The sequence below is a fragment of the Bicyclus anynana genome, chromosome 18 (genome assembly GCF_947172395.1).
Source record: "Bicyclus anynana chromosome 18, ilBicAnyn1.1, whole genome shotgun sequence".
NCBI lineage: Eukaryota > Metazoa > Arthropoda > Insecta > Lepidoptera > Nymphalidae > Bicyclus > Bicyclus anynana.
Window position 1 is genome coordinate 1272473 of NC_069100.1, and position 72089 is coordinate 1344561.

At 36.7% G+C, this 72089-nt stretch overlaps 4 protein-coding genes across 4 annotated transcripts in view; 2 read left to right on the forward strand and 2 right to left on the reverse strand.

Moving 5' to 3' along the window:
- Nucleotides 1-15617: 15617 nt before the first annotated feature.
- Nucleotides 15618-20128, reverse strand: LOC112046082 (transcription factor MafK). Its single transcript, XM_024082561.2, has 4 exons — nt 19795-20128; nt 18086-18204; nt 17591-17693; nt 15618-16603 (listed from the first exon to the last, which is right to left on the reverse strand). Exons 1-4 carry the CDS (start codon nt 19837-19839, stop codon nt 16457-16459), a joined length of 414 nt encoding a protein of 137 aa, XP_023938329.1. The 5' UTR covers nt 19840-20128; the 3' UTR covers nt 15618-16456.
- Nucleotides 20129-20804: 676 nt separating this feature from the next.
- LOC112046077 (RNA polymerase-associated protein Rtf1) lies at nt 20805-42365 on the forward strand. Its single transcript, XM_024082554.2, has 19 exons — nt 20805-21092; nt 22481-22598; nt 24078-24287; nt 25109-25172; nt 25520-25639; nt 26384-26580; nt 27204-27296; nt 27929-28113; nt 29342-29453; nt 29882-30008; nt 31039-31144; nt 31630-31761; nt 32240-32368; nt 33370-33482; nt 35215-35383; nt 35786-35887; nt 36719-36808; nt 37260-37386; nt 38432-42365. Exons 1-19 carry the CDS (start codon nt 21024-21026, stop codon nt 38536-38538), a joined length of 2370 nt encoding a protein of 789 aa, XP_023938322.1. The 5' UTR covers nt 20805-21023; the 3' UTR covers nt 38539-42365.
- A 3539-nt stretch (nt 42366-45904) lies between these two features.
- Nucleotides 45905-46880, forward strand: LOC112046078 (spherulin-2A-like). Its single transcript, XM_024082555.2, has one exon. The coding sequence runs from the start codon at nt 45942-45944 to the stop codon at nt 46821-46823; it is 882 nt and encodes a 293-aa protein (XP_023938323.1). The 5' UTR covers nt 45905-45941; the 3' UTR covers nt 46824-46880.
- Nucleotides 46881-47984: 1104 nt separating this feature from the next.
- The window catches only part of LOC112046084 (homeobox protein SIX2), a 41741-nt gene continuing 17636 nt past the window's right edge, over nt 47985-72089 (reverse strand). The window contains exons 3-7 of the mRNA XM_052886955.1: nt 66858-67068; nt 65415-65542; nt 63665-63769; nt 62031-62089; nt 47985-51993 (exon numbers count right to left, since the gene is read on the reverse strand). Coding sequence (XP_052742915.1) covers nt 51855-51993; nt 62031-62089; nt 63665-63769; nt 65415-65542; nt 66858-67068 — 642 coding nt within the window. The 3' untranslated portion in view covers nt 47985-51854. The remainder of the gene's footprint in view (nt 51994-62030; nt 62090-63664; nt 63770-65414; nt 65543-66857; nt 67069-72089) is intronic.

The window sequence follows — 72089 nt, forward strand, 5'->3', positions numbered from 1 at the left end:
ACACGAGGTACTGAGATCAAGTTCTGGGTTGGAAGGACTACAGAGCATGTTTTCTTCTAAGGGGAATGTCCATCCCCAACACAAAACATTATTGCACAAAATCACTAACGCGACTGGCAGCGTGACGGTGTCTACGCTGCCTCACAAACAACTGAGCTCAAGTCATCAAATACCCTCTTATGTATACCAACACTGATACCTCACCTCTACAATAACATAAATAATGAATGTTAATACCACCTGTAATCGAGGAACTTGTAACACATTATCAGTCCACTTTACCGGCATATTTAAGAGAAGATGAGATATGGAGCTTGGACTCGCCATGATCTAATGCGGGTTGGTGGGTGACCGTTTAATTAAACGACATACAAACTATCAAAATAAGGGTTATATCTGTCGCCAATACAACCTGTCCTGTGTAGGGTGGCGGGTGATAAATACCAGATATAAATACCCGGCTCCGACTGAGCGATCGTTCATTTCTATCACCCGGACGGTTATCCGTTCGCCGCGCTGAGTTATTGTTACTAGCACACGCCCCTACCATTGGCCTCGGGTCAATGAGTTTTTAGGTAGACCATGGTTCCCAATTTGGTCGCTTTGTACCCCTGGGGGTATCGACTCAATACCCACAGGGGTCGAAATCAATCTCTCGGGGCGGCCGAAGCAATAAATAAAAATCGGTCAAGTGCGTATCAAGACACGAGCATCGCGCAGTTATACGTCACAATGTTGACTAACTCGTAGGTAAATTCTGGTGATATACTCGTATACGGTAGTGCTAAGTTACAGCTTTCTAGTACCTACTAATAGTCTCTGAGCTAAACAACAGACGGACAGACATGACGAAACATAAAGGTTACGACGTGTTCATTAATGTGATTTTTTTATAAGGATTGCTCGCTCGATCTCACCTAATGGTAAGTTTAGATGTGGCCTAAGGTGGAACGCGCTTGTCTAGAAGATGCCTATTCATCTTAAAGACGACCAGGTTGTAAGAATTAGGAAACACTGATTTCGGGAGATTTCCATACCCTAGCCATGCGTATAAGAAACGAAGAAGCAAATTGCTTCGTACAAGGGATATCAATGACATAGAGATTGAAATCTACCCGATGTCTTCCACAAATCAAATGGTGTAAAATTCGACCCCCTTGTTTCAAGAACTTAATTATATACATGGTTTATGAATTATGAAATATGCACCAAGCTTAAGTTCACATAAAATAATCTTTGTTATTATTTTTCCATCATTTTAGGGTGTAGTTGTAATAAAAGATGTCGTTAATCTGAATATCATAATTATTTGTATCTAGACATTAGTTCATTTTCTATTAACCGTAATGTGATCGATAAATTCCGTTGGTAGGGGACAGATCAGATCGGGCAAATCCACGATTTAGCAAAAACGATTTATTTTAGCGTAATCGTCTGATATCGTACAAGGATATCATTTTTCTCGTTTGATTTCTATTCATTTAGCACGAGGCTACGTAGCTCGATAGCGACAGTCGTAATGTCGTATAGTAGGTAGGAATGTGCAAAACTTCTAGTCCTCTCTGAAATGTGCAAATCTATACTTATAATGAAATTGTAACAGGTCAAATTCTGTTTTTTTTTTTAATTTTTTGTGTCTCTGTCTGTTCGTTGACGCTGAAACTACTGAATGAATTTAAATGAAACTTGGCACGATTAGTGACAATAATACGTAGAAGGTTATAGGATACTTTTAGTCGCTAAAATTAAATCAGAAGGGGCTGAAAATTTGGAATTATCTAAAGTTCTTCATTTTTCAAGTAACATTTGAAAAAATTGGTATATTTACTTCCAAATAAATACTAAAAATAATGTAATTTCTAAATTGTACCCCTAAATGGTTTAAAGGGGTTGAAGTTTTTTTAATATAAATCGTTCATATTGTGTTATAGTTTTATAAAATAATTAGTGGACTATTTATTATACATAACATCATGCGAAAATATAAAGTATGTCAAAGGCGCTTTTAACCCTACACACATCGTACACAAGTGCATGATTCCACTCAAGGTCATTGTTTGTTTGTAACATTCTTAGTGGGAATTGTTAGACCTGACAGACTTTCATTCAATAATTGTGTTTTGCAGAGAACCACTTCTGATGTAAAATCCGTTGTTCTCCGACATATACATACACCAAATACACGTGACCTCGTGCTAGGGGTGAACGCCGGTGTTCGGTGTATGGATCAGCTTTCAAAAACTTTAATAAATCATCACTACTATCTGCGTTCAAGTAAAGTCAGCGAACTGGTAATACGTTATTACTATATAGTACATATTTCTCGCGGTTTCACTCGCTAGATAAAAGAAACAGTCATTATCAAACCATATTCGGCTCACTGTTGAGCTCGAGTCTCCTCTCAGAGAGGGGTTAGGCCAATAGTCCACCACGCTGGCCCAGTGCGGATTGGCAGACTTCACACACGCAAAGATTTAAGAAAATTCTCCTCCTTACAATATAGATTATCAAAAATCTGATAAATAGGTATCCCTTATCACTAGGGGTATCTAAATCGTTGTTTGCACACCCTCGCCGCCTAAACCTGACCGGTGGGGTGGAAAATTTACATCCCTGCAAAAGTGTAAACATTGCATCGGCGAAAATTAAAATATTCCATCTCTGTATATTTTGTTTCCAATGTTTGCATATGGATTAAAAAATAGTGATGACTGTGTAAAAAAAATGCTATGCGAGTCGTACAGATTTGATTTTTTATAGAATTTTTCGTAATACTTAGGTATTTATACATTTTAACACATATGTATTATGAAAATGAATTTATTAATAATTAATGTTTCATAACCTACTTAATATAATAATATTTTTTTTTATTAAAAGGCAAAAAACCTAATACAAAATATGCTTAGTTTAAACTTAGGTCTATAGCAGTTAAACTATTCGTAATATGCACGAAGTCAAATCGTAAGTCTAGAAAACTACGTTAAACTGGAATGGTTAATAAACCCAATTCCAGATGTTAAACAGGTCACAAGGCTCAATAACCATACGAATAATTTTTTTTTATCCTACCAGTAACTAGAAACATTTTTATATTCTTATTAGTCCGGCAATTATTTAGCCGGTGTGTGTAATTCATCCCGTTACCGGATAAAATTAAATATTTTATTTTTCCGGTCACCGGACGAATACCTTCAGCCAATACTTAGATATAATTCTGCTCTATAGCCTATAATATATCCAGGCCTACCTTATGTAATAGCTAAAAGTCAGTAAGCTCCAATATAGGTAGATAGGAATGGTGGGCAACTCTGGAGTTTGTTCCGCGGTGACTTTGACAGGTAGTTTCAAGGATCCAGATCCTCTATTGTACAAGTATAAAACGTGGATAATTTCTTGATATTTTGAGAAATTATATCTAGTATTATGCCCAGGAAAATATTAAAAATTACGCCAACCCACATTGATGCATCGTAGTGGGTATAAGCTGCAAATCCCGTCTTAATTTATAGAAGGCGGCCTAGTCCTATAGTGGGCCAATCAAGTAGGTCGTAGGGTAAAATCCAAAATATGACAAAATAATGCTACTTAGCACATCGATATTTTTACTGACTTTAAAAAAAGGAGCAGGTTTTAATTCGACCGTATATATATATTTTTATGTAATATGTTACATATCAATACATAATTATGTAAATATAAAACTCTACCCACCTCCCAACTTGTATCAATAACGAGGTTGTTAAAAGTTGTTACTAACCAGCTGTTTTTTTTACTGTTGCTTAATTAATAGTTATACAATTTAACAGCCACATTGTCCTACAAATTGCGTGGTACATTATCTCGTTTGAACGCTCTAAAATTTTCATTTCCTGGTAACTCAGTTAGCTACCAGAATCAAGAATTCGTAAATAAAAAAGTTGATCGTCTCATCGAGATGAAGCTATTCACGAAAAATTAGCTTATTAGTAATCAGGCGTACAAAATGTTCTAGGGATCCCTGACTATTACTTTTGTTCGCCTCAGATTCGACGCGTTAGTTAGCGACATATCTAATAGTATACAATTTTGGCTTAACCAATAAAACTTTCAAACCAAATCCAACAAACAACCAAACGACGTAAAACAAAAAAGGAAAAAAAACCTCCAACTTTCGCCTCCTGATTGTGAAAAAAAAGCGAGAGGCAAGTTTGTAAATGAGCACAGATTATACATGCGTAACGTCAGCTGAGATACAAGTTTTGGCGGGAAAACCGTAGCCCCAAGGGTCTCGGGGTTCAGACACTATTGAACGTTGCTGACTTTGCTTCGGAAATATTCTGAAGGGATATTTGCATCATAATGTCAGAGATGCTTTATTTATAGTTTATCCAATGATTTATGTTGGTTTGTCTATTAAACATACGAGTCTTTAAAAAAATAATTTAACGAGGCTTTCATGGCATTTGAGTTATAATGATTTATTTATTCACTCTTTATTTGTAGGTACACCATAATTAAATTATAAGTGCGTCGGAAACATAACAAGAAATAGAATATAAAAGGCGGCCTTATCGTTTAGCAGTTTTTTTTTTAAAGAATATTTGCCATATCTTTTATAATATGATCCTCCTCCCTCCCTCCAGAACTGGACCATAAGAAACCTCAATCGGTCCAGCAGGGGAAAAAACCAAGGACCTCCGTCATGAAAATCCACCACGCATACCACTGCACCACGGAGGTCGTCAAAATTTCAATGTCAATGTTTCAAGACTTTTTAGCCATGTCATTTATAAGAAACACAAATTATTGTTGAGCCTTTAATTGAATAAAATACGATAATTCATTGCGAATTACTGCTAAAACTGAATGGGCACCGATAGTCAGTCGCATAGGGAACAAATTAAACAAAATATAACAAACCGACAAACATGCAACATTTTTTCCAACAGTAGAGAGTTAGGAGTCAAGTAAAAACCGTTGTAATGGTGAGAAAACAAGCCGAAAACTTCGACATCCCGTCCGGAATCTTTAAGTGGAGTTTGAATCGTACCCGCACCTGGTTCCTGAACGAAGTCAAAGAAAGTGAAAACGGGAAAGTCGGCCGCCATTGCTGTCTGTCTGTAGTTTTATTTTAGTATATACAGGATGCTCGGGAGTAGTTCCCATAACTCTAGGGTTCCTTTCTTTAAGGAAAATTAATTAAAAATTTCGAAGGAACATGTGTTCTAAAGTGAATATTTTTCGGAGTACAAAATATTTCTTTTGTAAATAGACCTATAAGGTCTATTTGCAATGAAGTAGCTTACTATTGAAGTGCGGAGTGCCAGTTGCAATATCTCGTCGATATCGACAGTCTAACCACTACGATTACATATTTTAAAATGCAAGGATAGATAAAGTGTGTTACAAGGATCGTCATAATTATTTGAATTACTTTATATGAAAACATAAAAAGTTTTTATTAAGTTTTTATTTTTTAGTTAAAAATAGTAGATTGTTATACAAGGGGCTAAAAAGACCCATTATATACGAGGTATTTTTTGGGCCCGAGACGAAGGCGAGGGCCGCCTAAATAGAAACCGAGTTTATAATGGGTTTAGCCCCACGTGTTACACTCTGCTTTTCACTACGATTGCGAGAAAATAAAATAGTTTAGTACAATATTCAATGATTTATTTTAATTGAAAATTAAATGTACAAAGTCTACAATTTTGGATATTAAGGGAGATGATTTTACCCGGTAACATAATTTCCGACTACTTTGAAGATGAATAATGAATATATGAGGTAAACGTGGCAGATAATAGTTTAAAAAACTCCTTTCGTAAGTGAATCCATTCGTTGTTGTTTTCTTCACTTATTAATTTTTTCGTAGGTATCGTAGGTAAGTATTTAAGTAAATGCGTCTCGACTTTGATGGTAACAGATTGAAAATTTCATCCATCTCCAAATTAGGATCACCATTCTCACTAGACGAAGACAACAATTACAATTATTGTTGAAAAATATGTAAGTTACGATCACAAATTTACAATGAATTTCGGAAAAAATCAAGTGTGTATTATTCACGCCAATTGTTTTTTAAATTCTCGCTTTTTAATTTCATTTTTTTCACATTAGAAAAAGGCAAAGATATTACACCGTAAAGGATGTCCCATGTCTTCAAATCTCGCTCTATTCGCAACTCAATAAAAATGAAATAAAAAAAACAAACGCATTCCACAGACAAGAACGCTGCATTTCATTCCAATTTAAAGTTTTTTATTTATTTTTCAAAACAATCAGGGCCTTACCTATAATGATTCTATTTTCGAATAAAACCTCCTCAGTTTTATAGTAGGATAGTACTTGGCTAGTACTCGTAACAGACAAGAATTAAAAAAACAAAATTACTTTAGCCCCTAGAGGCTAATATGCTTGTTTACCCCCGCTGTGGAGTGGTAATATGACAGTGTTTTTGAGCAAGAGTAGTGAAAAATATTAATTCAAAAGTTCGGCTCCTATAAGTAGACTCGTCAACACCTTGAAGTTATGGAAAATTACGAACAACCTGTATATACGATCGAATTGAGAAACCTCCTCCTTTTTTTGAAGTCAGTTAAAAACAAAAAGTAATGTAAGGAAAAAGAGGCTCAATAAATAAATAGGGCAAGAAATAAAGTAATTTGTCTCTGCCCACTCGGAACGACTGACCCGCAAACACTGCAGACTTAGGTACAATATTCAACTGGTTCTGTACACATAAATATACCTTCACTGTAAACCAAAATTATAAATAATAAAAAAGAGTGCCTTGGGATCTCTGACTAATTACTATAAGACCTGTAGAGGTTACCCTCTGTCAAAAGTATATGATCACGATCTAACGTATTTATACAAGCTGCGCCTGCGTAGAATCGATGTTTCATAGTGTTAAAATTACACAATTTAAATTTATTGTTGTGTGTAGTGTTCTTTAAACTACACACAACAATAAATTTAAATACAGGATATACTTATTGATGTTCAATATTTTCGATGTGTGTCGTCATTTTTTGGTGAATTTGAGTGTGATACAAGTTCAAACGTAATTGGTCTGAGCTTGGGATTGCCAGGCAACACCAAGAATCTAGAGTTAAACATTATTAAGAAAAGCTTTCACTTGACTGGTGCATCACGGGTCGAATAGGAATTTGTTGCGAAAATCGTGGGAATTACACGTACCTCTCGGTTTATTGATTTGCTGCAAACTTATACGAAACGGGTCAACCGTTTTTTTTTTTTGTATACAAAATATAGTAAAGTACTTTTGTACTTACAGTCCCCTTTCCCCATTTTTATTACGGAGATAAAATATAGTCTATGTTTTAGGAATGATTTAAGAGTCTAAGGTGAAAGAGTTTTTTCAAATAGGTTCAGTAGTTTCAGAGCCTATTCAATGCAAACAAACAAATCTTTTCTTTCATTCTAGTCAAGGTTCGCTATGACTTATGTGCACTTCTTCAACATTATCAAAATTAAAAAAAATTTAAATAAATAATGCCTCGCGTCCACAGTCTCAAGGGTTTAGTAAATGATTCATCCGCGCCAGTTGTGAAAAACTAATTAATTCGACGCGTAAACAGAAGGAAGGAACTTTTGGCTCGTCAAACTCTCCGTTAAATCGACTCGAAAACTCGGGGTTCAATTACACAAAATATAATGATCACTATACACGATCGCAGCCAGATGCAAACTGATCTACATATTTATATATCTTAACTAATATTATAATGAAAAACAAATGAGATTTGATTTTTTGTTTGTTTGTTACGAATAGGCTCCGAAACTACTGGACCGATTTAAAAAATTCATTGGGAATGGGAACTACCCGGGGAAACCTAGAAGGGGTCTGCTAGAGCAGGGTTTTTCAACCTTACTCGTACCACGGCCCTTTTAGTATGAAGAAATATGTCGCGACCCCCCCTACCCGTAGTTTTTTTTTGTAACTAATATTGAATCCAATACATTTACAACATTTACCCGAAGAACCCCCTGGGGTCGCGACAGGTTGAAAAACCCGGTGCTAGAGTATAAATAAAAGTAAAATGTTTAACTGACAAAAATATCAGCACCATAAAAAGCACTATTACGATTATTAATTCCAGTCAGTAAAATGGCAAGTGCAACTGTCACTGAAATGTCAGTTTACTGACTGGAATTAATTATCTAAGAATAAGACTCATTTTCGCGGTAGCTAATTAAATTTTTTTTCAAATCTTACCTTCGCAGGTTGTGACTAAGCCAATTTAAATATAATGAAAATTCATATATCTACTATTGGATAAAATAATATACAAAACGAACTAAGTAAACTTTAACCTATTGTGCTACGCTGCTACGATCTTCAACCGTAGTATCAACGAACGGCGTAGCAACTGCAAGAAGACATCCGTCTTGTCGCGTAGATCGTCGACTATGGCACTACAAAAGGGAATTCCCACCCCGGTCCATACCTACCCTATTTATACCCCTACAACTCATATTCGGCTCACTGCTGAGCTCGAGTCTCCTCTCAGAATGAGAAGGGTTAGGCCAATAGTCTACCACGCTGGCCCAATGCGGATTGGCAGACTTCACACACGCAGAGAATTAAGATAATTCTCTGGTATGCAGGCTTCCTCACGATGTTGTCTTAACCTACCCTAACTACCCGGCAATTTACTTATATATAAAAAAATCTTGATAATTCTACTTTAATATCAATACTTTAACAAAAAAAGTTAGCTACTACTAAGTTTCATTCATCTTTAATTAGCCACATCGGTCACAGGCTAAGATCGTTAACAGACTGAGTTTTAAGATAACTTTTGAAAACTTATGATTGGTTCGTTTGTTCGTTTTCTTGTTTATTATGCTAGTAACAGAAAAAAATAATACAGCTTCAAATGTTACTTCGCCGCTTTGGTACACTGGCGAACATTTTGCCCTAGAAGAGAAATAAAAAAATGTATTTAATCAAGAAACATACTTTTACTAAACCAATTATTTACCCAGATTCTTACATCAGATTAATACATCATATTATCATCTATACTTCTATACTAATATTATAAAGCTGAAGAGTTTGTTTGTTTGTTTGATACGCGCTAATCTCAGGAACTACTGGTCCGTTTTGAAAAAAAATGTTAGTGTTATAGCCCATTTATCGTGGAAGGCTATAGGATATATATAATCCCCGTATTCCTACGGAAACGGGAACCACGCGGTTGAAACTGCGCGACGTCAGCTAGTCTCCATAATATACTTTTATACGGGGATATACCTGGGTTCCCTTGGCCGACATTATATGGGCCGGTGGGCATTCCCCTGTTGAAAGCGACGGTTCTCTCCAGACTCCAATCTTAAGGTGGTAAGGGGTTAATCCCCTTCAAGACTCTTTTAAGGCGAAGATATACTCCCTTCGTGGTAGCCAAAATTACAATAAACATCGTCCGTTAACAGAAGTTTGTCGTAGCCATTTCTCGCAACGTGTACAGAGTTCATAAGAACTCATATTTTGCAAATTCGGCAACAAGCAATAGGAAAACTTTTTGCAAGATAATATTCGGCAAATTAAGGCTGAGATTGGATTGTAGAAGTTGAATGATTAAATTTGGATAAAATTATTTTTGTTGATATAGATCGCAATTTATGTTCACTTCTGCCTGCACCTCTAACTTTTCAGTTATGCGCATTTTAAGAAATTAAATATCTCCTTTCTCAAACGATAAAGGAAAAACATCATGAGGAAACCATACCTGAGAATTTTCTTAATTCTCTACGTCTGTGAAGTCTGCCAATCCGCATTGGGCCAGCGTATACTATGACATACTATGGCATACTATGGCATACACCACTCTTATTGTGAGAAGGGATTCGTACTCTACAGTTAATGATGATTATCAATAATTATCCTAAAGCGAAATATCAATATGAAAATCCGTAAGCCGATAATAATAAATTAATCATTGAAATCCAGTAGTCTGCATAACTTTAACCACAGTAGATATATTACAAGCAGTAGTTGGACTTCATACTAAAGGTCGAAACGCGAGCTATACCTACGCAGCTCGTACGTGGGGTGATCGTGGGGTGAAGACCGTTGCGACTGTGCCGCGGTGACGAACGCAGTGTATTGGACTTTTTAATTATGACGACTAGGAAAAAAGTTAATATTTTATATTCTAGATTAATATTTTGTATTCTAAAGGCATAATTTAATAAATATATATATAAATAAATACTTAAATGATAAAATTGTGTAAATAGGTAAATGACGTAAACGTTAATATAATATTATTAAATAATTATTTATTAACTTCTTCATTTAGGTTGTTTTCTTTGATTATTATGTAATACATAGATTTAAATCTTATGACATGTATGTTTTGTATACCTGTATTTTAAGGTAATAAAGAAGTTACGTATAGAAGTTGTTTGAATTTAACAACATTATTGTGTTGCTCATACTTTAATGTATTTGAATAAAAAAAGTAAAGAGCCAGCTGATATCAATATACCTATCCAGATTTTTTTATTAAACTACTAGCGAACCCGGTCAATCTCAATTTGTTTTTTGTAGTTCCTTCCCTACATGCCAAGTCAGGGTCAATTTTTTATCGTCTATTCTATAGTGTGGGGGTATCGTTATCGGTATTTTTGTACATTACATAAGGGGTTAAAGTGCTAACATAATCTACGGAACCCTACACTGCGCGTGGCCCGACACGCACTTGACCGATTTTTTATTATTTGGTCACATAGTGTGGTGGTAATAGATAGATGGCATCACCAAAATAAATATATGAAGGTCCTTCAAGATCATTGATTAGTATCAGCCTTATTTAAATCTACCAATCAAAAAACAACACGCATTTTATTGATCACTTCCTATTTTACTACAATTTACAAAGTATTTTATTTGTTTATTTAAAAAAAAGTATATTTACAATCAGATAACTAAATGGAAACACAAAGTTGGCAAATGTAATTAAAATGCTGGAGGCAGGCAGCCCTATCACATGTTTACGGAGCGCGCGGCTGTAGGTATTTATTTCAAAAATATGGCCGAGTTATTATACTGCTTGTAATATATCTACTGTGCTTTAACGCACCCGTATATCGATAATGATCTAATTAGCATCGAATTAAAGCGAGCACAATAGAATTGACGTAGCTAATTAAACTTATGGAGCAAAGGCCTGCGTTAGTCAGATATACTTTATTTTATTAAGGGTGAGAGTTTGTCTATGCTTCTATCATACGTAGGTAAGTGCGGCCAATTATGATACGATCTCCGGCTGGGCTGATTGAGGTTTTCTTAATTGATCCAAGTCTGGCTGGTGGGAGACTTCGGCCTGGCTAGTTACCACCCTTCCGCCAAAGACGTACCGCCAAGCGAGTTAGCGTTCCGGTACGATGCCGTGTCTGCATCATCACTTACCATCAGGTGAGATTGTAGCCAATGACGAACTTATAAAGAACAAAAAATAATTACAGTCCTAGGGACGTAGCTACCGCCGTACGATCCGTATCAATGATATGGGGCCCCAGACTATCAGGGTCCCTAACCTAAGGGTAAAAAGTAATCTGCAATATTACTTAATCTGGTGGTGCTTTCCGGGAAAAAAACATAAAAAGTTGTAGAAAATGACAAAAGCTCCCAAAAACGATACTTTTTGGTGAGAGAGGTAGGGTAGAGTAATCAAAAACTATAATGACATTTTTCGGGATTTTCCGCTCGTCTATTGGGCCCTCCAACTAATTTGGATACGGGGCACACTACGCCAGTGGTCATAGGACTGGCCATACAACAATAGATACCTAGTAAACAGATTGGCAGTACAAGAAAACAAAAAAAAAACATAGATACAGCCGAACGTAGAACCTCCTCCTTTTTAGAAGTCGGTTGAAAGTTTTGGCATAATACGATAAATCATGTCCCCTTGTCGTCAGTCTCTCAGCTTCGCGACAACCTTTCTAAAAACACCATCAAATGTCAAACTTTAAGGAAGCTAAGATTCTGAAGACGGATACATGATTATGATATTAAAAACTATAAAATACGTTTTACAATTGAGGCTTTAGACCCCTGAAACCTTTCAAAGCCACCAGTCCAAAATTGACTACCATACTTACTGAGAGCATAGGCTGAAAAACAGCCTTCATAAAATGAGGTAGATCTGGGTATTGCATGTCGTTCTCTCACTGGCGTCCTCGCTTTGTATATCAAACCACCAGCCCACGGAGCGTAGAATGCGGTAATTACTACACTACAATTATCTACCCTAATAAGGTAATTAGAAATTGATATTATTTATTTATTACTTTACTAATAAAGAGGTCGTCAATTGTCTTTATATATGTTGTGGCTTGTGTATTAACTCTTCTAAAATTAACAAGAAGGCATAATTAAGGTATTAAAACAAAAATAAAACAGTAAATATTTTTTTTAGTCCACGTCCACTCACAGCATGCGTTTGTTACGTACTAAGATAACATGTGCGTGCACGTCTTTGGGTAATGACATAAAATTGTGCGTTCTTTAGTATGGAGGGGCCCATCTAACGATTTATATCGATGCTTAAAACTATAGTAATGAGAGCGGTCGGTAAAGCAGTGCAAGTGGTAAATACAAACAGTTCGATTGTGCGGAACAGTGTGTGATGCGATAGAGTGACCGCCGACCGCAGCGAGTGGTCGAACGCGTGCAAAGGGCAAACTACCGCGGCGCTTTGACTAGTGTTGCCAGCTACAGATTAAATATTCCTGGTTTTTGCTATATATCTTCTAACTATATGAAAGCCAAAGATCACTTATCACGAAATCTTACAAACCGCTTGACCACAGTAAAAATTTGTAATGTGGCGGGTTATTGTTAGAAGGCGTCCGCTAAGAACGGATTCTTCGACAGGGCTGGATTTAGGAGGACTAAGGGCGCGCATTGAAAAGAATTACGTCATATAGGGACATTATTTTCGTCTGTTCGAATTACAGTCTCCATTATGATGTAAGTACATCTAAGTATTAAGCATGTAGTAATGTAGTAAGCTTCTCGCATTGTGAAATTTGACGGTTGCGTGGCGCAGTGGGCAGTAATCCTGCTTTCTATATCCACAGTTTTCCAGTTGTGCAACAACTGGAAAATATTTGTGGCATGAGCATAGGTGTTTTCCATTGTCTGGGTGTATTTATTTTATAAAAGTATTTATATGTAGTATATAAATATATAATGATACAATCCACTATCTTAGTACCCATTACACGGGTCATACGTTTACTTTGGGGCTAAGAAGTGATGTGTGTATTGTGTAAGTATATTTTTTTATTATATACAGGTTAAAGTTCATATTACTATTAAATAAATTATATATGAAGTAGTAGCTAAGGTAAATAATACGCCCGAAAATGGGACCCGCACATATCGAGTCAACTGGCAACACTGCTTTTCCCCGCAACCAAAGCCAAACTGTTGATATAAGCCTAATAAATATTGAGTTAAGCTAAGTAGGTATTACCTATACCTACTTATCAATGCTGGAAGGTTTTAACCATTTCTATCCTGGGTTCGATTCCCGATTCAGATCATTGCCTACCTATGCAGACATCTTCAACAATATCGTCATACTGTTTCATCAAACGGAACGACTTTTTCCATCAATCATTAGCGTGTACAAAGAAACTTACTGCCTAAAGACTCAATACAAATCTAAATTTGAAAAGGAATGTTACAGTCATACTATAGATACTTACAACTAGCGGACGCCCGCGACTTCGTCCACGTGGAAATTGATGTAAATTTTCAACCCAAAATTCACCCCCTTTTATCTATATTTCCGCATGTTTTATGTAATAAATAGTCCACTAATAATTTTACAAAACTAAAACTCAAAACATAAACGATTTATTTAAAAAAACAACTTCAAGCTCTTTTTAACCCTCTTTTAAACCTTTTAGAATTTATAAAATTTTTGAATGATAATGATTACAAATATAACTTGACAAATGAAGTACTTACTTACTACTCAACCCCTGTTTCACTCCTTTCTGATTTATTTTTCGAGACAAAAAGTAGCCTTCTTCCTATTATGGTTTTAAACCGTGCCAAGTATATATTTATTCATACGTACCTACCTTAGTTACAAGTATTGTGCACACCATTTCATATGAAAATCAATTAATTAAATAATTTTTTAATTTATCGTGTCCAGACAGACAGTAGGTATAGAACTTTGTTTGTTTTTCATAAAACACGTAGTAGTAGAGTCTTCAAGACATGAAGCGTATTAAAAGTTACGCGCGACCAGTGATAAATTGCAGGGCCAATAAATATTTCATTTAGGGCCCAAAGGGTCAAGGGTGGGAAGCACTCGTCCGTTTCGAGTGCCCATAATGTTAGGCCCTCATATTGTGTTACTGCTAATACGGACCATTTGAAGTGTGCTTTCATTTAGGTACCTAATGTTTTTTTAACTGAGATGATAAGTAAAGAATCTTTCGTTTAACTTAAAAAAAAATTCAAATTGGTTCAGGAGTCTTCGAGTCTTCGAATCGATGTACATAAATTAAAAAAATAAAGATACCGATCAACTTGAGAACCTCCTCATTTTTGGAGTCGGTTAAAAATAGGTGCATTATTCATTCTTCATTCCAATTTCCATGTCTAATTAAAAAAAAAACATTTTTTTTTTATTAAGTTAGTAGGTGCTAGGTACCATCGACTATAAAACGCTTGCTCCGTTGTCAGAGTGGAAGTCGGTTTTGTCGGGTAACTTTTTCCTTCATTTATACCGCATTATAATAATAAATCAACTGTTTAGATATACAAACTTTTCTCATAATTCTATGGTATCCCAAAGTTACAAAACAAAGGATAAGGTAAATCACAGTAACTGTGTAGTCTTAGCGGGAGACCCGTTTCCCAGTGGGTAGCCACTTAGGCACTTAGTTAAACATCAATACCTACGTACAAGCAGTGGCATGCACTTCATACAAGCATTAACGCACTGCATGCCCTAACACTCAGCGGGCGATGGAGCGAGCTATGCTTGGAGTTTCTCTGCGTGATCGAATCAGGAATGAGGAGATCCGCAGACGAACCAAAGTCACTGACATAGCTCAGCGAGTCGCGAAGCTGAAGTGGCAATGGGCGGGTCACATAGTTCGAAGAGCCGATGGATGTTGGGGTCCCAAGATGCTGAAATGGCTACCCCGCACCGAAAAGCGCAGTGTTGGGATATCAAGCGGATTGCAGGGAGCCGCTGGGTGCTGGCGGCTCGAGATCGTTGTGCGTGGAGGTCCATGCAAGAGGCCTATGTCCAGCAATGGACGTCTATCGGCTGATAAGGTAAGGTAAGGTGGTATACCTTACCTTAGCTTATCAGCCGATAGACGTCCTAACAAATGTTTCGTTAATGCTACTGTCTTACTAGTGCATCTAAAATCTTCTCAAATCGATCGATCAATAATCTTATGCACTGCGTACAAGGTAAGTATAGAAAACGTGACTTTTCTGTAAAAAAACATAATACTTTTATATGTATAACCATTTAATTAGGTCCAAATAAATGGTTGTATCATACTTTAAAGTTGCCATAAGTTTCGAAGGAAGGAAATTGAGTAATAAACAAAACACCTGAATTAAAAATAAATTTTATTAATTCTAACCCACTCTTAACCTAATATAATATAGTAATATACTTAAGTGCTATAATTAAAACTAATAGTATTTATCTCATAATTTTATGCAGGTAACATCAGTGATGGCTGTACAAAAAAACGCACACTGTATGTGCCCAGGACCAAACAACACCACAAATTGAATCTCATATTCATTCATAGATATAATAAAATACTAAAGAAACCTAATTCCAGTTAAATCCTACTATAAACAAAGTGATGTACACTGGCCTATACATAGATCTAACCCGATAGATAAGATATTGGTCTATGGCTATCGTTTGTTCGTCACGCAGAAATAATGGGCTGATGTTCATTCAAAAATATTAATCTAAACTTGGGAGTAGCCGTTAGGTTTGTTGCATTACAGTTGGCTGCTTATCGGATACAGTTATAGGTACATATATGAACAAGCTCACCCGGTAAGTTTGATTCCAAATATAGCTTTGTTTACTACAAAAATAATTTTCGCCATTAAAAAATGAGGGATAAAACTGCTAGGAGGGTAAAATAATAGTTTACTAATTACAACTTTTTCGAAATTTCGTAATTTCGCACTTTTTGCTTTTATGTGCAGATTAGATAAAACCTAATTCTAACCTATCCCCCGGCATTTCGCTTATTTTTAATAATAATAATTGAAATAAAACAAGACAGGAATATAAGAACAAAGATTCCGGCGAATAGATAACCTCCTCCTTTTTTGAAGTCGTTAAAAAAAAATATTTGCAACTTAATTTCCTAAAAATGCCCAATTTTGTGCCCAAGCTCCCTGAGTGCGGCCCTGGCTGAGAAATTACGGTAGCATTTCCAACTCAGCCGGCAAGGGAATGCTCTTGAGGTGGGCGAAGCGTTTCAGCGCGTCGTACTTGCTCCGGAGAGCATCAATCTCTTCGCGGATGCGGCCGTTTTCCTCTTGCATTGCTTCCATGTCGTGCCATTCCTGGAAACACAAAATATCTCATACTAGCCGCGCGGTTTCACCCGCGTGGTTCCCGTTCCAGTAGGAATACTGGGATAAATATAGCCTATAGTCTTCCTCGATAAATGAGCTATCTAACACTGAAATAATTTTTCAAATCGGATCAGTAGTTCCTGAGATTAGCACGTTCAATCAAACAAACAAAGAAACAAACTCTTCAGCTTTATAATATTAGACAAAAAAAAAACTGACTTACCCAATCTATAATTGGGTAAGTCAGTTTTTACCGGCCCTTTTACTGTAGAACTCTTGAAATGGGCTGCCACACACGGAAAGGAGGCAGACTTAGTGTGGCAACTATAAAAATATTTGATTCTATAACTAATTAAACGTAAATAAATAGCCTTGAGGGCGAGTCAAAGGAAAAGAATGGGGTGAAGCGATTAGAGTAGGTGGTGTGTGAGAGAGCAAGGCTCATGGTGGACCTTAGGAGAATATTTAGAGAAATATCTATTCTTATGTTAGCAAATATAAAACTATTTATTTCATATAACATGGTTTACATATGAGCATATTTTTAACAGACTCAGAAGTGGATTATTAAAATAAGAAAAGTACAAACAATGGTAATATTTGTCAGGACAACTAGATTAACAAATCAAACTCACGTCACGCACTTGTGAACGTTGTGTTTAGGGTTAAGGACGCCCGTTACGGTTAACCACTTTTTCACTCAAGTCACTCTCCCGCCTATCCCAAGTACCCATAAAGAATTACACAACAAGAAATGTGGACTGGGGACGGCTCGAATGCCACGAGCGTACTGAAGCCGACAGTACAACGAGCGTTTTACATCGCAAGTCGTTCCCGCCAACCGATCGCTAGCCCTCTCTAAATCCCTACTTTTTACGAAACAAGTCGCGCCACCTGACGTCATATCCGTTTCAGACTAGTATTTCCTACAATATATATAGTGCTTGGAACTATCCTATGTTACTGTCCACTTACTTGGCTTTTTTCAGTCTCCAGCTCGTCTTTCTGTTCTATTCGTTTGATGCGGCACGAGGCGGCGTAGCCCCGATTTTTGAGAGTGCGCCGCCTTTGTTTCATTCTAAAACACAAATAACATATAGAAGAAAGAAAGAAAGAAAAAACATTTATTTAAAAAATTGTGCCATACACCACAATGCCTAAGTAAGCACTATTGTAGTGCCTGATGAACCTCCTGATCAATTGAAAATCAAAACTAAAGTAGTTGAAGCATCAAAAACCACTTTGTCATGTTTGGCACAACCTTGAAAAAAGGTAACAGCTCAGCATTGTGCCGCATAAACCAAGCAAAGTACTTGGCCAAGCGATATTTTGTATAAGTTTGTAAAATTTAATTTAACCAATCACTTATCACCTGTTATTAGTGATAGAATTTTTTAAAATTGTTTAGATTCTGAGGCAAAGTAGGTTATGCTTGTAACTTTGGTAGATTTCAATTAAAATATCACATACTTGATAATCTGATCCCGGCTGAGACCTCTCATCTTGAGCTGTCGGTTGAGATCACGCACGGAGATGGAGACCAGCTCGTCATCACTGATCTCTGCACAGGGAGTCGGCGATAAGGGAGCCTGGAACATTACATTATGTAGCCATCATTATCAGCCAATGGAAATTTTGAGCCGCCTCTATCTAGCAACTACCTGCAACCACTTTATATACTCAGTCCACTAAGAACTCCCGCACACGGGCCACGGGACACCGGCCACAACCACAAAACTCTCCTCGCCTCACACGGTTGACGCCAGTGGCCGCCACACGCTACATTCATCGCTGAATCGATTCTGCACCTATCTCTGTTAAAATTGGATGTATCGAATAACTACGGATTCATCTTCTATGACGACGTTTTCTTATCAAAACCAGCCTTCTTCATTCGAGTCCATTATGATACTGCGTGCATGGGTTAAAAAAAGTAGCCAACCGCAAGTGTCGACCACAGGCCACATGTGGCTATCGCACGCTTCAGCTACTTTTGTGGTCCCTTCTTGCTTCTTATGGCGGCGTTTGTGGCTGTAGGGTGTGGGCCGTGCCATTAAATTTTTTAAATATTGTTTTGTTATTTGTGTAAGAATACAAAAGTAACTTAAGCTAACTTGTCTTAATAACTAAACAAATCATGACCACATAGAATGGTGCCAAGAATACTGGATATCTACACTGGACAGAAAAACTCATCCTTTACATGCAAAAAGCTTCTGTCACCAGTTGAGGCAACTACCCGTGATAGTTGTAGAAAATTTTTAGCACTACAACTCCATGGACCAAGTATATCCACTGCAAAAGGAACAAATATGTAACTCTCGGGCAGAGAGGCACACTTGTCCCACTTCCCGGTTTCAGCTTTTTCTGCTGCTGAGTATTCATATCACATACAAACATATTATCACACCTTATTCCTATAGGAGTAAACAGAGCCCACATCCATTTTATTTCATACAAGTTTATGGAACTTTTACCCTGGCCCTAAATGAGAATGTCTGGAAACATTTCTAATAACTCTTTCCATAAAATACCCTCTTGTTTATCTCCTTTCATACACACTCTCTTTCTCTTTTTTCTTTTCTCTTATCTCATTTTTTTCTTTCATAAAAAAAAATTGGGAAGATAGTCGGGACTAGTAAAATCAGTAGAGAGTTGAGATGTTACACTTCCATACCTCATATATGCTGAAAAAAGGCTGAAGAATTATATAATGACCCATGAAAGCAACAATTTCATACTATTGGATATGTTATGTGCCTACGAAATCACTGCAAAAAGTGATTCAAGTTTAGCTGCTCCACTGAGCGCACACATGCATAATTATGTGTTTACTTACTTTATTACACGTCTTCAATGGCTGATGTTTTTCCTGAACATACAATTGACAATTTTGAGTATACTTACATTATATATTTATTTGAAATATAGTTTTTACACTTCCTAAACACATAACTTGATATTGTAGACAATATATTTTATTGTACCTATTTATTAATAATAATGTAGGTATTTCTGTTTACCATTTACTTGGAGACTAAATGAAATTAAGACAATTAGACACATTTGTTCGCCTCAGTTTGGATGCGCTAATGACATATCCAATAGTATAAAATCATTGCTTAAAAGCGAAAATAAAAGAACTCTACGAATACTAAATTTATAATGAGTGTACATACCATGATAGCTTTCCTTGCAGCCAAACCCTTCAAATCATGAGGCATAATAATGTTTTACGATCAAGTGCTAACGGGAAGCCCGTTACTCTATTTATTTTGGATAGTGTAACTGTTTCTGTAAACTAGAATCGTCAACACGAACACTCGAAAGTATACACGTACAGGAGAACTTCTGGTGCGAATTTAAATTTTACTCTTCAATACCTTTGAACTTTAATTAGAATATAGAAATACAGACAATATACGCGTTAAAATGTAAGAATTTCATGGAAAATCATGGAAAATAAATAGACAAACCCAAAAGTCAAACATATATTTCATTTCATGTGTGTTTGACTTTGACTTTTGTATATCACTGTCATGCTTATGTCAACATAATGTCATTCAAATTCTGCATAATCTGTATGCTTAAAAACTTTGCAAGCGCATGAAAAAATAATTAATTAACTAAATAAAACATAGTTTATCTAAAAAAAATATAATATATTCTATTTTATAGAAACTCATTTATTTGTTTCTTTAAAATACAAAATATATTATAATTAAATTTACAAAGTTAATAAATTTTTGCTCGTAATCGTGAGTGAGTATTTTTTGATCGGGAGTATCCGAACGCACAGCGTACAATGTTGCTAGGTAACAAATACTTCCCGTAAAATTAGGAATTGCGTATAACACGGCTTTAACATGCAAAATGCTTTGAAATAATATTGTTGACGTTAATTTTTCCCATTAAGAAAATAAATAAATAAGTAAAAGAAATAGAAGCAGTTTGCCTCATACATCTATAGTATTAAAAAAATATACAAAATTTAAATATTAAAAATATTAAGAAAAATGTCGTCCAATTATGATGAGTACTTAATCCCATTTCCCAATAATATTCAGAAAAGACATACCGCTTATGTAGTATTTATTAATCTGTGAAAAAGACTGAGTTTTAGGAATTTATACGAAAAAAATAGTCCACTGTCCAGCGGTTAGGGTGGGGATATGGGAATCGAAACACGACCCTCGGCAATGATTTCGGTACACTACAATCTACATTTTCCGTTGAGACATTGAGGCTTCTTTTCTGGGAAACACGAAGTAGAGAAGGAAAGCAAACTTTCACTGGCAATTATTGGCAACATTATTGGTTGCTTGTGCCTTGTATAAAGTTGTCGGACAAATTTTTAACGAAAGAATAATCTCGTAACGTATTTCATAGTTAACTTAAGTGTAACAAAATGGCTAAAAGGAAGAATAAGCCATTGATAGATTCAGATTCTAGCAGTGAATGTTCAGATTTGGACTCTGTAAGTTATTTTTTAAGTTTTTCATTTAACTTTAGGTTAGTTTTGTCTGAGAATCGTTGAAATTCCTTTGGTATTTTGTTTGCGTATTCGGGCCAAGATCAATGTCTGGAGGATCTAATTATGTCTAATGCGCATATGTGGACGAATTTTTAAATATAAATACAATTTTGCGCCATAATTATACGTTTTTATAATGCTACGAGATGAAAATTGAAATACGTTTCTTTTAGATCAGTTTTGACTATGGCCTCTTTACAAATTACGCATGACTCATAAAAAATAAAGAAAAAGTAATGTTTACTAGCCTATGGACGGCTGAAATTTTTCTTATCCGTGCGATGTTGCGTATCTATTGTATCTTAAAATGTGTATAATAAATAAACAACCTATCGTAATTTTGATTGCAAGTTTCCAACTGAAGTATGAAGCATTCGTTTAGAAACCTTACATAATGTTTCAAAACTAAAACCTAGTTTCAGGGGGAAAATGTTTTCATTCCCATAATATTAATTAATATCTATAAAAGATTAAATTTATTGTTTATTAGCGCACGCCCGCGACTCCTATTGCGTGTAATTTTGTTTTCACAAAACCCGCGGGAAAAAGGACCTTTCCAGTAAAAAAATAGCCCATGTTGTGCTGCCAAGGTCCCATTCATCACTGTAGCAAAATTTACATAAATATGGGCAATATGTACCCCCAAGTGATTGCGTTCTGGTACCTATGATGCTACATAGAAACTGTCAGAGGTATGGGTAGAATTAACTTTAACTACTTCCAAGCAAGTCCGGTTCTATCTTGTACTGCATCTTCACTTATAATCAGGTGAGATTGTAGTAGAGGGCTAAGAGGCTAATATCATAGCAATCCATGGATTTAACGAGCAGGTGCCGAATCCATCACGTGGTAGAGAGAAAAACTCCAAGCAAAGTCCAGGACTTGTGACCACTGGATGTAGGGTTAAGGAATTCCTTGACAATCAATTAAGACTCCCCTTGTATCCTATTAAAGCAGCTTAAAGTCATTTGATTGGATTATGGTCCAGAGACTGATCTGAAAAAAATTAAAAAAAGCTATGAAAAAAGATACCCAATCTAATATAGAACTAGCTGCAGTTTGAGATTTTGCTGGTAATCCTCTCGCACCTACTTCTACGGCATACAGACTAACAACATAGCCATTTTTAGTATGGTATAGTGACAAAGAATAAAGAAAAACATAATCTATATAAATATTAAACAATGACTTGTTTCAAGATTAAAATTCAGACAAATCAAATCTCTATGACCTATTTTAGTTTATTAATTATTATTTATTAAAATAAGTAACAATCATTAGTAACACACACACAGTAACTTTATTATGAAATTTGACTGTTTTTGTTTTAGCAATTTCTAAACTTAGCAAAGAAGAAGAAGAAACCAGATAATTCTCCACCACAATCTAAGCCTAAACCTAAGTCATCAGGGAGTGAATCAGACTGGGATGATGATGACAAGAAAAATGGTAATTATCAAATAACCTCTAGTAAAATAAAACAGGGTAATTGAAAAAAAAATTAAAGTAAAACAAGTTGCTGTTTTATCTCAGATCTATTTTATCTATTACTAACTGATGCCGCGCGGTTTCGCGTGATTCCCGTTCCAGTAAGAATACTGGGATAAAACAACCTACAGCCTTCCTTGATAAATGGGCTATCTAACAGTGAAAGAATTTTCCAAATCGGACCATTAGTTCCTGAGATGAACCCGTTAAACCAAACAATATTAGTATAGTTTGCACCGGCTTAGTTTCCATTTCTGTAGGAATACCATATTTTGTTTTGTTATATTTATATTTTTAACCCTTATCGCAAAACTATGAGTATGATGTGTCTGCCTGTGTTATCGTAAATCCCAAACGGATGAACCGATTTTTAACCGATGGATATTTGGTAGTCTACCAATGTTTGAAAATAAATTAGCAAATTATATAATACTAGCGGACGCCCGCGATTCGTCCGCGTAAATTTCGATGTCAACTTCACTACTACCCCTAACCTACCCTACCCCTACCCTACCACTACCCCAACCCTACCCAACCCCTACATCTACCCTACCCCTACCCTACCCTACCCTACCCCTAATTTAAGTAATTAACATACTGTAAGGGGCAAATCTTATCTCCATAATATCCTTGTGATTATTTAATAATTTATTTTAATAAGGATTAAAGTTTAGTTGTATAAATAATGACGTAAACCTAAGTATATTAAATTGATAATTTTTAAAACACAAAAGGTACTATATCTGCTAATATATAGAAAATAGATATATGGTGTCGCGGACTTTTTTGTAGAACTTTTAAAGATACATAAAGTCTCCATACATTAATTTCAATTTTACACAATGGTTAAGGCAGCGCATGCGAATAAGTCTGTTTAAGAGGATTTTCAGTCTGACCTGTATGACAAAAACTGTGATAACTCGGCTAATATATATGATACCAATATAAAATATAGCCTGTAGCACTCCTCGATAATGTAGCATTCTACTGGTGAAAGAATTTTTAAAATCGGACCAGTAGTTCCGAAGATTACCCCATTTAAAAAATGTGACAAACTTACAAACTTTACCTCTTTATAATATTAGTATAGATATAGATTATCAGGAGAGAAACCTGATAATGTTACATAGCCAGACCCACAACTTCATCCATCGAATCCAAAACTCATCATCACCTGTATGAGCTGATGGATGGCTGCTGCAGGATATAGCAGATATCTCAAAAATCACCATGTTACAGGAGGCATTGAAAGCTAATCTTCAAATAATTGAACCTAGAAGGCAGCTAAAACTACTTAATCAATTTGATTAAAATTTTCACTCTGTGTACATTTTGACCCAAATTGTAAGATAGGATATTAGTAGGGAAGAACTAAATGCATATATAAATCAAAGCGAAGCTTGGGTGGGTCTTAATTATAATATAAATCTCATGTTACAGACAAATCGTCGTCATCCTCTGGCTCAGAATCAAATAGCGACGCAAGAAGTGACACATCTAAAAAGAAAGAGCCAGCGAAAACCAGCAGGAAGAGTTCCTCAGACTACTCTGACGACAGGAAGAAGCCAGAGCCCAAACGCAGTGAAGTGAGACAGAGTACGGAGAGTGTTGACAGCAAAAAGAAAGATGTTTACAGTGAACCAGAAGAAGGTACCGCCTTAATTTTTCGTCCCAGCTACCATAATGGGGATGATGACTAGGTTTAAATATATTGATTTTTATAATACATTCGGGTAAATAAGGTCAATGTTTACTAATTTATACATAAAAAGCAAAGATTGGCTGGATATTTGCAAAATAAATAAGATTATAAAATTTCAAAATCTACTAAAAATATTTTATCGTAATTAGATGAAAATTCATACCGTTTTAGCTTCCTTACATTGAATGTGACATTTTTTAATATATGAACTATAAACATAAACGCAGAAATAACAAAGATATTAGTAATTTTGTTTAAACGCCCATACAAATCTAACGATCATTAATTGCCTACGACGTCATAAGATCGTACCATTTTGTATGGGGCGTTTTTCAGGGATCCGCGGCAGCGCTGCAAATCTGACCCTTTAAATCGCTATACCTCCGAAAGTAATGATCGCAGATACCCTGTTACTTTTACAAAATTGCTTTACTATTATATTATATTATTATATTAGCGTACTCTTAATTTATATACAATTTAAAAAACTGTCATCATCCCTATTAGTAATAATACCATTATTAGTAGTCTAAATGCAATAGGACAAGTATGTTTTTGACGTTTGGAAAATTGGAGAAATTTCTTTTTTAAATTAAGAGTTTTTAAATTAAGTTTAATAAGAAACCCTTAACTTTTATTTTATTAATATCAATATATTTTGGACCCTTATTCCATGTATTGCACAAAATTAATATTCTTTATATTAAATTTGATTTAAGTCGACTACCCTATTCAGCAACAAAAGTAAAATAAATAAATTTTGTTTTAGGTGAAGTATCATCCCATTCATCAGACAATGATTCCATAGACTCAGAGGAGGAATTTGACGATGGGTAAGGCAATTATTTCTCAAATATGTTTTAGGGTAATTTTTTAAGACATTAAGATGGGCTCCACAACACATGTCTAGATGAGAAAAAAGACAATAATTTGTAGATCAGTTGAAGTATAGAAGGTAATGTCTCTCTCTCTCTCTTTCGTTGCATTGGGGTGAAAGAGATGGGTCTGGTTTTCTCTAATTGTTTTTTGTCTTAAAACACTCTGTATTTAGAGTAAACAAGCAAAGATTTAAAATCTGCAATTAAATTTTATATGTAATATAATCCAAATGATTAAGGACTCGAAACTAATTTTATATTATTCTTGTACAAGTAGCAATGAATTGTTTATTTGATTCAAGATATGACGAGAATCTCATGGGCGATGAAGAGGACCGCGCGCGCCTGGCCGCCATGTCGGAGAAGGAGAGGGAGCAGGAGATATTCAAACGCATTGAGAGGAGAGACTTGATGAAGACTAGGTGAGGTTATACAATTATAAGCCAATGGATTTTTTTGCTATTTCTGTGAATAAATAAATGAAGATAATGTGCATCAATCAACAATTTTTTTCAAATTCTTAGCTAACCAAGCTTAATTTTTATAGAAATTTAACTATTGTGAGTGTTATTCATATTAATTTATAATGAAAGTTGAAACACGGCTAACACTCATGATACAACGTCGGAGTATGTCCAACTAGTTTTGAACTCACACAGGCCCTTAGTCATGAGCTGGTTCTTGCAACGTGGCACAATCCAAACTGTGACATTGCAGTACGTGCTGCCACTCATATAGTGCGTTGAGAGAGGGTGAGGAGTGAATGTTCTGTGATTCATAATAAATTAATAAGCCAACTATATTTCAATATCAGTTTAAAATAATATAATCTCCACCTTTAATAAATGTTTCACAAATACCCAATACCATGTTCCAATTAGATGATGTTGATAGATGATTCAAATTATCTAAACATGCCAAGTAATCCAAAGTAATGAAAAGTAACAATTATTGCTCTATTTAGATTTCCAAACACCCGTTTTAGAGAAAACAGTTCTTTGTTTTTAGTCAAAACAGACTATTATTATGAGATTAATGCGTTGTTCAGTATTTTTAAATTTTAAAAAAAAGCATAATGCACATTTATCTTCTTGTACTGCCTCCAACTAGTGAAGATTAGCAGTCAGATTTGTATAGACTTCCTATCTTTTGTATTTGTATATCAGATGGGAGATCGAGCGAAAACTCCGCTTAGCCAAGCGCTCAGCGGCCGAGCGTGGCGCGTCGCCGGGTGAAGTCGCTCGTCGACGTTCGGCTCGCAAGCGACGGCGAGCGTTGCGCGAGCAGCGAGCCAAGCAGGAGCAAGCGCGACAAGCGCAGGCGGCCAGAGAACGGGAGGAGAAGGAGAGAGAGAGGAGAGAAGGTAAAATCTAAAATCTCTTTGGTAATTTTTTATTATAGTAAAAAGTAGCTGATAGATAAGGAAATCTTTTTACAGGTTTATTTTTTTATTATTATTCTGTACAAGTTAGCCCTTCACTACAATCTCACCTGATGGTAAGTGATGATGCAATCTAAGATGGAAGCGGGCTAATTTGTTAGGAAAATGATAGATATCCACACCCATTTCAGTTCTACACATTGAACGCTAAATCGCTTGGCGGTACGTCTTTGCTGGTAGGGTGGTAACTAGCCACCTGTAGTAGACCTGGACCTATTAAGAAAACCTTAATCGGCCCTGGGTTTGAACCCCAATCAAACCCAGGATCTCTGTTTTGTAAATACACCATGCAGGTGTTTATGATATCCAGTTTTTATAGTCTGTAACTGGTTAAACTTAGAAACAGATTTAACTATTAAAATAATCTCAAAAGTAATCTTGTATTTAAAATATTTTATCTTTGGGAGGGTCTCTAACATCATTTTTAAAAACCCCCTTAAAATCAATTCATCATAATTTGGTTTATTTACTTATTACTTATTAGCTTGTGCTACTTTAAGCAGCTAATTACAAAAAAAAAATTAATTTCATTACTAAACTCACAGAAGCAGAAGTAGAGCCACCGAAAGAGCCTGAAAGTAAGAAGGAGAAACCACCACAGAGCCCTGGAGAGATTGAAGATGACTCCAAAGATGAAGGTAGTTTTTAAAGTTAATATAATTAAGTATTATGTGACGTGACAGGTAGCAGCGATAATGATTGTACCATTATTTTGTGGCAGAGGAAACATCTCGAGCAGGTCCCAGAACTTGTGACCTTGGGGGTAGATTTAAGAGATCCCTTAAGAATGCATCAACACTCACCTTCTCTGCCCGACATGTTCTCCATGCCCACACTAAATTTATGATTAACAATAATTACAACACAAAACATTATTGCACAATACCACTAACGCGACTGGCAGCGTGACGGTGTCTACGCTGCCTCACAAACAACTGAGCTCAAGTCATCAAATACCCTCTTATTTATACCAACACTGATACCTCACCTCTACAATAACATAAATAATGAATGTTAACACCACCTGTAATCGAGGAACTTGTAACATGCATGTATTCATGCAACTTTACTCATTTCCAGATTCAAAAATATAGGATCCTCCTGATATCCTTTGCTTCCTAACTCAAAAACAAGTGAACACAACTCTTCTGTTTATATTTACTGATCACAAATAAATCTAAACAAAAGATATGCTTATAGAAGATTTTGTAAAACTACTCAAGAGAATATCATCCATCCCTTTCTTGCTTAACATAACATGTATGCACAGAGCGGGACGCAGAGCGCTCCGCGTCGCCGCTGTTCGGCGCGAAGACGGAGCGCAAGCGCAACGTGGACGACCGGCGCGTGAACGCCATGGCGGCGCTGCGCGCGCAGAGGGACGCGCGCGCCACCCGCGTCGAGACCAAGCAGAAGAAGCGCGCGCAGGAGCAGGAGAGGAAGGAAGAGGATGACGTGAGTACGATACTAGCAAATATAAATATATATACTATAAAGGGCAAATCTTATCTCCATAATATCCTTGTGATTATTAAATAATTCATTTTGATAAGGATTAAGTTAAGTAGTATAAATAATTACGCAAACCTAAGTATATAAAATTTATAATTTTTAAAACACAAAAGGTACTATATCTGCTAATATATAGAAGATAAATATATGGTGTCGCGGACTTTTTTGTAGAACTTTTAAAGATACATAAAGCCTCCATACATTAATTTCAATTTTACACAATGGTTAAGGCAGCGCATGCGAATAAGTCTGCTTAAGAGGATTTTCGGTCCGACTTTTATGACAAAAACTGTGTTAATCGAATATATATCATACTAATATAAAATATAGCCTATAACACTCCCCGATAATGTAGCATTCTACTGGTGAAAGAATTTTTGAAATCGGACCAGTAGTTCCGAAGATTACCCCATTTAAAAAATGTGACAAACTTACAAACTTACAAACTTACAAACTTTACCTCTTTATAATATTAGTATAGATATTATATAATATTAGTATAGATTTCCAAAGGATATATCCCAATTTTGTATGGAGGCTGGGCCTTAATTCCGAGTGTCAACTAAGCAGAACAAAGTATTTTGATCTTAAAAGATATGTTCTTTTAAGAATAAAAATATAGGTACTAGGTAAATATAGGTATAGGTAGGGCTTAATACCCAATGTAAAAAAATTTTTGGAACCCGATTTTTTTTTAATTTATTAAATAAAATGTATTTTTTTTCATTAGCTGAAAACATTAATTAAGAATTTTTATCACAGCAACATGCTTGTAACTCATACCCTGACAGATTGTCAGTGATCTTCGCTTAATAGCGTTCGTTTAAGGCGTTTTTAAAGCTATTTATGGTTTTTTTTTAAATGCTTCACTGCCTACAATTTAATATTTCTTTTTTACCTGTGTCTTATTGACATTTGACAATATTACATGACATTGACAGCTTACACCGGATATGAATTTAATTCCAGGTGTTTTTATTGGCTGTTCTGAACACTTTTATTTTTACAACAAAACAAAAAAAAATATTTATCTCATTAATGCAGGTTCTAAAAATTCTGAAAATTATTTCTTAATAGCAATTTGTATCTGCTATCCTTAAAAAATATTTGCTTATATAAATAATAAAGGCACATTTTAGGACATGTCATTTTGACGTTATTTTATTTTTAGGACGCAGACGACGAAATTATAGGCGGCACAAGCAAACAAAGTGTCAAATTAAAGGCGTCAGACATTTATTCTGACGACTCCGGATCAGAATCTGAAGACAACAAATCCCAAGGTTTGTATTATGGATTATTAAATCAGAAAGAGTCCTTAATTTGTGATAAATAAATGTCTTCAGACCATAGTTAAATGAACCAACTTATATTTAAGCCAAATTCAATGTGCAATGTTTATCAACAAACAAAGTAAAAGTTAGGGTATAAGTAAAGTAAAGTCATTTTACACCTAACAATCATTTTAATTAACTTGTTCCTAAATGTCAATTTTGTTTAAGTTTAAAACAATCATCAGTTATAGTTTAAAAAAAACAATACATTGTTTTTGAATAAATTGCGTTTTCTACCTTCATTTTGAATTTGTTTTGTTGACAAACATTCCACATAAAGTTTGGCTTTAGTGTCGTTTCTAGTTCTACTGCCATAATGGCAAAATAGTTCCTACACATATAAATTTGTGATTTCTCATAAACAATAATAATCACAGGTCGCAGAAGTTCATCAAGCTCTTCCTCCTCTGACGCAGAAGAAGAAGAGAAGAAGCGAGAGCGGGAAGTCGTGGAAGTCAAATACGCTGACACTAGGGAACAAATCAACAAACTTAGACTTAGCAGGTGAGTTTCACTTAAATGTCTTTGCAGCTTGGTTTTTCGTTATCAACCCATATTCGGCTCACTACTGCGCTCGAGTCTCCTCTCATAATGAGAGGGGTTAGGTCAATGAGCCACCACGCTGGCCCAATGCGGATTGGCAGACTTCACACACGCAGAGAATTAAGAAAATTCTCTGGTATGTAGGTTTCCTCACGATGTTTTTCCTTCACCGTTTGAGACACGTGATATTTAATTTCATAAAATGCACACAATTGAAAAGTTGGAGGTGCATGCCCTGGACCGGATTCAAACCCACACCCTCCGGAATCGGAAGCAGAAGTCATATCCACTGAGCTATCACGGCTTCACTGGCTTGGTTTTTACATTGTGTGTTTTTAGGGTTCTGTAATCAACAAGGAACCTTTAATTTTGCCATGTCTGCGGTTTAGCTCAAAGACTATTAGTACTAAAAAGCTATAATAGTGCATAAGGTGTGCCAACTAACCTGTGAAATATATTGTCAAAAAATTATTTTTGGGGTACCTACTCTGCTATATGTAAAGTGAGGTTGAACTTTTTTTTTTACTAATTTACCCACTGTATGAAATGTTATTGGATAGGTTTTTAAAAAATATTGTGGATGTGTTTTAGTAAGTTTTTTCAATTTTGGGATTTGTTTATGAAATATAGGTTTATAGCGCTAATTTTCTAAGTCAGATGTCCCAGCCAACTAAATGGCTGTTTATGGATTTGTGATATTCACAGAAGTAGTCAATCAATTAAAAAGAAAACATTACTTTACTGCAAAGTAGGAATTGAAATTTAAATGAAATTAGTCTAGAGTTCGATCGAAATTGGGTTTTTTGGTTTAAAAAAAAACCGAAACCGAATATTCGGCCGTGGCTTCAGTTTCGGCCGAAACCGAAACCGATACTGAACTTTCGGTCGGACACTATCAAAAACCCACCATTCTAACATCTGCGTTGGTGCCAAATATGGTACTCTATGGCCTAATATGCGCTGATTTGTTGATTGTCACTTTTTATTTCAGGTTCAAATTAGAAAGACTAGTACATTTGCCCTTCTTCTCCCGCGTGGTGCAAGGCTGCTATGTCAGAATCGGAATAGGGAATAATAATGGCAATCCAGTTTATAGGGTGAGTTAATAAAAATTCTATATAATATAATATTTTATTGTAGCCTAATAGACGACTACGACCGTTTCAACCGCGTAGTTTCTTTTCGTGAGGGAATACGGGGATAAAAATATACCTTCTGTTGAAATAAATAATTTATTGAGCAAAAAACATTTTTCATACAAATATAGGTTTCGCTAAAATCTATAAAAGATTTTGTGTTACAACTAACATCTCTTCATGAACGAAAATAACTATATTTTAATTACAAATACAATTAAAAACTTAATATGAAATTAACATTTGTAATTTATAGTAGTTTATTTTTATTAATGCGTGCGTTGGTGTGTGTGTGTGTGTGTGTGTGTCTTTTGAAATCGGTCCAATAGAGCCTACTTTTCAATTCAAATAAACTAACAAAATAAACTTGTCCTCTTTATACTATTAGTATAACACTGTATATATTTTTTTTCTTTTGCATGCGATGAATTTTTATTTTGTTCCAGGTAGCAGAAATAATAGACGTGTACGAAACGGCAAAAGTATACAATTTAGGCAATACGAGAACAAATAAAGGATTCAAACTACGGCACGGCACGCAGGACAGAGTGTTCCGACTGGAGTTCGTCAGCAACCAGGTGACTAAAGCCTGACATTACCTTACGCCTATCATAATGATTTTTTTTTATTGAGAAAGAATACAATAAGGAACTTAGGCTAACTTATCCTAATAACTATACTAATCATGCCCACGTGGAATGGTGGTAAGAATACTGATAATAAATCACATATTTTGTATGTTATACATAGATATAATATTTTAGGCATAGTTACAATTATTAATTTAATTTAAAAAAAATATTATTTTTAACCAATTTTTGACATAACAAATTTCGAGAAACATTATTGTAATATTGTAGCTAACAAAGAACGGCTGTAATTATGTTAATAATTATTGTCTTGGTGGATGAGCTTGTATGTAATCTTTAGTTATCTTTAGTTCATTCTGAGAGGAAACTATGGCTCCCAATGCGGACCATGACGTCACAAACGTCAAAAGACGCTTTTCTATTGGTTGCCTGAACTAGTTAACCAAATTGTTTTCATATTTTCCAGGAGTTCACAGATAACGAGTTCCAGAAATGGCACCGAGCGATCAAGGAGGCGAACAAGAAGCCGCCCACCATGGACTACGTCAGAAACAAGATCACAGAGGTCAAAGACGCGCTTATGTACGAGTTTAAGGTGAGGAAGTTAACGCACAATACGCACAGCTTGCCTTAAGTGTTGGACCTCAACTCAGACTAACTACATATGGACCTGCGTCCCGTTACTTTTCTGTCAGAGTATATTATGATCAATCTTCGACCTTTAATAACAGGAGCTGCTTCGCTAACCGTTACCCCTCTGGCAAAGAACAAAAATCTATGATCTAACGCGTTTATAAAAACTGTTGCTATAGAATCGATGTTTCATTGTTGTAATCGTTTTCATCGTGTAAAGAGCTCCCTAAAAATGCCGGTTTGTGTAGTTGAATGGCACAAAAAACGGCCACAAAAGTTTAGTAAAAGATGGAGTAACGTTTCATTTATAAGTATTTTTACCTTAATTTTATCAAAATCAGTAATATAAACAATTTCTTAGAAGAATTGATTATGTTGACGGAACAGCAAAAAATCAAGCAAGTAATCGAATATTTTAAGTATATATTCTGTGGATAGTCTAAGCGATGTGTTTGTTAGTCTGTGTAAAAATTACGCGTGTGTGTATTGCGAGTCAAATTTATAGCTGTGTGTAGTGTATGGACACAGAATATATTTAATGGTGTTAAATATTTTCCTCGTCCCCCTCAAAAAACGACAGGCATTTTTGTTGGTAAATTTGGGGCGAAACAGGTCCATATTCTAAATAGTTAAAGTGATCAATGATCTAATCATTAGATCAGTGATCATATACTTTGACCAATGATTTAATAATTCGATCGTTGATCATAATATACATTGACAGAAAAGTTTCTAAAGAAACAGACAGTTTTTTAATAAAAGGTCAAGTTTGACAAGCAAGTTTGTCAAACATGTTTGATTATTGGTTAAAGGATGCCTAATGGGGAATCTACCCACTGAAGATGAAAGAAAGAAAGAAGAGCTCTAGAGGAGCCTTTGACTATGTTGTAAACATTTTTTTTGTATACTTTATTATTTTTGTATACTATAGAATTTGTAATATCTGTGGTATATTTTTGTCAGGAGGAAGATATAGAGAAGATAGTAGCAGAGAAGGAGAGGTTCCGACCGCATCCCACCAACTACGCCATGAAGAAGACGCAATTGATGAAGGAAAGAGATGTGGCGCAGTTGAGGTGAGTAGAATGATGAAATAAAAATCACATTTTTAATCCTTAATTAAAAGGTTGACAATTTAATTGAGAATTTATTTATAATATGGTAACTTTTGCTCCATCTTTTTTTTTTGTTGCTGCTTTTGCGGCAACAAAAAAGATGGGAAGATGATATCAGACAGGTTACTGGGAAAACCTGGACTAGAGTAGCCAGAGAAAGAATTGAATGGAGAAGGTTGGAGGAGGCCTTTGCCGATTGGCAAACGGACCTATAGAAAGTAAATAAAAACGAAATATAGAAAAATTTTAAATGTATAAACGATATACTATTTAAATGTATGTAATATTTTGTATTGTATATACTATTGTAAGATATCCTTAATAAGGTCCGAATAAAAGGCTAATTTTTTTTTATTATTATAACTTTTGCTCAAAGAGGCCTAGCATGCGTCAACAATAAATGTTGTTAAGAGAGAAAAGCATGTCATCCAATAACAGCGGAATCGAAAATATCGCTCTCACTTTAGCTTTCGCATTTTGGATTTCATCCCTGTTTGTCGACAGTGTGTCTCTCTTGTTTCCTCGGCTCGCTAGACACCATTTAGACACACAAGACCATGCAGGAACATAAAAAACTCAACGCGGTCGAGCGAATCAATGTCTTTCCCGTACTTTCATATACAATGCTCTCGTCATTATCTGTCTATGTTAAAGAATTACTACAGGGCCAGGCCTCTATCCTACGGATACGGAGATAGACCTACCACGCTGCTCCAATGAGGATCGGTGGCCTTAGGCTTAGGCTGTTAGGCTGGACAGTTCTCTGAAGAACAAAATATGCGCGGCTTCTGGCCGCGCGCGTGACTCCTGTTTGTGACGCCTGTGTCTACATGGGGTACGGCCAGAGGTTTCGCTTATTATGTACTTGGATAAGATGCGCTGTCGAAGCCACGGCCGGAAGCTAAATCACAAATCTATGGCCGAAAACCAGGTTACGGTGAAATACCTGGCCGAAAACCGAATAAAACAGATATACGCGCTGCCAGAGGGCGCGCATGGTTACTTACGTAAGTCACGGCTGGGGCCGTTCCTATTTGGGTAAACTGCTCAGCCGACACCACGGTCGGAGGCTTGACCATAATCCCCGGCTGAGGCCCGGGGTACGCTATATCGTGGCCTGGGGCAGGGACGCGCGCGGCCGCAGTCCGCGTATATTTATATTTGTGTTTAGGTGATTACGAAAGACGGAGCCTGGGCAAACGAAATGACATACGGAGGAGAGCTAGGTGTGCGGCCGGAGGTCGCGCTTATTATGTTCTTAGGTAAAATGCCCGGTTTAAGCCACGATCGGAGGCCAGACACCAAGCGACCGGCCGTAGGCCGGGATATGCTAAAGTAACGGCCGGAGGGCAGTTATAAAGCGCGGATACTTGGATAGATGTCTCCTCTCTTATCAAGAAAGAGACCTGACCCTGTAGTAAATGTATATGCGCGTCTTCCGGCGTGTAACTGTCCTCCAGCCGTGACTTCACCAACCCGGGCTTTGGCTGGGGATTTCACTCATGTATAGATACTCGTATTGTACCAAACAATTCGGCCATGTCCATGACACAGCCACAGTCCATTTTCTTTCTCTAGCAGTTAATCTTTAGCTCTTAAGGCTGGACATCTTCCTATTGTTCATGGTCTTGTTAAATAGGGCACCACGTTTGTTGGATCGTGGTCTATTCCCTCATTAGTGTTATATTTGCAGAGGTGACGAAGAGTCGGTGGCCGATCTCAACGGCAAACTGCAGGAGTTGGAGGAGAGGGCCAGCGCGCTGGACAAGACGCGCACGTCGTCCATACAGAGCATCTCCTACATCAACAACCGCAACCGCAAGCTCAACGTCGAGACCGCCGAGCGGGCCATCATGGAGGAGGTGAGCTACAACCCATGTGACCGAGACCTCGCCCAAGTGGTGGTGGGGGTGTATGGCGACAAGAATTGTACCATACGTAGACCTAACATACGATCCACGACAAACTCGTGAAGGCAAAATGACCATTAGCGCCGAACTAGAAATATGGCTCTCTCTTTTGTTGCGATAGGACGAAAGAGAAAACTGTATTTAACGTTCGACCGCTCATTCTTCGTCCCATTGATGATGGTACTCTACTCCTGTGGTAGAGGAAACATCTCGAGCAGGTACCGCGACTTGTGACTTGGGTGAAGGTTTAAATGTACCTTCCCGAATGCATTACCTCTCGCCATACCCTATGCCCACATTAAACAATTTATACTATAGCATTATATAACCCTATATATATTATTCACTCCACAGATAAAAGCGAACAAAGGCAAGAAGACCGACGACCCGTTCACGCGGCGGCACACCAAGCCCGTCATGAACTTCAAGTCGCACACCGGCGCCTCGCGCTCACAGGTATGTCACCTTATTTTTAAAGTCTAACATCTCAGACCAATTATTGTATAGGACCTGCCTCGCAAGACGTTACTTTTCTGTCAAAGTATATGATCAACGATCTAATGCGATTATAAAAACTGTATCTATATAATCGATGTTAAATAGTTGTAATCGCGTTCGTCGCTTAAAGAGCTCCGTAAAAATACCTTTCTGTGTAATTGAATGGTGTAAAAAACGGGCAAAAACATCTAATTTAGTATAAGATCTACACCAAATCTTAGCTCGTTTTCCTCAGAAAATGACAGACAATTTTGTTCGTGACTATGAGTGCGATACAGGTCCTTCTATAATTGGTCTGAGTCTAACATCTATTGTTGGATTTTGGTGGGAAAATCATAAGAATTAAATGTGGCTCTCGTTTTTGTTTTTCATTGATTTGCTGCATTTTAGAGTTTTCTTTCATCATCATTATTATCATATACCCTAAAGAACATAGGCTGTAGGGACTTCCAAACATCACGACCCTGAGCCGCCTGCATCCAGCGAATCCCTGCGACTCTCTTTCCAGTGCAGGATCGCTATTCCAGTACCTTGGGACCACAGCTATCATCGGCTCTTTGAACTATGTGCCCCGCCCATTGTCACTTCAGCTTCGTAACTCATTCACTGTTGGTGACTTTGGATTCTTCTACGGACCTCCTCATTTTTGATTCGATCATGCAGAGTTTTCTTTACCACTTACTAATATTTTAAAGTGGTAAAGATCTCTGGATCTACCGTACCGGAGAGTGTCAGTTAAAAATAATTGTGTTAAAAAAGTAAATGAAAATGTCTGTATCCTTTTCGCAGGAGTTGATGAACGAAGAAGCAGAAGAAATGAAGTTGAGGGAAGAAGAAGAGAGGGCGGCCAAAGAACGACAAGAGACAGAAAGACTTGCAGTAAGTTTCGATAAAATGTAATAACTAAACTATACTACTTGACGTGAAACTTCTTTACGCACGCTTGACTAGAGTAAGTTGGTGAATACGTTACGAAAAGTGTAATCGGTGATGCGTGCTGCCATCTGCAGGCATAGTGAAACAGTGTTTGGTATTTTAAAGTAAACTTTGAAATAAGCAAATTTGAAAATATGGCGATTCGTTTTTTTTTTTAGTATCACTTCAATTTCTGTGTCTGCTAAAACCAGTTTGTACAAAATATTGCTAAATTATGTATCAAAACCTTCCATCTATTTATTGGCGAAAACCGCTTAATAATCTGTTCAATAGTCTTGCTTTTATCGACAGACATAGGACATGGAATGGGTGCTCAGCCATGTTTGTTTTAACATGACGTCACATAGATAACCATGCTTTTGAAGGTGGATAATAACTGTAACTGTTCTTCCAGCTACAGCACCAAGAGAGTGAGATAGAGAAGCCGAAGGAGAAGAAGAGCAACCCCACGACTGACAGCAGCAGCTTGTACTCTCTGCACGACTTCGACATCAACATCGACATCGACTTGCCCATATCCAGTGAGTATACCCCATTAATCCAGTGGGTAGATTATGTGGTTTCTGATCATGAGGTCATGGGTTGGGATGTGGACGTATCGAGTTTCTTCCAAAATATTCATTAGCAGTTCGGAGTTGGCAAGATGATGTTTCACCCCCGTGCCTTCCCATTGGCCATTAATGTTAATCACTAAGAATTAAGGCTTCAATTCAGAAGAAAGAAATCCGCTAAATTACCAAGTAATTCCTAGATAGATTCCCTGATCTAAGACTCAAAACTCGAACCTGGTTATCCAAAGCCACATAAAAAAGCCAAAGCCAGTATAAATCTGTTACTGATGATGATAAGTTTTCGTTAATGTTCAGATATTTCATTTATTTAATAAAAACATTAAACATAAGGTAATTTCCATAAAAAATCATGTCTACCCAAAGTTCATCAGCTAGTTTAAAAATGAGAAACCAGTCTCCATACAAACCCAAAATATTCAAACGATACAAAGCTGAAAATTGGCCATAAATTAAAACATTTTTATGGAGATTTTATAATGAATTTGCAGAAAATTCCATGTTGGCTAAATCAGCTAAATTACTTGTTAAAGGGGTATTTACACAACTTGATTGGATCCGTTTGACATCAAGTTCATTATCAGTGTCAAACTGACAGATTTTCTAAGGATTTGACATTAATTTGACGCATTTTAACACAATCTTTAAAAAACCTGTCAGATTGACAAATAATGAATTAACTGTCAAACGTGTCCAATGACATTGACGTCCACATTCAAAGACAGCGCGCATTTACAAAGACAGCTGACAACCAATGTGAAATAGGCATTTATAAAGATGGATCAGTATAAAAATAATACAATCAGCTTATTTTCCCTGTTGGCTAATATTATTTCCTCTATGATTCAAATGGAGTAATCTAGTAATTATACAAGATTTTGTACATTTCTCATTTCTGTATCATACTGAAAAGTGGGCCCAATTTTGGACTTCTCTTTTTATAGTTTGGTTTTTTCTTATTTTTATTATTATCTATTCTTATTATTATTTTTTTCAGAATCATCTTCAAATCAATCAAAACAGAACACGACGAAAGTGAAAGAAACGGGCCCCAAGCGCTCGCTCAATTTAGAAGAATACAAGAAACGCAAGGGATTCATATGAGTGCGAGCGGGACACACATACGCGAGTGTTAGTGACAGAGCGAGATAGCAGCGTAATTACTACGCATACGATGAAATAAATGCGAAAAAAATGTACTTTTTATATATAGTTTTTTTTATAGTGATATTTGTTGAATAAGCAGATGGTTCACTTGATGTTGAGTGTCATCACCTTTAATATTACACAGACATGCTAGAAACATATCCTATAATGATCTGCCATGCGTTTGATAACTTGAGACGTAGATGCCTTCTGTGCCTGTAATACTGTCAACTTTCTGATCGGAATACAGCAATGCTGTGGTAAAAGGTATTAGCAAATCAGCCCCTGTAGCCAAATGGCACGTCGATTCTATTTCTACGATCGCAAACGTTTCGAAAACTAGAAAAATGTATGCGAATGACAGATCTTGACCACGTGACCTGTCGATAGCAACTGTCATTCCCTTACATTTTTCTAGTTCTCGAAGCGTTAGCGATTGTAGAAAGATTATCGACGTGCTATTTGGCTACAGAGGCTGTACTCTTTAGGATACCTAAGCATTGTAGAAAAAAAGTTCCTGTCTCGGGATACTCGACAAAAGTGATAACTTAAACCTGCTGCCGTATGCGGGAGAGAAAGGGAAGACAGAGTGACGTAACGCGTTACGTTACGAAGAGGTTTACCCTGCTATAAGATGTTATCACTTCAAAAGAGCTCTGTAAGTAAACAATATCGGTCTAATTTTAAATGGTTGCGTAAGGTATAATTTTTTTTTTACTGACACTTGATTGGATATACCATAGACATTTTAATCACAAGACCACAATTTCGAACTTTAATAACATCCCCTGTTATTTTGTTTAATTTTGAAGGAAATAATACAAAAATAATTATGCAATTGACGGTTTCGACAAGCTGTAAATAATGAAAATTGTTTTTGTAGTTATTTTCTGAAAGCGAAAATCTATCCACCAAATCTAATAGATCTCCGCGACGCTCGAGTTAGTACATGTTTAGCATCACCCCTACCATATATGTTCATCTGCCAAGTAGATTTCCTGCGAAGTGTTGTTCTAAAGGTGACCACTTAATATCAGGTGTGTTATCTGCTTGGTCCATCACAAGTAGCATGAAAAGAATCGCTTAGCGGCTTCATACACTTCACTAACACTCATATACAATAGTGATACAATCTGTTAGTACATATTAACTTTATTATTGTTTTAATATGGACTATGAGCCTGCGATAGTTAGACTTACCACATTTTATGAAGGTTGACAAAGTTTGTCAGTCCGATCTCCTACTATAGGTGTGGTAGCTAATTGTGGAATTTGGCCTGTGGTGGCTATGGAAGGTAACAGGTTTCTGGTGGCTCTGGAAGGTCCAAGATTTCTGGTGGCTTTGGAAGGTAACAGATTTCTGGTGGCTTATGAAGGTTACAGGTTTGTGGTGGCTTAGGAAGGTAACAGATTTCTGGTGGCTCTGGAAGGTCCAAGATTTCTGGTGGCTTAGGTAACAGATTTATGGTGGCTTATGAAGGTTACAGGTTTGTGGTGGCTTAGGAAGGTAACAGATTTCTGGTGGTTTTGGAAGGTAACAGATTTATGGTGGCTTATGAAGGTAACAGATTTCTGATGGCTCTGGAAGATCCAAATTTCTGGTGGCTTAGGTAACAGATTTATGGTGGCTTATGAAGGTTACAGGTTTGTGGTGGCTTAGAAAGGGAACAGATTTCTGGTGGTTTTGGAAAGTAACAGATTTATGGTGGCTTATGAAGGTAACAGATTTCTGATGGCTCTGGAAGATCCAAATTTCTGGTGGCTTAGGTAACAGATTTATGGTGGCTTATGAAGGTTACAGGTTTGTGGTGGCTTAGGAAGGTAACAGATTTCTGGTGGTTTTGGAAGGTAACAGATTTATGGTGGCTTATGAAGGTAACAGATTTCTGATGGCTCTGGAAGATCCAAATTTCTGGTGGCTTAGGTAACAGATTTATGGTGGCTTATGAAGGTTACAGGTTTGTGGTGGCTTAGAAAGGGAACAGATTTCTGGTGGTTTTGGAAAGTAACAGATTTCTGGTGGCTTTGGAAGGTAACAGATTTTTTATGGGTTTGGAAGGTAACAGATTTCTTATGGGTTTGGAAGGTAACAGATTTCTTATGGGTTTGGAAGGTAACAGATTTCTTATGGGTTTGGAAGGTAACAGATTTCTTATGGGTTTGGAAGGTAACAGATTTCTTATGGGTTTGGAAGGTAACAGATTTCTTATGGGTTTGGAAGGTAACAGATTTCTAGTAAAAGCTGTGGTACTTTCAGTTTTCAATGTGGTATGTCTTACTATCGCAAGCCCTCGTTCTTATATAATAGTTAATTCTTTTCTCTTTTTTTATATGACACAACATGTCACAATTTTTGTATAAATGTGTTATTTTATAAAGACAATGTCAGACTCAACTTGTTTAACGCGGTTACTGAGCAATTTGTTGTTTTTTTTTTTACAAAATCTTGTATTGATTTACTGGAAGCAATTGATGATGGGTGATTTTGAAATCCTGGTTTGCTACCCTATTTCCAAAAAGACCATTCTGTATTCGAAATGTTTTAAACGTTAAGTTTTCAACTTTACAGTATAAAAGTGAATAATAATTACGTGTATGACCTAACAAATGCACTAAATAAAAATGACTATGTGGTTAGTTAGTACGCCGAAGGTAGGTAAGTAGGAAGGTGTGAGAGGATTACCAGAAAAATCTCTCTATAATTTGCTTAAAGACCTTAAGCTGCTTTAGTAGGATCTTACCAAATTTGGCTTGGCAGGAAGAACAACACGAGCGGAGAATCGGAGTGTTAGTTAACTGTCAAGCAATTCTTTAACCCTACGTCCTTTGCTCACAAGTCCAAGATTCGGTTCGGAGTATTTCTCTGCCACGCGACGGCCCCGGCACCAGCAGGGTGAATCCATAGAATGCTATATTTGTCTCACTAAATTAACATAATGTTTGCTTATACTGAGCATATTTGAAATAAATAAATTTATTGACTTAATACCCATAACCGCCGATTTGATTTTAGTACTTACCTAGATCACAATACAATCACATGATTGTTATTTCTTGAAAACAATTATTTTAACTAAAAATTCAAAATGTATGTAATAGCGTTAACACTGTTAAGTCTGCGCCTGTCTTTATATATTTTTTAAAGTTAAGCCTCTTATACATTTTGACTGTTATACAGATTATTGTTTTAACAATATTGAATAATAATAATGAATATTATTATAATTAATAGTTTTTAATCTTTTTATGCCTTTGTATTGGTAGGAACAAATTGACCTAATGATTTTATAACCACCGAGCACAGGTCTACATTATGACATGGTGGGTTTCACCTATATTCCCATGTATGGTTTATAGTTTATACCCACCATTCCAATAAACAAAATTGAAGATTCTCTAATTAACATTGTAATTTAATTTTGTACTGTTTTGGTTAAGTATTTTCGGAAACTAAGGCGAACAGACAAACTAACATTTTAAATAATAACAAACACAGGTGCAATATTCCATCATTTCCACGCCGTTCACTAGTTTCTGAGTTATTGTGTAACAAATAAGTTATATAAACACTAACGAGATACACAAAAAAGAAATCCAAGAATTGAAAAGTGAAGAAAAATTGGACATTTTTTAGACAATTTTTCATTTTTTTATTTGAATTTTGATTTGATTTACTTAAAACGCTTTTTAAACAGATACATGAGGGTCATTTTTAATTCGAATCCTCTTGGAACTTCAGAAAACTACAAATCATGGCACAAAGAAGATCCTATTCTCTCTTTGTTGTGACGCATATTCAGCAATATATCTTTTTTTTAAACACAATGATTTATAATTAAAAACGATCCTCACCTATGTGTTTATTAGATTAAATATTTTAAATCAAAAACATAATACGAATAGTTTGAAAAAAATCCTGGCCAAACTATACTCCGAGGCAATTTATCCGCCCACATTAATATGACGCGAGTGTATTAAAGTGGGCTGATAAATGTGCCTCTGCATATTAACTATTTAGTATTTAATGATAATTCGGTGAAGATATTTTTTTGCCTTGCCACTCATTATATTTTGTTTTTTAACATGCTTGATATAATTTATAAAACAATTTTCATCCAATTATGACATACAGGTGGGTGAGGGTCGTTTCTAATTTGGATGTTAAACTGAAAGTTGAAGAAAAACTTCTAAAAAACTTGTCATTATGTTTTAATGTAACAACTTACTCATGACGTAATGTTTAGACATTTAATCAAATACTCAAAATGCTAGTTACGTCATCGGTACTCGTAATTAATAAAAAAAAGATAAGCAATATGTTTTAGTAATAATAATTATCTTAATTAGTATAATTCTATATAAATAATATAGGGTAGTTTTTATTTATTTTTCCATCAATGACGAACGTTTTAAACCTTATTACCTTATTGATAAGGCGCAAATTGCTTGAAATAAATGAATGTAAAGCAAGAATATTATTTGTTTTTTTTTTACTTTTAGTACTAGATATTCCTGCTTATGACAACCATGCTGGCTTAGTTCAGAATACCTCGTAACAGAGAGGTCTACGTTCGAATCCCCGCTCGCGTCCAGAATTTTATATTTTCTGAATTGAATTAGGTTTGCCGTTTGGTATGGTATTCTTCGGCCTTGGCTGGTTACTATCCAAATACCAAAATCGGATCGCCTTGTAAGATGCCACGTACATACGAAACGGCGAAAGTTTGTGTGTATGTTTGTTACTCCTGCACACCGAAACTACTGAAATGATTGGCTGAAATTTAGAATGTAGGTAGATTTTTCCCTGGATCACATAGGCCCGGTATACTTTTTATCCCGGAAAAAGTTCGAAAGCTTCAGCGGGATTTGTGAATAAGAAGAATTTTACGCGGACGAAGTCGCGGGCGTTGGCTAGAATAAAATAATTATAACAATGATTTCTGTGACGATCAATATTTATGAATAAATGAATTAAATAAATAAATGAAATGATACACTAAAAGTTATGCTACTTAGATTTTGCTCCAATGACCCAAAGTCCAATTTTATGCTCTACAAAAATAAGATAATCTCTTTTGGTTTTAGTTCATACATCTACATCTTGTTCATAATTATATGTATATATGTACCTATAGGTACTTAATTTAAATCCGTAATCTATGCAAAACAAATCGCGAGGAACTCTATGTAGACGGTAGGTATTAGGGTGCGACCACACTTTACGTGAAGCCGTTATGCTTAAAGGATACCTACTATGTTAGCTGTTTCTCTTGCGTTGTTCTTAATAATTGTTCACATCAAATAGATAGTAAAGTAGGTATGCAATAACGCGTAGACTATCTTATTACCTGGTATACCTACCCAATACCCAAGGGCCCGACCTGCAGTAAGATAGCAAAAAAATGAAGGCCCATTTGATGGTATGTGAAAAAATGCCTAACAGAGAACTTCGTAGGGTATCTAAGGAAAATTAACATGTTTAACAAAGTTTCGGCTTGTGAGAGGCATCGGCCATGGCTAATTACTACCCTACCGACAAAGACGTACCGCCAAGCGATATAGCGTACCAGTACAGTGTGTAGAAAAAGAAAGCGGTGTGGATTTTCATCCTACTTCAAGCTAGCCCGCTTCCATCTTAGATTGCATCATCACTTACCGTCAAGTAAAATTGCAGTCAAGGGCTAACTTATAAAAAGAATCACGGAGGCCGTCAAAAATACAATAAATGTAGTTACGTTAAATTAAGTTGAATAAAAAAGATAATTGAACAGTCAAAGGTTCATTTTGAGATAGATGTGGAAGTATCCTTAGACGTAAATTCGGCTGATGCAGGTTTATTCAATTGTTTATAGGTCTCCGTGCTGCAATGCAAGCGGTAATGCGTTTGTTTTAAAAGCTTGCAGTTTGCGAACAAAACATGCGCGGTCAGAATTGTATGTAAGCAGGCAGGTACACTTGTGTTGACAAGTGCTTCGTTTTGTTAATACATTGATGCTAGCAGGGTAGATTTTACTATGTAGGTACTTAAGTACCTATTAATTAAAGAAAAAGTACACGCGCTTCATCATTTTTCATTCGGTATTCACCAATGAATGGAGTGGTACATACATTATAAAGATTTGACCTTCGAAAATCAAATGTTCAAAAAGGGTACGTAAAATAAAGAAGCTGTTTGCTATTCCAGCATGTAGGTTGGCATAGACCGGCGAGTCAACTGTTGTTTGCTCGTTGGCTTAGCGGAGTATTAGAGTGAGATCTGGGTCTAGATTTGTTTTTCTCCTCGCTTGCTGAATTTCGCAGAATTTTTAGAGACGTTCAAGTAATACAGGACTAATAGATTGAACACGAAAATTATGTATTAGGTTTAGTTTATATATATAAAGTATGTTATGAATAAATTAATTAATTAATTTGTTATGTTTAGTGTGAATTGACTACTATACCACGAGTGTTGAAAATGTAAGAAAAATGGAACCAAATCGAACATTGACCTATGGTGGTGTGGGGTGTCAAATAATACCATAGTTTTCTAAACATAAAATTTAGGAATACCTTTACCTATGCCCTGCGAAACCTCGGCACGCCTAATTTAAATGGAATCTTGAACGTGGACGACTAGAAGTCTTAACTCTTCTGTATTTTATATTTTTAGCGTGAAATAAATTAAATTTTTGTTATAAACCGTTACAAGTTTTGTTATCGACTGTACTTTTACTAAGAATTAGTATATATAATAGAGACTAAACTAAAGCAAATCATTAGTTAAGTTATATCTACTCGTATCTAGGAACTAGGTAAGTGGTTCATTTTACTAACTTTCTTTTATTTTTATTTTATTTTATTTTGTACTTTTCTCTTGCAACTGAATCTTTGTTAATATTTATGGGTGTTGGAGGTCTCAGGTTCGAATCCAGAGAAAGGTTTTCTGTATAGAAATTCTCAGTAAGACTGAGTTGGGAAATCGGTGATGTGGTGATTGGCACGTGGCTTACGAATACGATAAGCGCCTTCGGTCCCGGTTATTATCGGTACGATACTTAACTGTGTTTGAGTATCGTGGTGGGCTGGTGGGTATTAACTCTATATTCCTCTTCTTTTACGAAACCAATATTGGATCCTTCTAATTTTGTTGGATATTAGTTGTTGGAAATCATTAATGTTTTATCTTCATATACCTATACTTACAGTGTATAATTGTGTGGAGACTAAAAAATAAACAGAACTCACCATAATGCTCCAATATGGTCTGGCTGGTTACGTAAATGTAGATGCAAAAAAGAGCTTTACTGATAAGTAGTTAGTTTTATCTAATGAATACTTTATTTCAATTTTCAGGTTACACTCTCGGAATTGATCTCAAGATGGTGTCCAAACTTCTCCCCATCCTCTTTATAATTCCAATTATCTACGCGAAAATAGAGATAGACATATCAGCTACAAATGAGAAGGAGCGAGACGTCCGTATAGCGGGGAGCTACGTGGATTTGATCGATGATGTACAGAAGCAGGCCTTCGAATTGACTGAGGAGAATTTGAAGAAGTCAATCTCTTCATACTTCGGATGGGCTCCTGACAATGTTTACTTAAGAAACCCCACTCCTTGGGGTGGATTATACAAATCCCTGAACTGGGAACCCGTGAAGAGGGTCGTTCTACCAAAAAAAGCCACAATTTTGACCGTGGAAACTAAGCCTGAGTTAATAAAAATCAAGAGCTTGAATAACGATGACTCAGAAAAGAAGGTTTACAACGAGAAAATCGAGCATCATTTTGAGACAACGGTTTCTTCCACTTGGGATGAAAATGCGTTAGAAGGCGAAGACATTCACTACCATTTTGACATGAAGAAACCTGAGGTCACCAAATACTTCGGTTTTACAGCTAAACTAGGTGAAAACACCTTTAAAACTTTACCGATCAACATTGAAAAGGAGTTAATGATCACTTTGGAGCCGAAACAGAACGCGAAAATCGAAGTATTAGCCACCAAGGAAATCATGAAGATTAGGGTAGACTACGAAACCGGTTTAGTTGGAGCCGTCGCTATGAACTACGATAAGGAATACAAGGGTCACCGTTTCTGGGCGATGGATATCAACACCGTCTTGGAAGCCGGAGGTATGAGGAAGAATCTTCAGTCTTCAGAGGTCATCGATGTGGTTTACTACAAGGATGCTAAGGTGCTGGTGAAGGATGTTGAGACCGGTGACGTCATTTATACTACTCCCTTAGAAATGCACTAATTTTAAATTGTAAATTATTATAATACTGATCGAATAAACTAATTTTATGAATGCCCATTCTTTTGTTTTCCTTTTGCTCTATTTTTTACCATTAATTTTAGGTCAGGAGGAGTTATTAAATTTTTAGGATAATATATTTTTTTTTTAAAGAATATTTTCCATATTTTTTTATAATATGACCAATATTCCCATTCCCCTCCAACTAGTCGGGTACGACAATAGACCAACGGGGCGGGGATCGAACCACCAACCCTCTGTGATGAGTCCGACCGCTCTTACCATTGAGCTATTGAGGCTAAAAAAAAAATTTTTATTTGAAGTTTTTTTTAAATAGGTATTGTTTGACAATTAGGTGCTAGGAATACGTAATAATAATTGTAATGCTAAAAATTATCATTACATCCTCTCCTCATAGCCTCTTAAAAAGATGTAGCAACTAAAAAACTTGACAGGAGTTTTTGAGGCAACCTACTCGCAATATATTATTAACGTACCTACTACAATCAAACACTTTTCATCCGTTAAACAGATGGGTGAAGGTCGTTTTTAATTTGGATTTTCTACTAATAAAATAAATTACTCAAAGTCGATGCTACAGTGTGATGTGCTCCTAAAAAGGTCTTCACTCAACATTATGCTGTCTTTTAGCAGCACAGTCAATGGTCCGGTAATTACATTGTGCAGCTCAGGATCACTAAAGTCAGGGTTCGAGTCCCGAGTTAGGCCAAGAAAAAGTATTGAGTTTTTAAGGGCTGCAGCGCAGGGTAATAGCTTGTCAAATTCGTTCATAATGGTGATGATGAACACTCCTGATGGTCCGCGTGGGCCGGGAGGGGGGAAGCGGTGCGCACGACTTCACACCCGCCTAGACCTTTCCCCCCGTCTCCCGCATATCATGGGAGTGTCATCAACAAACTTAACAACTTGCCGCGTCAGCACAAACCTCCTTGGAGAAAACCCGGAGACGTCCAGCCCAGTTTCTGACCTACTCTTAATGATGAATATTCACTTAATACTCACTCTTAGCCTACCAGCTCGCATTGGAGTAGCGTGGTGGGTCAATTTCTTTATCTTATAATGCAGATGATTTCTTAGCCTTATTGCAAAGAATATCCAAGATAATATAATATTATACAGAGGAGAGATAAAAATAAAACAACATTTTTAACAACACACGTCATTTTAAAAATACTAATATCCTAAATAACGACAATTATAACTTATTTTATGTAATATTTTTTACAAAACACACTTCAGGGTAAGTCACACCAACGCTTTCGCGGCGCTCAAGCTATTTCTGCAACCAACTATACTTTTTATGACAAACTATATCAAACCAAACACGAGTAGGTATTATGTAACAGCTCTTCGGGGGAAGTACTACAACGACTTTCAAGCTAAGCAGCATAGCTGTGTTACGGTATAAATGGCATGGATAGCTGATATAATATTGCAAGCATTGCCTTGCAGTATTGATTTTTCATAAGCTATGGTTATCTACTTAATTTGTAGGTCGTTTAGTCGTTGCGTTCATTTGTAATATTAATTTATATACCGATATACACATACATACATATATAGTGACTATATAGACTATAAAACATGAATTTTTGAAGTAATTTAAATAAAATGCGTTTGTCCTGCCCCTTGTGTTGGCTTGAAAGCATATTCTTCTTCTTGAAAGTAACTACGCGTTGATGTGACCTACGCTTAATATATTACAATAAAATATTCGCCAATTCTGTTCATTACTAAAAGTTTTATGGGCAATTTATTTACACTCAATTCATAAAGTTGGCTGCACTAGGAGACAAATAATGCCTGTGATTAGTTCTAAGTAGGTACTTTAGCATCGATAATCAAAACAACTCTGTGTGTTTGTTTACGCACACTTAGGTACCTATTGTCAGACCTAATTGAAGGCGTTTATTACAGGTAAAATGAGATAAGCTTGGAACAGGCTTAATTTAAATTAAACACAAGAAAAAATATCCTACATAGGCTATAAAAACCGCCAAGTCAAGGACGTCCATTTGTTTTTACAATATTTTGACAAAGTTACTCATAGTTATTGGAGTTCAAGATATAGTATTATTTATCTCTCAGTGTATCAACTAACAACATAATAATCTCATAGCTGCAGTTTATGAAGTGTGAAAAGGTGTCTTATTAGGACGTCAGTCCTAGGCAGGCGTCCACAGATCAGCATCGTACGCATCGTAGGCATCGTAGGCATCGTATCAAACGGATTTTAGTATTCTTTGTATAGAAAGTCATGCAAGTGCATCCACTGATCCGCATCGTACGGATCGCATTGAACCTCAGACCAACTATTCTATAGGACCTGTCTCGCTAGGTGTTACTTTTCTGTCAAAGTATATGATCAACAATCTAATGCGATTATAAAAGCTGTCTATATAGAATCGATGTTAAATAATTGTAATCGTGTTCGTTGGTTACAGAGCTCCGTAAAAATACCTTTTTGTGTAGATGAATGGTGTAAAAAACGGTCAACAACTTCTAGTTTAGTATAAGATATATACCAAATCTAAGCTCGTTTTCCTCAGAAAATGACAAACAATTTTGTTTGTGACTATGATTGCGATACAGGTCCTTCTATAATTGGTCTCAGCATTGAACGGATTTTATCTACTGTAAAATTAAAAATCCATTCGATGCGATACGTCCAATACGTACGATGCGGATCAGTGGACGCCTGCCATAATAACATTACTCAGACATATTTATATAAATAAATAACTACCTACCTAATATTACTTAATCTATAAGTATGTGAACAAAAATCCTAAAACGATTTGACATTATTTTCTTAAAGATACGGTTTCAAAATTATAAGATTTAAAGAACTTTGATATAATTCTTAAATAACTATAAGTGATATTACCTGAGTCCTCGTCTGCACAGTACAGGGGTGCGGAGAGGGCAACAAATGGAGAGAGGGGTAGGGGGGGGGGTTGGTTTGGTTTAAAATATGTTAATTGTACAAAGATATCGCACTTCTGTACAGCGCATACGAATATTCGGTTAAGCGGCATGCCATTCAATTTGAAAAAAATACATATTTTTACATAAATACACATGGACTAAGAGCCTATGATAGCCAGACTTTCGTCATTTTATAAATACTATAAGCTTGTCAGCTTTGCTCATACCATATACCATAAACTTGTACATATGTTTTCTGTACCATAAAGTAGAAGACCGTTGAGACTGCGGAATGTTTTTTTTAATAGGGTAATGTGAACCGCAATATAGCCCAGAGAAGCGGAATTGAGTGGCTCAGAAATCAATGGTTAGGTTAGGATAAGTTAGGTATTTTATTTGTACGTTACACGTTAAATACGTTAAACACGTTAAATTGTAAGCAGTATGTTACGGTTCACAATCATTCGACAGTATAATCTCGCGACTCGAGATAGATTATAATCTAACGGTCGCCAGATACTCCTTTACTAGAGGCAATTATTTGCTAGATACCCTTAAATATATTTAACAAGGGGTTTAGAGGGGTTGGTAATAAGCTAAGTGACTGGCGAGGGAATCATTTATCATATACCTACATACTTTATACTTGAACAATTGAAATCTACTACTTCCCAAAGCCATAACCATCAAAACTCCATAGAAGGCCGTACTTATCTATGGTATGGGCATGCATGGACTGACAAACTCTAAGCTATATAAAAACACGAAGATCTGACTGTGACAGGCCTCTCAATCTAACAGTTAAATTTAAATTATTATCATACCTACCTACGATACATAATTTATTAATTACTTATTTACAAATTAATTTTATATCCATTATCTATTAGGTACTTTATAACCTTTTACTTAATATCATATTAAATTACATTTGTTAAGAAAAAACTAAAATCAAAAATACTGTATGTTAATTGTTAGTCATTATTTTCCAATTTGGTCGAATCGGCGCTTACTAAGCCAATTGGCCGATAAAAAACGCATACATAAATAAATAGGCTTTGCAAATGACTATTACGCAGTGAATATTATCTAATCTTATTATAATTTTAATGTAAGTTTGTTATGTTACTTCATCATCATTGCCAGTTTATTTTATGGCCCACTAAAGGGCCAGGCCTTTCTTCTTATACGGGAAATAGACAGAGGCGTAGCCTGCCTTGGCCCCGTATCAAAATAAGTAGGGGGCCCAAATAAACGGTAACGAAAGAAACAAAAGTGCTTGTGTAAAATAAATATGATAGTGACATATCCTATGTAGAATGTATTCGACTTTTGGGCGCACACATAACCCGGAAAAAAAGATTTTTTTTTTTTACTTTTGTCATTTCTGAAGTGAAAATTCTATGGGCATTTTTTATGTTTCTTTTTCAGTAAGCACCAGATTACGAGAGATAGTTGATTAGATTTTACTATTTTTTGCTTTCACACGTAAGGGGCCCCTGTAGTCCGGGGGCCCCGTATCATTGATACTATACGGCGGTAGCTACGCCCCTGGCGAACTCAGACATCGATAACGCTTCGAAAATTTAAAAATGTATGGAAATGACTTTCACTATCGACAGGTCACGTGATCAAGTTGTGGATCAGATCTGTCATCCCCATACATTTTGTTAGTTTTAGAAGCTTTAGCGTTTATAAAAAAAGGATCGACGAACCACATGACCAGGGCCCCAGAATAGACACGGGTAGCATTCGATGTGCCACTTTTGTCACATGTGGTTAAAGTGTGGTAAGTAATGGTTGATGGTAGTGGTTACTCATTACGATCGCTGCGGCACTGATTAATCTGATAATTTTCCTCTGGTAGGGTTCGGGGTCTTTCGACCCCGTACTAAAACTACCTGAGGTGCGTTTCAGGATCTTTCAACCCTGTACTAAAACAACGTACAAAACACTTTTTGTGGTTTACACGCGAAAGTTTTAGTACTGGGTCAAAAGACCCCGAACTGCGTCTTTTGACCCCGTACTAAAACTTTCGCGTGACGAGTCAACGTATGAAGAGGCAGTGGTTCAGTGGTGGTAGTGTCACGAGTGGTGGTACTGCAGGTGCGCGAGCGGATGCTCGTACAGCGGGTAGAGCGGCGGCGCGTGTGCGGCGGCCGCGTGCGGCGCGTCGCTGTCGTCATCCGTCGACGAGTCCAGCTGCTTGTCGCCGTTGCCGCCGCTGGAAACAGAATAACATTCTTCATCAACACATCCCTTCATAATCTCAGTAACTACCCGGACACGTTCGCTGTGGGACCAGGTCAATTGACCTCTTACTTGAAATTCTTGAAAAATAATATTTTGACATAAATAAATAATTTGTCTTTTTAGAAATAAATGGAATTGAATTTAACTATGTTTTTATTTCTCATCACTAAAATATGTGCAAAACTGCTTTAATTCAGTGCGGTATGGGGTCGTTTGACCTCGTATTTTCTTTTGCTTATATACTCTAAAGAAACTAATCCGCGGATGTACTCCTTTAAACATAGATCAGTTGGTTTTTTATTTAGCATTATCAAAAATAAATTATTTTAACTATATTATATTGTAGCCAAAAACAGGATTTTAGCGTCACCAAGAGCTACGAGGTCGATGGACCTCGTACCGCACTACAGACATTTTAGTACGAGGTCAAAAAACCAGGGGAAAGTAAAGAAAACCAGTGATGCAGCGAACGTGTTAATAATAAGAATAAAGAAGACAGTCTTCGAACAGTGTGTGTTGCCAGTTATGATATATGGTTCCGAGACTCGGTCGCTCACTATGCGCCTCATACGAAGGCAGAGTCACACAGCTGGCGATAAAGCGAGTTACTAAGTTACTATACTTGAAGTATCTTTGCATGATCAAATCAGAAATGAGATCCACTGAACAACCAAAGTCACCGAGTCGCAAAGCTGAAGTGGCAATGGGCGGGATACATTAGTTCGAAGAGCTGCTGGTAGTTAGGGGGTCCCAAAGTCCCACATGAGACCCCGCATTCCCAAAACCACGTTAGGCCTTCTGTCCCGATCATTATCAATATTTTTAGGCCATTTTTAGGGTTCCGTAGTCCACAAGGAACTCCTATAGTTTCGCCATATCCGTTGGCCCGTCCGTCCGCCTGTCCGTGCCTTAGCGCAGAGACTACTAGAAAGATGTAAATTATATTCCAAATGTGAACAAAGTAGGTACCTAGTACAATAAAATCTTGAATCTTGATTAAAAAAATTAAATTCTCAGTAAGATACTCGAAACTCAGAGTTAACAGTAGAAAGCTATCTATGTAAGCTATATATGTATTCTATAAATCTAAAAAGAAATTTAAAAAAACAATTGGAGTTCTTTTCCTTCCCAATATGCAAAGTGTGGATGATTTTTTTATCGTCTATCAAATGGAACCCTACATTGCGCGTGACCCAACACGCACTTGGCCAGTTTTATATGATTTTATGAGACTTTTAGACAACATTTAGAACACAAAAATGAAAGAGTATACAAGATTACAACATATTATCTCAAGTTCTGACGTTAAATTCGTATTTGATTGGTACATGACAAGACATAGCGAGCGACTGACATTAAACGGGTACCTATTCGACACGTCGTCATATGTTTTCTGTGACGTCGTGCCGTGTGTGGAGCCTAAAGGATAGCGAATTGTATGAAAACGACTGACAAGAATCGCTTGCGGGTAGTCTCGTGGGAGACCTTCGAGTCAAACATCACCTTCAGTCTACCAACATTTGAAGCAGTGGAACAAACTTTCAAGTCCGTTCATTTCGGACAGAGATCTGGCCCTACCATAAAAACTGCCCGTTTTTAAGGTTCCGTATACCTAATTGGTCGCTATACGGAACCCTGTAAAAGACAACAAACAAAGATGGCCGGCGGCCGGGCGCGGGTGTCGGGTTACGCGAGGGGCGGCGCGTCGGCGCGGATACGTCACTTTGTGCTCTCGCCTCATCGAACCCGACTACCCATTCTGTGTCTCTCTACACTCTACCTCGTGGTAACCCAACGCCAGGGTTTCTACGATCATATTTCAGAAAAAAAAAATTTGACAGACCAAATAAGTCAAATATATCTATCTATACTAATATTGAGAGCCGTGATAGCCCAGTGGAATAGGGATGATGACAGTTTTTTAAATTGTATATAAATTAAGAGTATACTAATAGTAAAGCAATTTTGTAAAAGAAACAGAGTATCTGCGATCATTACTTTCGGAGCTACAGGGATTTAAAGGGTCAGATTTGTAGCGATGCCGTGGATCCCTGAAAAACGCTCCATACAAAATGGCACGAACTAATGACGTCGTAGGCAATGTAATGATCGTTAGATTTGTATGTGCGTTCAAACAAAATTACTAATATCTTTGTTATTTGTGCGTTTATGCTTATAGTTCAGATATTAAAAAATGTCACATTTAATGTAAGGAAGCTAAAATTTTATGAATTTTCATCTAATTACGATAAAATATTTTTAATAGATTTTGAAATTTTATTATCTCATATTATTTTGCAAATATCCAGACAATCTTTGCTTTTTATGTATAAATTAGTTAACATTGACCCTATTTACCCGAATGTATCATAAAAATCAATATATTCAAACCTAGTCATCATCCCCATTGACCTCTGCCTACCAGTGGCGAGCACAAGGTATTTAACTAGGGTATGCACAGTACATACAAATTGTGCAAAATGGAATAGTCCATCCGCAACACAGTTATAATGAGTCCTCAGGATAAGCAGTGCATTATTGCATGTATGAAGTGCACGCCACTGCTGCCTACGATTCCCAAAGGGGTGGGTTCGAATCCGGTCCCATCTGGAATCCCATCCCCATCCCATCCGAATTTTTTGCAAAATAAGGGTTTAAACTGTTCATTTAATCTACGGAACCCTACACTGTGCGTGGTCCGACACGCACTTGGCCGGTTATTGTTGAAAATTTACCACATGCAAAGCGCAGCGAGAGCTATAAATTCTTCGCTATAATAGGGCCGCTATGACACCTAATAATATAAATATAATATATAAAAATAAATTTAGTACAATATTTTATAATTTTACGTTTACCAACACATACATTATAAATACGTTTTATTTAATTGGATTTTGTTATAAAAAAAAATTAAATAACTTAATAATTAATTAATTATCTAATTAGCTCTGTTTTGTAATACAATTTTTGGTTTAATTAATAGATTTTATCATATTTAATTATTAAACTTTCAACCAAAGAATATGGTCATTGTTTGGTAGGTACCTTAAACTTCTCTCTAGATTTGTTTTTTTGATATTAGGTATAATAAAGTATTGTTTTTTATGAAAGTTCGTCAAAATTAATCTATGCTACATATGTACAATTATCACAGATTTATTTTATCGCAATTTCAATCAAAATTATTAGAAAAAACTGTACTGTTAAAACTGGCGGACTTTACACACGTACTATTTAACTGAACAGTTGGACTGTTCAGTCAAAACTGTACGTCTGTACTCTGTATTACGGGTAAGTAAAACGTGATACGATGCAAGTTGCAGCGGCCCTCTTACAGCGTCGCGTGTATGGTAAATAGTTAATGACAGCGCGATTAAAATAGAATTTAGCTGAAGTATGTCTGCAGAGGTCATAAAGAATTATGTCAACGCGCAGGACCGTATTTAGACTTGCGATTTTAATTTTTTTTTATTTATTTTACTTTAGTTTTTCATGACCACAATAAACATTTTAAATCAATTTTTTTAATGTAATGATAATCACTTGATTTTCTATGGATTTATTTTTTCACTCTTTAAATGTTTAAGTTATAAAAATTTCTGATTGTCTGAAGAATACTTTTTACATAAAAAATCTGCCAGGTTTTTAGTTCTGTATAAAAATAAACTATAAACAGGCACCTATAGGATAAGTTCCATAGCATATTTATTTATTTCACAGGTTTACTAAAGGTTGTAGCTTAAATATAATTACTAATTGGACTTTTATACTTTCTATTTTCCATGATTATTAGGTGTATGAAAATTTAAATAATCTTGCTAATATAAAAAAAACATATACGGTCGATTTGAGAAACCTCCTAGTAATTTTAAAGTTGTTTAAAAAGCAAATAGATTTTTACTTTTAATTTTAATGTCGACCAAAAAAAATATTATTTATAGGCGTGAAAACACCATTTTTCAAATTCAGGGATCCATTTCTGCATTATTAAGGTTTAAACTACCCTTCCTAAAAAGATGGGCGATCGAATATTGAATTTTCTTTGTTGAACCCTGGATATCATAAACCTGATCTGCATAGACTTACCACTGGGTCAACAAGGCCCAGCATCATCACTTAACATCAAGTGATATTGCAGTCAAGCGGTAACTCAGATAAAGAAAGGTCTATTTAAGCCCCTATTATCCCTATTCCTAACCGCTCCACCATAACGTATCAGGTAGTTAACGTATCAAGTAACGAAGGTCGGCTATTGTCTCTTTGAGATATTAAAATCTCCTAATTTCTATCTTCGCGCTCGATGGAGTGTGATCTCTCGCTTGGATGGACGCTTTGCCGACTTTTTGAGTTTGGGACTTGGTTGGATGGACAAAGCATTGGAACAATACCGGTGCCATTGTTTTTTTGGGTTTTTTGTAAGATATAAATACCACATTACTTTGGTCTAGTCTAGTGAATAGTTTGCTTGTATATTGTGAAATTTTGTAGTCAACACTAAAGAAAAATATATACGAACGAATTGAGAAGGTTAAAACCAAATGAAAATTAAAAAAAAGAAACAAAAAATATTCTGAATATACGTTAATTAAGGTCTAAAATAATTACTATGTCACAAAATTGAGTTTGTCATAGATCTATATCGCATTTGTGTACTTATGAAAGTCTGTTTTGCTTCGTATGTAGGTAGTTTCTTAATTTTTTTATTTTTACAAGTTAACCCTTTACTACAATCTCACCTGATTGTAAGTGATAATGCAATCCAAGATGAAAGCGGGCTAACTTGTTAGGAGTAGGATGAAATCCTTTCGGTTTCTATACGACATCGTACCGGAACGTTAAATCGCTTAACGGTACGTTTTTGTCGGTAGGGTGGTAACTAGCCACGGCCGAAGCCTTTCAGCCAAAAGGTAGTAGTGCTAGCAGAACCTTGCGGTTTTACCTGTCTAGTTCCTTCCTGTTCCCGTGAAATTATGTGAATAAAATACAGCCTATTGTACTTCCTGATAATGTTTCAACAACAAGCTTTCTTTTGGTGAACTTTTATTTCAAATCGGTCAAGTACTTTTTGAATTTTTTCGTTTCATACAAAAATAGAATTCATCCCTCTCTAGATTCTAAAATACCTATTAGTTCTGTAGATCCAACGGATCAACAAGAATTTTTATGGATATGAATCTGCACCAAAAAAAAGTATTTTTTATTCGTTTCCATTTCATTGAATTTCATTTTATTACTAGTATATTCAATAAAATGTAGTTCCCAACATTGTAGAGTGCGTCCCTGGTCGCTTTTAGAGCGCAGATGTGGCGGTGTCGGGTTACGTGTCGCCGTCCCGCTCGCGCGCATGGCGGCGTCCCGCTCCCGCAGCGCAAATACTTTCGTCTTGTTTGTGGAAGGGAATAAACTGAATTATTTTGAAACTGTAACCGACTACGTGAAAGAATAGTTCTTTATTTCAAAATAATCACTATCATCATCGTGTTTTTTTTAATTATTTAAAAGTTAACCCTTGACTACAATCTCACTTGGGTAGGAAGAAACTCCATACCCCGTTCGGTTAGCACACATCGTACTGGAACGTTAAATCGCTTGGCGGAATGTCTTTGCCACTAGCATCTTATTTATCATTATCATCATTATCAGCCTATTTTATCGGCCCAATCCTAACCTATAGGTGAGCGGATATAGGGCTTAGACCCACCATGTTGTTTCAATGCAAGTTGGCGGGCGGACATTAACCATTACCCTATAGGTATTTATTGCTTTGATTATACGTCTTATTGGTTTTCTACTGGTCTGATTTCCCCATAGGAAAGAATAAATTCAGACTGTCACTATAATTGTCAAGACTGGATCCGATACGCCAACACTTTGCCCAACCGAATTCCTTTTTAAATATAATTTACAAGTTATCCATTGATTTCAATCGCACCTGATGGTAAGTGAGAACTATGTCAAAGAGAGTTAATTTTCCTTCCAAGAAATTATACTCTTTGACTGAATGAAACGGAATGCCAATTGTTACATAGAATCTCAATTTCGTATAGGTACGTCAATTAACATACGGTAAAGTTAGTGAGAGCCGTGATAGCCCAGTGGATATGACCTCTGCCTCCGAATCCGGAGGGTGTGGGTTCGAATCCAGTCCGGGGCATGCACCTCCAACTTTTCAGTTGTGTGCATTTTAAGAAATTAAATATCACGTGTCTCAATCGGTGAAGGAAAACATCGTGAGGAAACCTGCATACCAGAGAATTATCTTGATTCTCTGCGTGTGTGAAGTCTGCCAATCCGCATTGGGCCAGCGTGGTGGATTATTGGCCTAACCCCTCTCATTCTGAGAGGAGACTCGAGCTCAGCAGTGAGCCGAATATGGGTTGATGGCAGGAAAGTTAGTGAGTTATTAGCCTGCAGAACGCTTAATTGCATATGAAATGAAATGCATATGCTATTTGTATGCAATGATGTCAGTTTTTAAAGTCAATCTATTCCGGGAAGTCCGATAAACTTTGAATGTGGTAAGATGACCAAGAGCATGTCTGTTTATAGTTATACAGAAGGTTCAAACTCAAAGAACCATAATAACTTCACACAGCAACGCGCTGTGTGTCAACTTTTGAAACACTTTACCTCTAAGGACTTTGACGGCCTCCGTGGCGTGGTATGCGCGTTGGATTTACAAGACGGAGGTCCTGGGTTTGATCCCCGGCTGGGCCGATTGAGATTTCCTTAATTGGTCTAGGTCTGGCTTCCGCCGTGGCTAGTTACCACCCAACCCGCAAATAGGTACCGCCAAGCGATTTAGCGTTCCGGTACGATGCCGTGTAGAAACCTAAAGGGGTGTGGATTTTCATCCTCCTCCTAACAAGTTAGCCCGCTTCCATCTTAGACTGCATCATCACTTACCATCAGGTGAGATTGTAGTCAAGGGCTAACTTGGAAAGAATAAAAAAAAACATCCGCATCAAACGGATTGTAGTATTTACAATATCGCATGAATGTACCGTAAAGTTAAAAATCCGTTTAATGCGATGCCTAGCATTAACGTAGGCGTCCACTTATCCGCATTGTACATATCAGACGCATCACAACAAACGGATTTTTAATTATGCGGTAAATAAATGGAATGGAATTTATCGATTTTTTCATTTCCCATCACTAAAATATGTGCAAAACTTTAATTCAGTGCGGTATGGGGTCTTTTCACCTCATATTTTTTTTGCTTATACATGGATAAAACGCAAATGGTAGATACACCATCTAATTATCTAAAACTAATTTGAATAGTTTTACAAAATCCCAAGGGTGACCAAGTTATATTTTTTTTTCGTATTTTTCAAATTTTTCTATCTTGAATCGCTTTTTTATTAAAATTACCAACGTACTAAGTACAATACTATTTTTATAAATAATGTTTTATTTTGTATTTATAGTACGTTGGTACTATATTCCGTAATATTTAACAAAAACCAGATCTTTAAAATCTTAATTACAGCAGCTACAACATTGAAAAAACGCACTACAGAAAGTTTTAGCACGAGGTCAAAAAGCCTCGTACCGCACCAGGGGAAAGTACTTACAGAAAAATCAGTGCCGCAGCGAACGTGTTAAGAAAATGTAAAATCCATAATAGATCTAACTAGGAGTCGTACGCAGGACCTCTGTCGTGTAGATCCGCTCCCCTCCCACTCCGCTACAATCTCTGCAGACCTTTTTTTTTTTTTTTTTTCGGGGGGGAAATCTCTTTGTGAGATACCCGACTTATTGGGGGACAAGACGGGTTATGTGGGACTTACCACTAAAACCCCCTCGGTGGCCACCCTCAGTGCATATTCAAAATGCTCAAAATGTCTCTTTTAATTGTTCCCACCACAGAGTTGTTTAGTAATAGACAAACCGATAGGCGAGACGATGGATTTCAAGAAGATACAATATTTACTGTATCTTCATATGTCATATGACATATGTCAATGTATTTGTAACACCAATCTATCTGTATCTAAACCGAGTAAAATCCTAACATGAACCTGGGACATTTCACCACTGCGTTTAAGGTCTGCAAACATTCACCCAACCATTTGCTAGGCTTCGTAACCTGATACTGTGTTATACAAATAGTATTAACCACGATCTAAAATATAACTTATTGCTATAGAATTACGGTTCAATTTGCCATGTCGAAGTGCGATTTCTATTTTACCTACACGATTTCCAATTTCATTTTAGTCTGACTTCATTAATTCACGAACAAAATAATAATTTTATTGTTATAAATGTTAATCTTTTGCGATCCTATGGTATTGAAAACATTTGTAAATCTTCACTAATATTATAGATAGTTTTCACGGGCAAACCGCTGAATCGATTTTGATGGTATAGAGATATAGATAAATTGGATCTTTGAGCAGAGTGTTTAACATTTTTATCTCAGAAAAAAAGATTTATTTATGGAGAAGGGAAGGTTTTCGCTGCCTAACGATTTTGTAATGTAATAAAAAATATATATTATTATGCTTAGACAAGACAACAATTTTGCTTCTAATTATAATGCAGGCGATAAGTTTAATAGCTATACCACCGATATCTATACTTCTATACTAATATTATAAAGAGGTAAAGTTTGTAAGTTTGTAAGTTTGTAACATTCTTTATGGGGTAATCTTCGGAACTACTGGTCCGATTTCAAAAATTCTTTCACCAGTAGAATGCTACATCATCGGGGAGTGCTATAGGCTATTTTATACAGGTATCATATATATTAGCCGAGTTATCACAGTTTTTGTCATACAGGTCGGACCAAAAATCCTCTTAAACAGACTTATTCGCATGCGCTGCCTTAACTATTGTGTAAAATTTAAATTAATGTATAGAGACTTTATGTATCTTTAAAAGTTCTACAAAAATGTCCGCGACACCATACATCTATCTTCTAGTAGAGGTAGGGGTAGTAGTAAAGTTGACATCGAATTTTACGCAGACGAAGTCGCGGGCGTCCGCTAGTAGACTATATTTTATAGACGCTGCAGGCACGTGGATTTATTGGATGGGGAGTGTCTAGCATACCATATAGGTTACCTTTTATATTGTTCAATGTTGCCCAGAAATGGGAACTACACGGGTAAAACCGACGGTCTCAACTACTACTATAAACGCAAAAGTTTGTTTGGGTGTATAGGTATTAAATAGATTTGGTTGAAAGGACGTGTCCCAAATTGGGTCTTTATTATTTTTAATTTTTAAGCAGTTCGATGGTATTTTTTACGGATAGAAGTTACAAATTGCTGTTGAGAAAATAATTTTCAGAATTTTTGGGACCCGCATTAATTAGATAAATATTTATTTTGATTCGCTCCATTGTCTACAAATTAAACATAGACAATACAGTAAAAGTGTTCAAAACAGCCAATAAAAACACCTGGAATTGAATTCGTATCCGGTGTAAGCTGTCAATGTCATGTAATATTGTCAAATGTCAATAAGTTAAAAAGACATAAGTTAAAAATAAACATTAAATCGTAGACAGAGAAGCATTGAATAAAAAAATCCTTAAATTGCTTTAAAAACACCATAAACGAACGCCGCTACGCGAAGATCACTGACAATCTGTTAGTGTGAATTACAAGCATGTTGCCATGATAAAAATTAAATGTTGTCAGCTAATGAAAAAAATACATTTTATTTAATTAATTTTTTAAAAAATGCGAGTTCTACAAATATTTTACTTTGGGTTTTAAGCCCTATATTTTGTGTTCTTTTAAGATGAAAATAATTTGATCTGCTTAGTTAACACTCAGAATAAAGGCCCAGCCTCCATACAAAATTGGAACATGTCCTTTGGAATGAAGGTAGATCAACAAATAGTCTATCTTTTTATCCCGGAAAAACTTACGGTTCCCGTGCAATTTGTCAAAAACTAAATACCACGCGGACGAAGTCACAGGCGTTCTCTAGTACGTAGGCATTAAATAGAAGATAATGTTACATTTAACTATTATAAACACCCACCTGTCTTTGTGTTCTGCTTGTCTGTCTCTCTGTCGCCTGTTTTTGAACCAATTTGACACCTGGAATAAAGTAAAAGTTTGCATCAATTAGGTTTATTCGTTACTAGCTGACGCCACGCGGTTTCACCCGCGTGGTTCCCATTCCCGTAGGAATATGAGGATAATATATAGCCTTTAACCTTCCTCGATATGTGTGCTATCTAACCCTGAAGAAAAATTTCAAATCGGACCAGTAGTTCCAGAGATTAGCGCGTTCAATCAAACAAACAAATAAACTCTTCAGCTTTATAATATTAGTATAGACTTGGATTTATTGCATATTTCCTCTCCTATAAGGAGAGAGACCTAACCCTATTGTTGTCAATTAAATATGCTGACAATGAGGAAATTAGTGCGCAAGAAAGGGCATAGCATCCGACTTTAGCTGCCGACTTTCTAATATCTATACGAATATTATAAAGAGGTAAAGTTTGTTGTGTTGCAGGGGGAAATCTCTGGATCTATTAAACCGATTTTAATAAAAAAATTACCCCTAGAAAGCTACGTTATTTGTAAATGTAATTGGCTGTATTTTATCCCCTTATTCCCACTGGTACTTAAACTATGTGAGGAAACCGCGTGCAGTTTGCTAGTCTACAATACAACGGGACAAATGTACGTAATCATGACCGGTGTCTAGCTACTACAAGTCCCTGGTCACCAGACACCTACCAAATCAAACTTCAAGTAGTTATCACAACAGTTCTCGATTTCAAAATCAAAAATCGACAGCACGAGTTGTTTAGGAACAAACTTCGTAACTCGATCTGTTGGGTTTTGAGGAAGCGGTGGAGATATATCACGTTACCTTACCGCAAAATGCGAGTACCTATAAAAAGTTCAAAATAGACCTGTTGATAACCGCGGTTGCGTTCAAGAAAGTCCTTTTATTTCTAACTCCACAGTGTAAAAGATAGATGTTACGCCGGCCACATACGGTCAAGCATAGATAACGTTTTGTTCCTGGGTCCAAGGACCATAATACGCCAGCCAAACACAGTCAAGTATACCGTCAAGACTGAAAAAAAGAAAGAAAGAAAATGATTTTATTTGGACACACACACACACGCACACACATAATACATAGAAGACAAAAAAAAGAAAGAAATTTTAAAAATAATGAAAAGTAGTAATACATATTAAATCAATCCAAAAAAAATGATGTGTGTGGTACCAAAATGGTCACCACTCAGCATGTGCTACGCTAGTGATGGTTACACCAGCGCAGCAGACTGCGGTGCGCTTATGCGGGCTGTGAAAAAAATCTTAATATCGTTATAGAGTGTTTCGATGTATTTTTCACTGCTTACATCCCTAAGCGATTTGATGGTATACTTGACCGTATGTAGTGGCGTTATTAGTTACCCAGGAACAAAATATTTCTTCAGTCAGACATAATTATGAAAGTCATTGGCATTTTCATTCGAAGCCATCCAGACTTTGGGCAGAAATTATACAAACCTTATAAAATAAAAAAGTTTTCTATAGCCTTTCTCGAATTTTGTTTTCTTTTTAATAAAGTTGCGGATTACTGAATCTATTGTCAGGATATATTGTCGGGATATATTGTCGGGATATATTGTGTATGGTACTCACCTGTACAGTAGTCAAGCCGGTGGTCTCGGCCAACTCCCGCTTCTCTCTGGGCGAAGGGTACGGATTGTGCAGGTACCAGTCGCGGAGTACTGACCGGGATTTTTCCTGATGGACAAATAAATACAGGTCAAGGTTACTGAAATAACTTCTCATTAAGCTCTAGTGGCATTAGAAGAAGCATTGCCTTGACAAACTTATTGAAATCCAGGTCACAAAACGAATCGCCGGTACCTGATCAGAGCCGCTAGACCACCGAGCTGGGAAAACCTATATAATGTCACAAGTTCAATGTTGGTATAAATAAGAGGGTATTTGATGACTTGAGCTCAGTTGTTTGATAGGCAGCGTGGTCACCTTCACACTGCCAGTAGCATTAGTGATTCTGTGCAATAATGTTTTGTTGTTGTAATTATTGATCATAAATTGTTTAGTGTCGGGCAGGGAAGGTGAATGTTGATTCCTTCTAATGGGATCCCTTAAGTCTATTCCCAAGGTCACAAGTCCTGGGACCTGATCGATGTGTTTCCTCTACCACAAAATAATGGTACAATCACTGTCGCTGCTACCCGTCACGTCACAAGAAGGCTTTTGTCTAGCAGGTGTCGCCCATCGGCTTATTACTATAATAGTTTGATACTATCGTCTTGATACTATCATGATTGTCATCAGACAATGATGACAGTATCAAGGAATCATTGAACAATATTGATCCTCTTATTAAAATACATGGTGTGATGATTTATAAAAAAGTCTTCGAAGAGTGTGTGGTGCCAGCGATGACCTATGGTTCCGAGACTTGGTCGCTAACTATGGACCTCATAAGAAGGCTCAGAGACACACAACGGGCTACACAAAGAGCAATGTTCGGAGTTTCTCTGCATGATCGAATCAGAAATGAGGAGATCCGTAGAAGAACCAAAGTCTGGCGAGTCGCGAAACAGAATTGGAAATGAGAAGGGTTCCAAGATCCAATAGACGTTAGGGTCTCAAGGTGCAGGAATGGTGACCCCACACTGAAACCGATCCCATGATATTATGATGCTGGCTGCTCAAGACCGTGGTGTTGGGAGATCCATTCAAGAGGCTTTAGTCAAGCAGTGTATAAGTTGATCGATTGATAATGATGTTAGATCGTATCTTTCATTTTATCGCCTTTAGATATATGTGTGACAATAAGTCCTCACACAAAATAGCTAGAATCGAAGCGATATTGTAAAAGAAGCAGTGGGCCAGCGTGGTGGTGGATATATGGGTTGTGAAGTGAGCCGTATGAATTAGTGATGATCATACATTTAGGGATATCAGCCCTTGGACGATTATTTTACAGTGATGACGTATGTTTCCGCGATTTGGTCGCTTACTATGGGACTCATAAGAATGCCACACAGCGGGCGATGGAACGAGCTATGCTCGGAGTATCTCTGCGTGATCGAATCAGAAATGAGGAGATCCGCAGAAGAACCAAAGTCACCGATATAGCTCAACGAGTCGCGAAGCTGAAGTGGCAATGGGCGGAGCACATAGTTCGAGGAGCCGATGGACGTTGGGGTCCCAAGGTGCCAGGTTGACTGAGGACATCAAGTGAGTCGCAGGGCTGCGCTGGATGCAGGCGGCTCAGTATCGTGATATTTGGAAGTCCTATGTCCTGCAGTGGATGTCCATCGGCTGATATGATGATGATGATATCTCTGTGAGAATTGGAAGTGGGTAGTATATGGCTGGTGGTGTTGTAAAGGAAGGTAAACGATACCTTAAAACAATAAGACGTCTCTTCCCCGTCCCATATGGTCCTGGGCAGCGGGAACTTGCGGCGCACGCGGTACTTGCCGACGGCGCCCAGCGGCCGCCCGCGGAGCCGCTCTGCCTCCATGTAGTGGGCTGGACATTACACACTAATATACATACATAATACATATTTTTACAGTTGTTTTATAGTTATTTGTTGTGTAAGGCTAAACTTTAATAGTTATTTAAAGTGAACAGTCGGTACAGCTTCTTGAAGTTTTTCCTTTTGCCTCAGCCCTTCTAACTATGGTGCCAATGAGGCAGTTGGCCTACGTAAGACGCTTAATATGAAGGTTACCTTCCGGCCAACAAAAGTTCTGCAACTTGACTAACTCCAGCACTCAATTCGCTTCTTGAAGTTATAAAGATGTTACACCACCATTTCCTCAGCTTTCAGAAACTATCTATACTTATAATAAATCTGTAGAGAGGTCAATTCTGTACATGAAATATATTTCCAAAATAACTATCAGCGGGTGATTAGTGGTCGATACTGATGCCAAAAATGCAATCAGTAAAATTTTTGTTTGTCTGTCTGTCTGTCTGTCTGTCTGTAGGTTCTTTATAGAAACAAAAACTACTCGACGGATTTTAACGAAACTTGGTACAATTATTCTACATACTCCTGGTCAGGTTATAGTATACTTTTCATCACGCTACGACCAATAGGAGCAGATCCGTGAAGAGAAATGTTGAGAAAACGGGAGAAGTTACTCCATTTTTTAAGCTTCCGTCGCGTGTACATCCTTAATGGTTAAGGCTACATAGAATTCATGTATGACGGAAATGTTCTCCTTAAACTTATATAAAAAAACACAATAACATATATAAGTCTATCTTTTATGGTTGACTCACAATAACACGTGTAACTCCCAATAGCTTAGCAGTTTGAAACTTTCTAATTATATTTGTCTACTCTTATGTTTATAGGGGGTTTCTAGGGTAGGGGTAGGGTAGGGCTAGGGTAGTGGTAGGGTAGGGATAGCGTAGGGTAGAGGTAGGATAGAGGTAGTTGAAAGTTTACATCGACTTTCACGCGGACGAAGTCGCGGGCGTCCGCTAGTCACTAATAAGACAATAGACCTATAAGCATAACATCATCATAAAGGTTACCTTTCAGCCCTTTCAGCAAAGGTTGTGCGCGCTGAAGTTGTGCGACTCTAAAAGTCGGTACAGCTTCTTGAAGTTTTTCCTTTTGCCTCAGCCTTCGGCACTTCTAACTATGGAACCATTGAGGCAGTTTGCCTACGTTTGACACTTAATATAAAGGTTACCTTCCGGCCAACAAAGGTTCTGCAACTTGACTAATTCCTGCAGTCAATTAGCTTCTTGAAGGTACAGAGACGTTATACCATTTCCTCAGGACAATAGGCCTATAAGCGGAGCATATCATCCTCATAAAGGTTACCTTTCAGCCAAAGGTTCTGTAACTTGGCATGGTTGTGCGCGCTGAAGTTGTGCGACTCCAACAGTCGGTACAGCTCCTTGAAGTTGCCGCGGTGGAAGGCGACCATGGCCTTGGCCTTGAGTACCGACTCGTGCGCGTGCAGGCGCTCACACGCTGGCAGCGACCACAGGAAGCGACCCAGCCGCTCGATGTTGCCAGCTTGCTGCAGCACCTGGAAGAAAGAATAGCTGTATATTTTGGTGTCAGTGTCTGTTGTTGATGCTCAGTGGTCACGTGTTATTGTAATGGGATTGTTGACTCATATCAAATTTAATATGAACAATATTAATTTCGTGTATTACATGGAATAAGGGTCCGAAATATATCGATATCAATTATTAATAAAAGTTAAGGATTTTGTAAAAAACTTATTTCCAATATCACGTATTTTTTCAAAATTTCCAAACGTCAAAAACGCTGTCGTCGAACTCACACCCCCGGAATGTCAGGCAGAGGTCATATCCACTGACCATCGCCCCATCGCTCTTATTCAATATCCTTCAATCTGTCTGTCGCCTATTCACGGCTTAAACGCTGAACCATTAGATGAATTTCTGTGATTGGAACTTGAATCATAACATAAGCAACTTTTTATCCCAGTAAATTCTATGGGTATTATATCCGTCGCTTTATTTGAGACATAATACTGAGGTGATAAGCTTCTTAAGCCTGTAATTTTACCAGCAATACAGTATTGCTGCTTGGCTGTATAGGTACTAAATATGGCAGTAATACTTCACATCATAATTATTATAGTTAATATGGTTAGTTTGAAGTCACATTGAATTGAAAGAAAAAAATTAACTTGCAAAGTTATCAGAACCCTTTTTTGCTCAACCAAACCTAAGTCTTGTGTTGGTTTAGGCTGAGCAAAAACACCCGGACATCCTCTGTGCATACATGTGCAAAACCCAAACGAAATGTTTGCACAGCGAATATTTGAGACCACCCTCCAATACTTACCATGTACCGACAGTTTTTAAGATCATTTAAATTCAAATACACCGTGAATTAATAATAAGATAAGAAAGATGTGTACGATTCGAAACATTTTTTTAAATTCTTCACAAGTTAGCCCTTGACTACAATCTCCCCTGAATGTAAGTGATGATGCAATCTAAGATGGAAGCTAGCTTGTTAGGAGGAGGCAGAAAATCAACACTCCCTTCGGTTTCTACACGACATCGTACCGGAACGTTAAACCGCTTGGTGGTATGTCTTTCCCGGTAGGTTGGTAACTAGCCACGGATTAACAAAACTTCAATCAGTCCAGCCGGAGGTCGAACCCAGGACTTCTTGTAAATCCACCATGCATAACACTGCGTCACGGAGGCCGTCAAAAACATGCGCCAATACGTTTTTCATCGTTTTTCCGTTTCTGCCATAATGAATTAAGTATGTACCTAAGTGGCAGTGGAGAGCCGTGATAGCCCAGTGGATATGACCTCTGCCTCCGATTCCTGAGGGTGTGGGTTCGAATTCGGTCCGGGGCATGCATCTCCAACTTTTCAGTAGTGTGCATTTTAAGAAATTAAATATCACGTGTCTCAATCGGTGAAGGAAAACATCGTGAGGAAACCTGCAAACCAGAGAATTAATTCTCTGCGTGTGTGAAGTCTGCCAATCCGCATTGGGCCAGCGTGGTGGTGGCCTTACCCCTCTCATTCTGAGAGGAGACTCGAGCTTAGCAGTGAGCCGGATATGGGTTGATGACGTACCTACCTAAGTGGTTAAAGTTGATATGCGTCTCCGACAGAGAGTCGCATATTTGTTCCTTTTGCAGTGAAGAAAGACCCTTGGGCCATAGAGTCGCAGTGCCAAAAATTTTCTCCCAGTTATTTCACTGCGGCTTTTACCTCGTTCATCATTGCCTCGACTGGTGACAGAAGGGCTGGCTCATTTCATGCGCAAAAGATCAGCCTGGCTGTCCAGCGCGGAAATGCAGCCAGTATTATTGACACGTGAGCATGATTTGTATAGTTATTACGATAAGTTAGCTTTAGTTACCTATCGTATTCGCAAAAAAAAAAAAAACCATTTTGCGATCATCTCGCAATGAAAAATCGAAGATACGATGAAAAATGTTGTAAGTAGTGCTTTGAATCGTACACTGAGAAATCAAAATGACTGGCGGGTGATATTGCAATAACCCTAGCTGTCGTAAATAAAAAAAAAATATGATAAAAATATACATACACAAACGAACAAATAACTTCCTCATTATTAGATATCGGTCAAAAATAGAAAATCTTTTTTGAAATCGGTACAAAATTGTCTTTATGTAACCCTAAAATAATGATGGGGTAGATTAATAGGTACCCTTATTATTTTAGGGCTTGTAAGCCAGTAACAAAAGAATTAATAAAATAATCGTGTAAGGGTCGAGTATGATGCCACTCCGTACCAGTCGTTGAAAGCATTAATTATGCGCCCGTCAATCTATATTTCAGCAGCGTGGCGGGTGAGTTGGACATTAATTTACTTAGTATTTTTTATGAGCGGTGATTAATTTAAATGTTATTATCCCAAATAATATTAAACAATACATTGGACAGTTGATCGATGAAACCTTTGGCATTATTTAATAATAACTAATAAAAACCGGCAAAGTGCGTGCCGGACCACGCGCAGTGTAGGGTTCCGTAGATTGATTTGCATATTGATCATTTATGTAGTGCACAAAAATACAAATTACTTTACCCTACACCATGGGATAAACGATAAAAAATTCATCCTCACTTTACATGTAGGGAAGGGACCCCAATTTTTTTTTCCAAATTTTCTTTTTACCACTTTATAGACGTAATTAATATACATATCTGTACCAAATTTCAACTTTCTAGTTTTTACAAACTATGTACTATGTAATTAACAACGGAATTAGTATGCAATTATTTTCGATTCCCAATTACGTTTTTAAGTTGATCGACTATAACTCTTTAAACAGCAATTGCAACTTAGCTGTTATAGTTTTTCTTGTAATTTATCGTGATTTTTTTCAAGTATCCTGGATAAATAACCGTTTAGCCGCTAGAAGGAAGGTACACATGGCTCTAACAAAAAATTGCTCTTAATATTTTACAAATGGATCCCTAAATTATTCAAAGACATCGTTATCCAACGATACCCAACCCTATTAAGTTTAGGACATGGACTAGATTTTTAAGAACATGTATATATCTCCATTATATTCTTTTTTTTCACTATCATCAAATTGCAGATACATAATACTTAATAAGTTAAATTTTCTGCCAAACGGCTTAGGAGCTAAAATTGGATTAGGGTAAGTCCAGGATAGATGCCCCAGTGGGATAGATGACTTGATTTTTATTTCACTATGTTAGGAGCACTGTAGAAGTTAAATTTTACTGTAAGTAACGAGTCCTCCCCCTGCAAACCTTAGTGTCGGGAGGAATTTCGACCGGAGTGCATGCGCTTCGTCTGTGTGAGTAAAAATGTTCCGCGGTGAGACGACAAAAGGCGCCAAAATAAGATTCGTAAGTACTTTCAACAGTGTATTTTTTCTCTCGCTTATAATGTAAATTTTTTTTCTATTTGTCTGCTTGCATTGAAGATTAGCCTATGTAAACTGATATATTTTATAGTAATTGGAACTCAACTTTTGTTTTTATTGATAAGGGCATCTATCCCCTACAAAAAGTATAGTTGCCCCGGTTTTTATTAGGATAGATGCCCCTAAGGGCAACTATCCCCGACTGTTTATTATAAGTGTTGTGTTGTTGCAGGAGAGCAAAATGCCTTGTAAATATAAAAGGAAGCAGGGTGTTGTCACTCGTACTGTAACCTAGACAGAAGACAGTATGCTAGCAGCGTTTGAAGAGATGAAAAAGGGAGAGAAAGGCGTAAATCAGATTTTCAGAATATAAGGAATACCATCTAAAATATTAAGACGAAGTCTTGCCATTAACAGCAATTCTTATTTTCAAAGTTAGTGTATGTGTACTGTTGTTTTAAATTTGAATAACTTTTACTTTGTATTGTATTGCATCATATCATTGTAGTTACTGTCTGGCATAATTATTACTGAAAAAAAATTATATATATCCAGCATTTATTTTTATTTGTTTTATGAAAACATGCTGTAATAACAAAAAACGACTCGTGGCTCTTACATTCAAATTAGGAGAAGCTGAATTTCCGCTGGAACGAACAGCAATACGTCAGTTAGCATACCAGTTTGCTAAAAAGCTACAGCTAAAGCATAACTTTGACAAAGATGGCCAAGAAATGAAAATGAGAGTTATATAAAACACCATAAAGACTGATTATAATAATATAGTTGTTTGATTTCAGAACAAACCAATTACAATGTTCAAACTAAGTCGCCAATCTCCACTAAGGGCACCTATCCTCAGAAGTTTTTTCATGATAAGTCATCTATCCGCCACAGTAGGCGTCTATCCCATTTTTTAGAGGTCTAAAAAATTACAATTTACACAAAATCTACACAGTCTATATCAGAACGATTCAGATAATATAGAACATTAAGAAATATATTTAATATCTCCCAAAGAACGCAATGCTCTAAGGTCATAAAATTCGGAGTTATTTAGCATTTTCGAAAAGCGGGGCAACTATCCTGGACTTACCCTATAGCAATATTCTCTCTCAGCAGAGAGAACTTTCACCTAATATGAGGAGATAGAGAAGCATTCATTGTTTTTAGAAAAAGTTACCTACGTAATGAAAAAAACTTAAGTAATATAATAAACCCATATTCGGCTCACTGCTGAGCTCGAGTCTCCTCTCAGTATGAGAGGGGTTAGGCCAATAGTCCACCACGCGGGCCCAATGCGGATTGGCAGACTTCACACACGCAGAGAATAATTCTTTGGTATGCAGGTTTCCTCACGATGTTTTCCTTCACCGTTTGAGACTTGTGATACTTGATTGGAGGTGCATGCCTCGGATCGGATTCGAACCCACACCCTCCGGAGTCGGAGGCAGAGTTTATATCCACTGGGCTATCACGCATCATAATAAATGTGAATGTGTTGGCTGGTGGGAGGCTTCGGCCGTGGCTAATTACCACCCTACCGGTAAAGACGTACCGCCAAGCGATTTAGCGTTCCGGTACGATGCCGTGTAGAAACCGAAAGGGGTGTGGATTTTCATCCTCCTCCTAACAAGTTAGCCCGCTTCCATCTTAGACTGCATCATCACTTACCATCA

Bases quoted from the DNA above. Each gene is read 5' to 3' on its own strand.
- LOC112046082 (XM_024082561.2), bottom strand. From the start codon at position 19,839: ATGCCTCATGATTTGAAGGGTTTGGCTGCAAGGAAAGCTATCATG. The intron at 17,694-18,085 runs GTATGTGATATT...TTTGTGTTTTAG, and splicing joins AGCCGGGATCAGATTATCAA to AATGAAACAAAGGCGGCGCA. The intron at 16,604-17,590 runs GTAAGTGGACAG...TTGTGTTTCCAG, and splicing joins TGGAGACTGAAAAAAGCCAA to GAATGGCACGACATGGAAGC.
- LOC112046077 (XM_024082554.2), top strand. From the start codon at position 21,024: ATGGCTAAAAGGAAGAATAAGCCATTGATAGATTCAGATTCTAGCAGT. The intron at 22,599-24,077 runs GTAATTATCAAA...CTCATGTTACAG, and splicing joins TGATGATGACAAGAAAAATG to ACAAATCGTCGTCATCCTCT. The intron at 25,173-25,519 runs GTAAGGCAATTA...ATTTGATTCAAG, and splicing joins GAGGAGGAATTTGACGATGG to ATATGACGAGAATCTCATGG.
- LOC112046078 (XM_024082555.2), top strand. From the start codon at position 45,942: ATGGTGTCCAAACTTCTCCCCATCCTCTTTATAATTCCAATTATCTAC.